The sequence below is a fragment of the Elaeis guineensis genome, chromosome 3 (assembly GCF_000442705.2).
Source record: "Elaeis guineensis isolate ETL-2024a chromosome 3, EG11, whole genome shotgun sequence".
NCBI lineage: Eukaryota > Viridiplantae > Streptophyta > Magnoliopsida > Arecales > Arecaceae > Elaeis > Elaeis guineensis.
In genome coordinates this window covers 103,172,769-103,244,857 of record NC_025995.2, presented here as the reverse complement: position 1 = coordinate 103,244,857, position 72,089 = coordinate 103,172,769, and the positions used below count along the sequence as shown (strand labels likewise).

General features: G+C 39.8%; 2 protein-coding genes across 3 annotated transcripts; one reads left to right on the top strand and one right to left on the bottom strand.

Moving 5' to 3' along the window:
- The first annotated feature begins 25,351 nt into the window (after positions 1–25,351).
- LOC105041312 (J domain-containing protein spf31) lies at positions 25,352–36,176 on the top strand. The gene is made up of 9 exons (XM_010918230.4): positions 25,352–25,614; positions 27,583–27,673; positions 27,762–27,822; positions 31,933–32,010; positions 32,584–32,657; positions 34,289–34,402; positions 34,510–34,617; positions 35,699–35,737; positions 35,834–36,176. Exons 1-9 carry the CDS (start codon positions 25,379–25,381, stop codon positions 35,918–35,920), a joined length of 888 nt encoding a protein of 295 aa, XP_010916532.1. The 5' UTR covers positions 25,352–25,378; the 3' UTR covers positions 35,921–36,176.
- Positions 36,177–55,802: 19,626 nt separating this feature from the next.
- LOC105041313 (uncharacterized) lies at positions 55,803–58,171 on the bottom strand. 2 transcript variants are annotated; one of them, XM_010918233.4, is made up of 2 exons: positions 57,793–58,171; positions 55,803–57,538 (listed from the first exon to the last, which is right to left on the bottom strand). In XM_010918233.4, exons 1-2 carry the CDS (start codon positions 57,808–57,810, stop codon positions 56,069–56,071), a joined length of 1,488 nt encoding a protein of 495 aa, XP_010916535.1. In that variant the 5' UTR covers positions 57,811–58,171; the 3' UTR covers positions 55,803–56,068. The 2 variants fall into 2 exon arrangements, with proteins under 2 accessions (XP_010916535.1, XP_010916536.1); XM_010918234.4 differs by having other exon boundaries at positions 55,803–57,594; positions 57,793–58,166.
- Between the last annotated feature and the right edge of the window lie 13,918 nt (positions 58,172–72,089).

The following is a 72,089-nucleotide window of genomic DNA, read 5'->3' as shown; positions in this document are numbered from 1 at the left end:
GAATTTGATTAAACATATAACTATTGTTTGTCTATTGGAATTATTACAAATTAGTTATTCGTAAGACTTATTTCTAATTATTTGTCATAAATTCTTTATAGCTTTTTGAACAAAATATTAACTTTTTATTCTTCCAAATTTGAGGATTTATACTTATTCCTATATTTCACAGTATTATTCGCCGATCACTCAGGAAACGATGGAAATAAAATGTAAAAATTTTATGCTTTGCAAGTTGGAAAGTTCATTGTTCTGCAGGCTATTGCTAGAGCCTGCACAATATTTCTGATATGATATAAGCCTTTCCTCCTACTCAACTCTATATACCATTTGTTTTCCTCATCTTCATCCTTTTCTTCTTTGTTGTTTTTGTGATCTTTGATTGAGTAGTGTAATGTTTTAAAGCATGGTTAAAATGGCCTTGATCTTTATTTGTACAATTTGGTAAAACAAGCTTAGAGGATTGGATTTTCTACTAATCAAAAGCTAGAAATTAAAATCATCTAGTCATTTTACACTTGCTTTTGTATCCATGACTTCTTTTTATTAGTTTGGTTTAGTTTTGGTAGGGCGTGGAGGCGGCGGGGCACTGAATTTTTTCCATACCTGTCTGTGCTATTACTGCCCTATTCATAATCACTTGTTCACCAAATGGAATGGTCGTTGATGGCTCTTGAAATTGTTCTTGGATTGGGAGTTTTTTGCTGAAAGATTTAAAATTTTTATTTATTTATTTATTTTAATTTTTCTTTTTTAGTGATAAGAGAGAAGGATGTTTCCAACAATTATTTGTAGCAACAGAAATGGATTAATTTTTTTATTTATTTTTTTGAGGATAGATCTGTTAGTCTTATTCTATTCAAATATAATTAGTCAATTATATTGTTTCTTATTTGATTTTAACACAATTATGTTGTTTGATCATTGCATTATTGACCACCTGTTGAGACATTATTTCATCAATTAATTTATCGCTTCATAAAATTAAATAAATATGGTACATAGTTAATTTGCTACTATATATAGTTAAATTATCACTGTAAATAGTTAAATTAATATAATATATAGTTAATTTATCACTGTACACAATTAACTTAACATAGTATATAATTAAATTATTATTGTATATAGTTAAATTAGCATAATATATAATTAATTTATTATTATATATAGTTAAATTAATATGATACAGCTAAATTATCACTGCATACAGTTAAATTAATATAGCATATAGTTAATTTATCACTGCACACAGTTAAATTAACATAGGATACAGTTAAATTATCACTGCACACTGTTAAATTAACATAGTATATAGTTAATTTGTCATTGTATATAGTTAAATTAATATGGTACATAGTTAATTTACTACTGCATATAATTAAATTAACATGATGCATAGTCAAATTATCATTGTACTCAGTTAAATTAACATGATATATAGTTAATTTATCACTACATAGTTAAATTAACATGATACATAATTAAATTATTACTACACACAGTTAGATTAACATAGTATACAGTTAATTTACCACTGTATATAGTTAAATTAATATGATACATAATTAATTTATCACTAAATATAATTATATATACATGGTATACCATTAAATTATCACTATACATAATTAAATTAACATGATACATAATTAATTTGCCACTACACATAATTATATATACATGGTATATAGTTAAATCACCACTGTACACAGTTAAATTAACATGATATACAGTTAATTCGTCACTGTACATAATTAAATAAATATGGTACATAGTTAAATTATCACTATAAATAGTTAAATTAACATAATATATAGTTAACTTAACATAGCCTACAATTAATTTACACAATTAAATAAATATAGTACATAGTTAATTTGCTATTGTACATAGTTATATATATATATATATATATATATATATATATAGTGTATAATTAGATTAATAAAGTATACAGTTAATTTTTCACTGCATACGGTTAAATTAATATTATACACAGTTAATTTACCACTATATACAATTAAATTAATATAGTACACAGTTAATTTGTTATTATACACAGTTAAATAAATACTATACATAGTTAAATTAATATGGTACATAGTTAATTTGTTACTGCATACAGTTAAATAAACATGGTACACAGTTAACAAAATATAGTATACAGTTAATTTACTATTGTACATAGTTATATATATATATATATATATATATGGCTTATAGTTAAATTAATATGATACATAGTTAACTAGCCACTGTATATAATTAAATGAACACTGCATATAGTTAAATTAATATAGTATATAATATTTAATTTAAAAATATTTTTATCTCATAAGGACTGAAACTTAAACTCCTATTAAAAGTGGATCGAAAGTTATAGTTTTGGTCAATAGGACTTATAAATTAAAGTCCGCTCCACTGATAGACCAGGCATTAAAAACCTCAAAAAAAAAAAGAGTCCACTGGCTTACCACTATAGCCATAATTTTAGACTTAAAAAAAAGAGGAAAAAAAAAACAAAAGAGGCTCTTTCAGATTATAGCTTATCAGGCGGCTGCTGTAGAGAGGAGAGATGAATTGGTGGGCACCTACCCTGGTGATGCAAGGCTGCTTACTCGGGTTGATGCTGCTGGTACAAAGAAAGTTGGGGGAGGGTGCATCCAGGTTTCTTTTCTCTTATTTTTTTTCTCTTTATCTACCGTCCAAGATATTCTAACTACCTGAGCTTCTGATTAAAGCCACAGTAGTGTCACGGCCCAGCCCATAGGGCTCTTGGGCCTGGCAAAATTTGGAGAAGCCCAAAACAGAGCCCGACGGGAGGAGGAGGAAGACTCCTAACCGGAGTCTTCTTCCCCTCTGACCCCGGTGAAATCGGACCCATGGAGTCCGGCTTAGGGTAGGATAGCTCCCCTATAAACCCTCCTTCCCTCCCTTAAGACTCTCCACCGGCGATCTTCAAGCTTGATCTCTTGATTTCTTTCGTTGAAGCCGTGACCTCTCGTACTTGTGCTCGTCGGAAATTGGAGCCGACGACGCTGCTGAAGCTTGAGGTAAATCCTTCTTTTCCTTCCTCTCTTCCTTCCTCTCTTTTTCATGGCTTCGTGCACCCTCTCCGGCCTTCGGGATCGTCAAAAAATCTATGAACAAGGTGACCCCTGTTTTGCTCTATTCGGTCGGGCCATCTTCCTCTCTTTTCCGGCCACCGGCACCGCCGGTTGTGGCATCCCATCCCCAAGACCGGAACCTCATCTCTCTATCCCTCTTCCCTGAAGGTCTTGGCCGTCGGTGACCGATCAATGATCGAAAAATAAAAAGAAAAGGGGCGGATCCCCTGTTTTTCGAAAAAAAAAAAAGAAGGAAAGCTTGCCGGCCGAACTCCATCGCCGGCCGGCTTCGCATGGTCGGCCATCATTGCCTGACCTCCGACGAAGCCACCCACCTCATCAGAGCCCGGGTCACTGGAGGAGGGACCTCACAGTCTTCCCCTATTTCGGCCCAAGGGAGGCCGCGGGAAGAAAAGGAAAAAGAAAGAAGAAGAAAGAAAAAAGAGAAAAGAAAAGAAAAAGAAAAAGAAAAAGAGAGAAAAAAAGAAAGAGAGAATTTTTTCTCTCTCCTTTCTCTTCCTCTTTCCTCTCTCTTCTCTCTAGATTCTCTCTCTAGACTTTTTTCTCTCTCTAGATCTTTTTCTCTCTCTTTATGGATTTTATCTCTCTAGTGTCTTTCTCTCTTTGATTTCATCACGGATCTTAGGATAAACTTGAGATGAAAAAAAGATGATCTGAGATTGCTCCGAAATTCATGCAGTAAATTAGATCCCGATCCGATCTTTATTCGAAATTGATAACATCAATCATGGTTAATCCATATTGAATCACCCTGATATGATCTTTGATGATCTCGATCATGATTGCCTCGTCTGAAGGATATAAAAATTTTTTCTTTTTATTTTCTCTCTCCACTTTCTCTCTCTAAAATTTTCTCTCTCTTCATGAATTTTCTCTCTCTATAAGTCTTATGGATCAGTGGAGGATCCAGATATTTAGATAAATTCTAATTTTGATTAATTCTAAGAGAGATCCTCGATTTGTGTTATTATGATCGATTATCGATAATTTCTCCATATATAATTTTTATATTTGATCAGGGTTATGAAGAGATACGATTGTCTACATAAGATGTCGAGTGGAATATCTTGTTAGAGAAATTCATAAATCAAAGAAGAATATTAATTTCTGTGCTTGGATCAGTCATCGATAAAGGTAAGAATCCCTGTACATGATCACTATTATATATATGCGATTTTACTGTTGGTCTTGCATCATTGGTTTTGCATCGTCGGATTTGAGATCGATGAATTTATTATACCTGAGATACTGTTATTTGATTTTGAGCATTAGTATGTTATGTCAATATATATATATCAGAGATTGATGGCATGATTATATGGATATGATATATCTGAATTGATCATAATGCAAGACAGAATTGATTTGATGAAATCAACACATAATGATTAAATGAAAAGAAAGAGATATATGGTATGGACTAGCCTTGTCATATGGAACAGCCGGCCAGGAGCTTATGCCTGGGACAGCCTGTCAGGAGCTTATGTCTGGGACAGCCCCCACTGGCTTACAGTGGATCAGCTGGTCAGGAGCTCATGCCTGGGACAGCCCGTCAGGAGCTTATGCCTGGGACAGCTTCTCACGGGCTTTCGTACGTGAGACAGCCGGTCAGGAGCTCATCCTGGGACAGCCTTGAAAGGTTTTTTAAGTAGATTCGATCCGGATGATGACTGAGGTATAGACTTGATTAGTCCAGAGCCAGAAAGAAAATGTTAAAAATCATGTGATTATGAAAGGAGAAATGAAAGATAAGACATGAAATAATTGTTGAATAAAAGTATTTCACTTGTTAACATATGATGATGCATCTATTTTAACAGGACAGAAAATTATGGATATTTGCATTATTCTGGACATTGACCATCGGATTTTATATTTTATTGTTTATCTTTATTTTTAGATTATATTATTATATCAGTGTGATATGGAAATTCTTACTCGGCTGTAAAGCTCACACCTCTTCATCTTTCTTTTTCTTCTCAGAGTTACAGGACGTTCATGATTGACTATGGCTTAGATTTATGGGTGAGCAGATGGATAGATAGAGTGTCATAGTACCTGATCAGAGGATTGAAGAAATTTAATTTGTAATTATGTAAGATTTTACGAATTATTGTTGAAATTAATTGTTATGGATGTTAAGATTGTAATGATTTATTTTGGCCTTGCATATTCTTTAGGACTTGCTCTAACGAGTGTGCGGCCATCACGTATTCGATCCGGATGTTGGGTTTAGGGCGTGACAAACAGTCCTCAACTACCCTATCTAGATTCGATTTGCGGGAGATTTAATATTTCGAGCTGTCTTTGACATCTAATATTGTCACTCAGTTTATTACTCGGATTTCTTTCTTCAGATGTTCTTTCGTGTTTCTACCAAAAGTCAATATGCACTAGAAGGAACACATTAACCTACAGCCACATCTTTTCTTTGTAGTGTAATCACCAAGCCACTTCAGGGATAAATCCGTTCTGACCAATACAAGTTCCCTTGCAGACCCATCCCACCCAAGTGACTTTGGCACCATCCCAACGTACCTTTCTGAACGCATGAAATGAAACTTCTATGCTTCTTTGACATGAGATACTGTAATTTTATGACATGTTTCATAGAATAATGTTAAACAGCAAATTGTTCAAAGATAGATTTGATAAATCTGCTGATCACAATAAAGTTTTCTCATCTGCGCTATCCTCCACAGTATACTACAGCAGCACTTAGCAATGATAGATAACATGCATCACAGAGATAAATAGTCAAGGAAATCAGAGAAGGAATTGATTGAAAAGACGTCTATCAAATTTTTATTGACTTATTAATTAGCTTTACTTTATGTAAGTAACCGTTACAGATAAATGAAAATTTGTGCAATACAAACTAAAGCATATGCAGAAACTTGATTTTTAGGAAGGAATTTTGGTATTTGGCTATAATAATATACATCACCGAAAAATTGGAAGATTGGTAAACATGGGATAGAGGTGAACTGGATCAGTCAAGGAAGGCAGTCACTTGTTGGATAAATTCAACTTCTTTCCTCCTAACTTTACCTTTTTAGTAGTGAAGAAACATTTGAGATCAGCCCCAGCATCCCTCGCATATGATGACTTGTAACCTGAACGTTACTATCTGCACAAAAATAACAAAAAATAATAAAAAATAATATCAATGGAATCTAAATTTTACCTTTGCAATCATGTCAGATCCGTCAGCTTCAGCAGATTGCTTTGCCTCATTTTCTGGAGCTCTCTTATATATTTTCCCCGCTGTGAGCACAAAAGAAATTAATGGTAAGATTCTAGGATAAGAAAACTCTACATTGCCTTTAACACATTTGAAATATGAAGCGAACAATTAAGCTGATCAATATGTAGAAAACTAGCATATAGAATATTCTAAAGAATGCAAATAAGACTAAATGCACCACACAAATATTCGCTTGCAAAATTGATAGATCTTCTGGAGTCGATCATCAGAATGAGTGCACAGGGTACTATATACACCTCTGCCCATCTTCCCCTGTGATATAGGAATTATTTGTGCATATTTCACTTCCAAGTAATTAGCCTTTGAATTGATTTCTCGTTCATATCCTTGCCATCAATACTAGGTATGCTTAAAGTAGTATTCTTTGAATTTAAGTATTTGACATCCTATTACAAATTCCTATGTCTTCCTCATTTCACAATCAAGATTCTATTCCTGCTCTTCATGCAAATTAAACACTCTGGTTGAAGCAGCAAAGGTAATAGACATGAGGCAGCAAGTAAGAAATTTTTTGCAACCACAAATCATTACTATGTGTTACTATTATATTCTTGACATCTGTTGGGTGGATATCTGGCTAGGATGCCACCTCCCAGGACCTTTTCAGTACCACGCGATGCAACAGGAAAAAAGAAGAAATAAAACAAAAACAATGAAAATACATGGATTAGCCACAAAAGGGCTCGCCTTCATGGGGCATACAAACTTCACTATGAAAAAAAAATTACAAGAGAAGATCTCACCGTCAACCCTTGTACACCCAATTTCTCTCTTACAGAAAGTTCTCCCTCATAAAAGCTCTCTTTCGTAAAAGACCCCCTGAACCCCTGAATCGACCGGTGTCCGCTGTCCAGGAGCCTCCTGCTCCTTCTCTCTACAGCATCACGCCCTCTCTCTCTCTTCTCTCAGGTTGGTTTCCGTGCGACCGCAAACCTTATGGATTTTCGTGAGGTAAAACCAAGCCACCCCACATCGTTTCAAGTGTTCCCAGCCTTTTAAAGGCTTAAACACCAATTAGATTAAGATTAGGAGTCTTAAATAAAGCCAAATAATCCCCTGGACCGTCGGATCAAGATCGGGAGCCACCCATAATGTCCGATTACGCTCTGGTCCACAGAATAGTGCCGTGGACCGTGAGAAACGTCTGAAAAATGCCCAGACGGTCCACAGACCCGGCCATGGACTGTCCGGCCTATGGTGGACCGCCCGATCCATGGTAGACCGAAAAAATCAAAACCAGCGGCGCCTGGGCCGACCCACGCGCGCGGCCTAGGCCACGCCCACGTCGGGTGCTTGGGCCCGTGCCGTGCCTCACGGGCCCATGCGTGGGCTGGGCTGCGCGCCCGCCTGGGCCGCATGCCCACTTGGGCCGCGTGCCCCACGCGTTGGCCCCACCTGAGCCACGCTCTGCCGGCCGCCGACGGTCCTCCGCTGCCTCGGGTCTCATGCCGACTTCAAAAGCTCATCTCTTCCATCTGAGCTCCATTTGGGGTGATCTTGATCTCGTTGGACTCCATTTTTCACCGCGGACCTCGCTGTGAGCTCAATGTGAATCGAATCTCGAGGCATCAAATCCTAACAATCTCCATCTCGACTCAATATTCGGCCTCCTCCTAATTTCGAGAGCTTCTAGATCTCCTCGCCCCCATATCCTGGGGCAATCGCCTGCTGATCATAGATGGGCAAACATGAGAGTCGAGTCAGGCCGTTCGATCCCATCTCCGTCGTATGCTGTGCTCCTCCTGATCTGAGACCTGCTCGAAGCATCATCCTATGGCAATAGGAATCTCACCTTGCGACATCGCCTCTCGTCCTCCCGAGTCTCCTGTCTCATGCCCGATCCACCTCCGGGAGCTCTATCTAGCTCCCGACTCCATCTGGCTCCCGAAGCTCCACCTCGTATTGGGCTTCCCGCTAGATAATAATATCCTCTACTCTCCTTCTTCCCCTCCAGCATAATCTTATCGCCGTGTAGCACCCTCAGGATTCCTCCACCAGCTACCATCCTGTAGCCTCTCGAATCCAGTCTGCTAAGTGAGATAAGATTCCGTCTGAAATTGGATATGTATCGGATCTCTCTCAATCTCCTCACTACACCATCATGTATCCTCCAGCTGACCGTCCCAATATCTCTGATCGCACAGCTCGATCCATCCGGCAGATATACAGTACCCTCACTGTTCTTTAGAGAGTCAAACTGCTCCTCTCTGCAACATACATGATAGGGGCATGCAGAATCTAATATCCACTGCTACGAAGAAGTAGATACCTCGTCAGATATCTCTAGGACATCTCCATCTGAATCGCTGTCGGCCGTCGCAATAGTAGCCATCGTTCGACTTTTGAGTTGAGGACAATCTCTGGCTAGATGTCCCAACTTCTTACACCGATAACATCTGATTTTGCTCAAGTTCCTCCTGGACTTGGACCGCCCTCGTCACGATCTTCTGTCGCTCCGTCTATCACCTCTTGCTCTTTCAGAACCCACCAAAGCTAAGCTACCATCACCTGAGCTCGAAGCTGAATTCTTCCTCCTGAGAACCTCGTTCTGGAGTATCGCCGCAGTGACCTCGTCCATCTTGATGGTGCTCTTCTCCACTAGAAGAGCAGTCATCAAGGACTCGTACGAAGGTGGAAGAGACGCTAGCAAAATCAGTGCCCTGATCTTCTCCTCAACATTCTCGCTAACGCTGAGGTCGGTGAGGATCTTCTGAAAGTGGCTGAGATACTTCTGTACGCTCTGTCCCTCAGTCATCCGCAACTGATAGAACTGCCTCCGGAAGAAAAGAGGGTTGGTGAGAGACTTCGTCATGTACAACTCCTCAAGCTTCGACCACAACACCGTCAAAAAAATCTCGCTCAGCACATGGATCACCACTTCATCTGCTAGGTACATATGAATGGTACTCACCGCCTACATCTGTAGCCGTTTCTAATCCTGCACCTTCATGGTGGTCGGCTTCTCATCGTACAAGAGAGCATCGATCAACCCATATTGGATGAGCACATCCTTCACCCTTACCTGCCACAAGAAGAAATTACTCTTATCATCAAACTTGTTGATCTCCATCTTGATTGATGCTATCTTCTCCATCTTCAGTCTTGCTCACCACCGCTGCAATCGCATCCTTGTACCGCCTCGCTCTGATACCACTTGTTGGGTGGATGTCTGGCCAGGACACCACCTCCCAGGACCTTTTCAGTACCACGCGATGCAGCAGGAAGAAAGAAGAAATAAAATAAAAATAATCAAAATACGTAGATCAGCCACAAAATGGCTCGCCTCCACGGGGCATGCAAATTTCACTATGAAAAAGAAATTTTACAAGAGAATATCTCATCCTCAATCCTCGTATACCCAATTTTTCTCTCACAGAAAGTTCTTCCTTACAAAAGCTCTCTCTCTTGAAAAACTCTCTGAACCCCTGAAGCAACCGGTGTCCACTGTCCAGGAGCCTCCTTCTCCTTCTCTCTACAGCGTCACGCTCTCTCTCTTCTCTCGAGTTGGTTTCCGTGCAGCCGCAGACCTCACGGATTTTCGTGAGGTAAAACCAAGCCACCCCACATCGTTTCAAGTGTTCCCAACCTTTTAAAGGCTTAAACACCGATTAGATTAAGTTTAGAAGTCTTAAACAAAGCCAAATAACCCCCTGGACCGTCGGATCAAGACCAGGAGCCACCTATACCGTCCGATCAAGCTCCAATCCATGGAATAGTACTGTGAACTACAAAAAACATCTGAAAAATGCTCAGATGGTCCACAGACCTGATCGTGAACCGCCCGGTCCACGGTGGATCGGGAAAACCAGACCCAGCTGTGCCTGGGCCTGGGCCGACCCGCGCACTTGGGCCTGGGCCGCGCCCGCGCCGGGCGCCTGGGCCCGGGCCGCACATCCGCCTAGGCTGCGAGCCCTGTGCATTGGCCCCGCCTGGGCCGCGCTCCGTCGCCTACGCGCCGCGCCGCCGCCGCTCCACCGGCCGGCCTCCGATCGCCGGCGGTCCTCTGCCATCTCGGATCTCGTGCCGATTTCAAAAGTTCGTATCTCCTCCATCTGAGCTCCGTTTGGAGTGATCTTGGTCTCGTTGGACTCCATTTTTCGCCACGGACCTCGCTGTGGGCTCAATATGGATCGAATCTCAAGACATCAAATCCTAACAACATCATTCAAAGTACTATCTATATCTCTATTCCTATAGCTCTTAATTGCAGTTACATCTTTGATATGAAGAATTGGCTTCCCACCAATATTTCTTCAAACATTGAAGTTATTGGCATGTTCAAGAGTTCCCAATCCCATGCCAAGTGTGCAAGGGAAGTAAGATTTCAAGGGCATGGGCTAGATATCAAACTGCACAATTTCACAATGGATGTCCATGTTGAATATTTCGTCAACGGTAGCTAGACAGATAAATTGGGCGATAACACCTTAAAGTAATAACAAATATTATCCTATAGAAGATTTTGTCATATTGCACAGTCACTGTCAGATGCTTTCGATGATCTGGCTCCCATTGACCTCAACAGGCAAGCACAGAATACTGAAAGAAAGGTGTCCAAGAATGATATGAAATATGAAACAAAAAAGGCCTGCAGATTTTAAGATAAAAGCCAACAAGACAACTCCACCACATAACCAGACATCCATGCACCTTGATCTCTTCCATCTTGTACAGGAAACAACAAGCAAACAACCATTCAATGCCTAACAGCTTGAACTGCATCAGTGTTGACTACTTCAGCCCAAATCAGGAAAAATCCTTTGGTATTTGCCGGACCAGACAGTGCAGCAACTCACGTTAAATATACAATATTATAGTCCGTACAGATTCCATACTGTACTGAAATCTTGCTTCATAGTTTATGGTAAATCCGATGAGGACTACAGCATCAAGTAGCATATTGTAAGGAATCAACAGCTCCTTGGAGATGCACCTCAAGACAGATCTGATGGCTCTCTACTGCTCAGGGCATTTGATATCCAAATAAAGGCCCTTATGGAGTTTACAAATTACTATTGGCAAAGGATATAAGTTATTGTCCATAATAATGCATGAACATCAGATGAACATCACTACATTAAACATACAAGTAAAAAGCTCATTGTGTCCAATATCAATATTACAAAATGTCCAGTCTCTTCTCGTCACTAGTGCTGAGTGTAGTATATTATGCCCATGCAAACAAAAATATTATCTATGTAGCTACTTCATACACCATCATGACATCCTACACATGCTAGGTTTGCTCCATAACTTATGGTCTCTCACCTCCTTAAACATTGTGTCGGTCCTCTTCTTAGCAAATCAAGAGCAAGCATTTCCAATGGACTTCCCGGTAAAAAAAATTCCTGACACAGAAAGCCCTTGTTACTTGATTATCTCAGTAATGGAACAGAATGACAAGTAAATGGCAGGTTTGTTACCATTTTCTTCCTTTTTTAAAAAAATAACCGCCTTCCGGCTGGAGGTGTCCCTGGATCCTACAGGTTCCATTTTGAACTTGTCAGCAAGTTCCATTTTAAACTTGTCGATAACCTAGATATAGTCACTTTTACAGTTAATATCAGCGGATAGAAGCCCCAACAAAGATACCTTAAGTAATGCTTGAGAACATTGATCCTGTGCCATAAGTTGCTGTTCTGAAAAATGACAAATAGAGGCAGCACTTTGTCCTGACACAGCAATAAATTAAGTTATAATCTCAACATCCCTTCCTTGTAATTACTTCAAAAAAAAATCACGTATTAACTTTATGCAAAACTTTGTCTATATCTTTAATAGTAAATAAAAATTTGAAATCTATTATCTATTAAGAGAGTTTCAGTTGTCAAGGAACCAAGTTGGTTCTTGAAAAATTACTGCATGCTAGAGGCTCTTAGCTTGTAAAACATCGAGGAGTTTTTGCAACTTACATTACATTAACACTATAAAAAAATAAGTTATTAACTATAAAAAATTTTTATCATTAATAAATCAAACAAAAAAAATTTTTCATCGTCAATAAAAATAATTTACGAAGAAACATTTTCATCATATAAAAATAAAAAAATTTATTCATAAAAAAAATAATTTACAACGAAAATTATTCATTGCTATTATTTCCAACTTTTTAGCGACGAAAATTTTTCATCGCCAAAAATTTTATTTAATTAAAAAATAAAAATTAAAAAATTTTAGTGACTAATATTTACATCTAAATAAATATTTTTTGACTAAATTTTACATTGCTAATAATTATTTGCGACGAAAAATTTTTCGTCGCTATTAATTATATATTTTTAAAAAATTAAATCATTTTTGTAATTTTTTTGCGATGAATATTTTGTTGGTAATAATCCTGTCGTTAATTATTTTTTTTAATATTTTTTTAAGTTATATGTATAATATTTTTTATAAATTAAAAAATTTGAATAAGAAATTTACACAATAAAATGATAAATAAATTTTATTATTTTATTATATCAAATTAAAATTATAAGAATTTTAAAAAACATACATCAAAAAGTCATCACATATCAGCATGTGGAGAACGAGGTGCGAATGGAGAATGCTCGACGGAGCTCGGACCGGTCTGCTGCTGGCTCAACATCTGGATCGTCTGCTCCATGTGCACCATCCGCTCCATTCGGATCTGGAGCTGTTGATACTGATCGATGCGTGCAGCTAGCTCCTGAGCTCGCTGCTCAGTCTCTGTCGATCCTTGACAGACTGTCTCTGCACCTCCATCAACCGAGCCTGGCACGTAGAATGGATCTCAGCCCTAGATGATCGTGAAGATGGAGCAATGATCCTATATCCTAGACCCCTAACATAACAGGGTCTCATACCGAGCATCCGATCACAGAATTCATCATCTGTGGGTGCGGTCGAGCCCTCAGGGATAGGCTGGGATCTCATGTTGGTCATACGATCCTGAAAATAAAAATTAGAGTTATTTTAATTTTTTAATAAAGATCAAATTGTGAATAAAAAATTAATTGAAAAAACTTACAAAGAGCTCCTAGCTCTCCGTCGTCCACTCTCCCGACCGTCGCTGGTGGGTCCGCTGATAGATATCGATCCTACCAGGAAGCTCGCCATTCTCAGCATCTCTCTGCAATTTGAGAATTATTTAAAAAAAAAATTAAATAATTAGATAAATATATCATAATTAGAAATTTAAAAAATACATACCATGTGCTCCATGTGATGAGCAAATGATCTCAAACCCCTACAATACGGTATGGTTTGTCTCACCCGATTCGTCGCATTCTGGACACATCATCTCTGTAAAATTAGCAGTAAAATTAGTAGATAACAAATATAATTTAAGAATAAATGATTAAGTCATTAAAATCTTAAAAAAAAAATAGATGTGTAACTTGATATGTCGGATCCTCGTAATGCCGGCATATGGTAGTCCAATCATTAATGGTGATGCTATCGTAGGGCTGTTGCCGCACTGCCTCCTACCCATGAGCCTGCACCACCCGGTACCAATGCTAATGCATGTAATGGTGATAATCTTTGAAATGCAAGAATAGATGGATATCGATCGCTCACCTCACACGATCATCCTCGAAATCGACGATGTCAAATACACCCTGTCAATAACAAATATTAGAAGAATACTATACAAATTAAATATTCGTAATATAATTTATTTTACCTGTAAGTAGGTATAGAAAATCTATCTCTGAGCCGGAACAACATGACGCCAATCGAAGAGCGTCATCGGGGCATAGCTACGGCATATGATGCCCAGTTCGGTCTGCCATGGCTCACACCATCCCCTAATGGATCTGGTGTAGCCAGTCAGTATCTCTATCCGGAGATGCTGTCCGAGTGCTCACATCTTCTATGCTCAAAGCGCTTCGATGGACCTTGCCCTCGTCTGACCATCGATGTAGACTGACATGAAATAATAATAAATAAATCATTAGTATGATCCAAATAAAAGAATCAAATTTGATTATATATAAAGTGTAATATTAATACCACTGGGACCAGCCTCACTAGGATCCACCTCACTGGGACCCGGCTCACTCGTAGTCGGCTCACTGGGACCTGCCAATGCAGGACTCTCTGACTCTGGAGCCGATGAGGCAATGGAGATCGATGAAGGTGCCTTAACCTCTGAGCTGTCTGCAGGTAACTGTGAATACGACCGTCGTCGTCTATCTCCTGATGCCATATCTGCAAGAATTGAGATGTAAATAAATATAATATTATATAATAATAATAAAAGTTAAATAATATTCTAAGAAATATAATTATATTGCATAGCATTATTGTAATACAAAATTGAACGAAGAATAAAGATCTACTCATCAATATTCGTATCTTCCTTGATGTATAGATCTTCGTCCGAATCACAGTAATCGATATATGTATCGTCTTTTATCTCATCCTCATTTATGAACTAATCGTCGTCCTCCGACTCATCCAGATTACATACAAAATCAGCTTCAACTTCGTTGGACGGGAGATCAGCCCTATTCAAATGTGCCGTTACAAGTTCTTCATCAACCAAAATCTCGACTGATGTTTGTTCTTCTTGCTGAAAAGCTTTCTCTTCATATAAATCCGAAAATTCATTCATCTCTAATCGAGTTGGTATGTCATATACGCCTCTAGGTATTATTTTTTGTACGACATGCCAATTACCTCGATACTTTAGGTCTTTCAAATATATTACTTATTTTGCTTAAGTTGCTAATATGTACAGCTCATTTTGGTACCATATTCGTGCAAGATTTACACTGATAAATTGTGAATCGACATGAATCCTGATCTTTTTATTATTAATATCCTACCATTCACACTGAAACAAAAATACAGAATTATCGAACCCATACTTCAGCTCTATGATATCTACCAGCCCGAACCCTACCATCCTCGACCCACCCCATCCCAGCCCGACCCACCCCAACCCGATCGAATCCGACCCGGCTCCACTCGACCAGCCCCAACCTGACCCAACCCTGCCCGACCCGCCCCGCCCCGCCCCGCCCCGGCTCTGCCGTCCCCGGCCCCAGCCTAGCCCGACCCGCGCCAGCCCAACCGAACCCGGCCCGACTGGCCCCAACCCAGGCCTGACCCATCCGAACCCACGCATGCCCGGCCCGCAAGCCCCGCGGCCCGCAGGCCATGCGTGCCCGGCCCGCCGTCCCTGGCACAGCCGCACCCCGGCTCAACGTTGCCGGCTCCGGCTCTGGCTCGCCGACCCCTCACTAGCCCGCCATCGCCAGCCCGACCCACAGGCCCAGCAGCGACCCGACCCCATCTCGGCTAGCCGTCACCGGCTCCGGCTTGGCGGCCCCGGCCCCTCCCTGGACCGTCGTCGCCGGCCCCGGCATGCCCCGACATGCAGGCCTCAGCACTCCCCGACATGCAGGCCCCACATGGTCGCGGCCCACCATCCCGACCCAAGAGCGCCGTCCCCGGCACGTCGATCGCAGCACACCGGCCCCGTGCCGTTCTCCGTTCCATCCCCAGCCTGAACCCACCCCAAAAAAAAAAAAGAAGAGTCGACGTCGTCGGCTCCGGCCCATCGCCGGCCCCACATCATCGTCCCCGACCCGGTGTCACTGTCGTCGCCCGCAGGCCCCACGTGGCCGCAGCCCGCCGTCGCCGTCACGGCTCGCAGGCCCCACTTGGCCGCGGCCCGTCATCCCGGCCCAGGCACACTGTCCCCGGCATGTTCCCCATCCCCGTCCCCGATCGAAACCCACCCCAAAAAAAAATAGAGATGAAGTCGACTCACCTCGGCGGCGGCGGCGGCGGCGGCGGCGGAGAAAATTGGGACGACGGAGGAAGCATGCGGGATGCCGGGGGGGAAGCCGGACCACCAGAGGGGGGGACGAGGAAGAAAAATAAGTTTCTGATGGGAGTTGATGGGACGCGGGGTATTAGCGACGCAAATTTTCGTCGCTACTAATCAATTTTCATCATAAATAATTCAAACAAAAAATATTTACGATGAAAAATTAATTTTCATAGCTAATAATTTTTGTCAAAAAAAATTTTCGCTGAAAAAATTCAGCCCCGAAAAAATATTATTGATGACGAAAATTTTCAATTTCATCGCTAATTACATAATTAGCGATGAAAATTTTTTTCTGCTGCTAATAATTAATAAAAAATAATTTTTTATTTAAAAAAAATTCTTCTGACCAAGTCTTGTTCTCCATATTATTTTCTTCCATTTATTTTTTATTCATCTCTTAACCACAATAATACAACAATATATGTATATATGTGTGTATGTATTTATATATAGCTACTGTAGTAAATATATCAATTTTTCAGAATATTTTAGTAATGAAATAGATGAACTATGATAAGAACAAAAACTTGCAACAACTTTGCAGCTTCTCATTGACAGTCATCTCGACGAAGCATGAGTGATGCAGTGCAAGCATCCACTCCTCAAGGGCCTATACCACCACCTATTATAGAGGACCTGTAATAATTCAACGACCTGATTCGACAGGTCCAAGCATTGACCAACACCATCTAGCATTTACAGCAAACCACAAAGCAATGATAACCCCCGCAACATGCTTCTCAAAATGTGCCCTCTCCATGTAGCCAGCAAAACTGCTTCTAAAAAATCCCCCTCGAGGTGCGTGTTGTCCTGTCCTGATCGATCGACAATCACCGTCCCATCAAGGTCCAAGCATGAAGAATAATGCCAACATTTTTTGATCTCCTCCAATGGAGATTCGACCTTGGGCTACTCTCCGTGCCTCAAAAAATCTCGTCGAGAGAAGGACCTAGAGCAAAAAATTTGAAAGATCGAACATCATCTGGGCGAGATTCAAATAGGCAGCCAAAAGAATGATGATATCCTCAGCTTTAATTTCCAACCATATTTCTCTTGATCCATCCTCCAAGAATTGATTTTGGATTAGTTCAAGATGTCATAGATAGAGCCTTATAAAGATTGAGGATCATGGATATCTTAATATTCTACATACTTTTTTTGTGCACATATTATTTTTTAAAAATTATCTAATATTTATTTTTATAAATATAAAAAAATTTACTAAAATATATCTAAACATCCTTCAATAAAAAAATTTTCATCACTAATAATCTGTAATTTATGAATTTTAAAAAAAAATATTTTAAATTTTTTTTATTTTTTTTAAATATTAGCGATGAAATTTTTTTATCGTAAATAGTAAATTATTTATGATAGAAATATATTTTTCATCACAAATACATATTATTTACAATGAAAATTGAGTTTTCATCACAAATAATTTATAATTTCTGAATTTTTAAATTTTTTTGTTTTTTTTCATTTATTAGCGATGAAAATTTTTCATCATAAATAATAGAGTATTTACGATAAAAATTTAATTTTTATCACCAATATTCGATTATTGATGACGTTAAATTTTTATCGTAAATAATTTATAATTTCTAAATTTTTAAATTTTTTTCATGTATTAGTGATGAAAATATTACGTCGTAAGTACTAGAATATTTGCGATGAAATATTACTTTTCATCATGAATACACCAGTATTTGTAACATAATATTTTCATCATAAATAATCTATAAATTTTAAATTTTTAAAATTTTTTATTTTTTACACATATTAGCTATGAAAAATTTTTATCGTAAATAAAATGTATTTACAACGAAAATTTAGATTTCATCGTCAATAATCTATTATTTACGACGTAATATTTTCGTCACAAATAATCTATAATTTTTAAATTTTTAAATTTTTTTATTTTCTTTCAAATATTAGCGATGAAAATTTTTCATCGTAAATACTTGAGTATTTACGATAAAAAATAATTTTTCATCGTGAATACTCCAATATTTTTGACGTAATATTTTTATCACCAATAATCTATAATTTTTAAAATTTTAAATTTTTTTTATTTTTTTCACATGTTAGTGACGAATATTTTTATCGTAAATAAAATATATTTATGATGAAAATTTTGATTTCATCATCAATACTTAATTATTTACGACATAATATTTTTATTGTAAATAATCTATAATTTTTAAATTTTTTTATTTTCTTTCAAATATTAGCGATGAAAATTTTTCATCGTAAATACTTGAGTATTTACGATAGAAAATGAGTTTTCATTATGAATACTTCAGTATTTGTGACGTAATATTTTCGTCACAAATAATCTATAATTTTTGAATTTTTATAATTTTTTATTTTTTCGCATATTAGCGACGAAAAATTTTCGTTATAAATAATGAGGTATTTGCAACGAAAACTTAATTTTCATCGTCAATACTTAATTATTTATGATGTAATATTTTCATCGTAAATAATCTTTAATTGTTGAATTTTTAAAATTTTTTATTTTTTTCAAATATTAGTGACGAAAATTTTTTGTCGTAAATAACATATATTTACGATGAAAAATGAGTTTTCATCGTAAATACTTATATTATTTACGATGAACCTATTATTATCGTGAATATTTAAAAATTTAAAATTAAAATAAATATTTTATTATTTATGATGATTAATTTTATCACAAATAATGGATATTTACGATGAAATTTTATTTTCATCGCAAATATGAAGCTATTTGCGATGAAAAATTATTTTCATCGTAAATATTTCATTATTAGCGATGAATTTAATTTTTCATCATAAATAGTCTTATTGACGACAAAATTATTTCCATCGTCAATAAATTCGTTATAAAAACTCTTTTTTCTTGTAGTGTAACCAAATCCAGCCCTCTAGTTTCCAATCAGAAACTTAAGTAAAATGAAGATCAAGGGTGAAGAACCAGGCTCCACCACCATTCATAAGGATCCCATGATTGTAAAGGGAAAATTGATATTTCATAGATGATCATGATTTTTGGAGGAAGTAGCTGCAGGAGGCAGCAAGAGAGAAACAAAACCTACCATGGAGATGCATTGGAAGATGAGAGGAAGGGTGGCTTTCGAATTGATGGTGGTTATTAGGATAACACATCGGAAATGCCAAAAAAAAAAAGATGAATGGCATATTTATCTCTCAAAAAGTGTGAACAATTCTGTAAATTCTGTAAGTGCTGGTTCATTTGTTCTGAAGATACACTAAAGTCTCTGTGAGATCAAGTACTGTAAAGATCTAGTTTGTTGACTTGAAATTACCCAACAAATATGTAAAATGAATACAAACCATAAATTCTCCAAAAGCAAGGAACATCTTGCAACTCCTCATTGACCAATCACATGTTGAAATGATGTCTTGCTATCCTTAAGGGCCTGTTGGCCGACTGCAGACTGTCCTGCAGATAAACTCATTATGTGCCGATAGTGGGAAAATTTAAAAGCCTTGGAATGGACTATCCTGAAAAACTAGGGATACCCAATCCCATTGATTTGAAGTATCAAAATATTTCAGGGATTACCCATTCCTTGGTTTCTCCGATCACAAGATTTCCTCCTTTCCCGCCGCTTAACTCCATCTCACAGTTGGCCCAGTTGGGATTCATCTGCCAGAAAACCAACACAAGCAGCCAAACAGGTCCTCAATCTTAAGGGAGTTCTTAAATAAAATAGTACCTTATGCCTGCTGAATTGAAATGCATCAGGAGAAACAAGGAAGACAAAATCATCATCTGTTTCTGATTGTACTTTCTGTGACTATAGAAAATAACAGAAACTGCAAAAGTTAAAATCTCAGTTTACTAGCCCAAAGTCAGGTGAATGATACATGATTTCATTAGTGGATTACTCAACTGTTAGCTGACTATTTAAATTGTTAGAACCAGGTTAAACTTCAATTCAAGCTTGAACTGAGCATGGTCAGGTTAAAGCCAAGTTCGATTCAAACTCCACAAAGTTTGTACTAACTTCAGCTCATTAAGGATATCATATTCATCCAATTTTTTATGCAGTCTTAAAAACAGTTTAAAGGATGCCATGGAATCCTTTAAAGTTCATGGAACAATAATATGTACAAAAACCAATCTTAGACTTCTTGGATTTCCAAAAAGTGATAGTGGAGAAAGAAACGGAATATTCAATCCATCACCTGTTTCCATTCAGCTTGCCAGAAGGGATTAACACCTCAAACCATTGCTTTCATTCGGAGTCCTAACAAGCAAGCCAAACCAAGTATCAGACTGCTCGAGCTTGGGGTAAGTTCTTACTTGAGCTATTATAGAGCCGAAACTAGCTTCCCCTTTATCTTTCAATCCACCTTTGTACCACTTGGCTTGTTAATCAGCCATGCACCGAGATCTGTTTAAGCTTGGTTTATTTTCTGAGCATGCCAGAGAGAGACACTATCAAGCTGATCCCGAGCCACTCATGAGCAGCACATATTGTTTGCAGCCCTAGCTTTCATCTTGAGGCATTCCACTATATTATTTTCTCAGACTGAAGAACCGCCTCTCTAACATCTCTCCTTGCAAATTCTTCAGTTACTAATCTTCAATTAAGCTTCCCTGGAGACTCAACATAAAAAATGCCATTTTCAATCAAGCAACCTCCAAAACTTTGATTCAGGGAGGGAAAAGAACTCAGGTAAATAGTGATTATTATGATCATAAAAAATAAGGTGATTTTTTTTTTAAGAATATAGTATTCAAAATGGAGCGGGCACCCCACAAGAGACATATGAGGCACTCCACCTAAAGCATGCAGATCTAGCAATAAACATTTGAAGAAGTGCTGAATGCATTAACATCATATACCTAACAACAAGTGAAAGAAATTATATATCTTATGTGGGAGCCAGATGTAACATTAAAAACCCATGTTGGGTCCCATATAGTAACAAGAAAATGGACTATATTCATCACCTGACCACTGTCTGATGGTCTACATAAGAACAACCTGAAGCATAGGAGACAAATTGAATAAAATAGATTAACGACAGAAATCAGCCTAATAGCATGGTTTAGAACAACTTAGGCCGCGCGCCGCCGCCACTCAACCGGCCCGCCGCCTACCGCCGGCGATCCTCCACCGCTTCGAATCTCATGCCGACTTCAAAAGCTCGTATCTCCTCCATCCGAACTCCGTTTGGAGTGATCTTGGTCTCGTTGGACTCCGTTTTTCACCGCGAATCTCGTTGTGGGCTCAATATAAGCTGAATCTCGAGATGTCAAATCCTAATAGATCTAAATCTCTTCTTCTAGATCTCGAAAAAGACAAAGACTGCATGAACCCTTTGGTGCTGATTCGCAGGAAATTTTTCAGAACACCGAGAAGAGATCAAGAACCTTTTGTTTCTCTTCTTCTGTCTCTTATTTTTCACTCTCTCTCAAATCCCTATCTAGAGAAGTGGGCGTGTAAGAAAGAAAGGAGTAGAGAGTGTTAAGGTGGTTAGGGCGGCAAGAAAGAAAACCCTTGTTTTCTTCCTAGCGCACGTCCCTTTTTCTTCTTATATTTTTGTTGCACAAAAATATTCTCAACGCCCCATATCTGGTTAGATATGATCCTCTTCCACATTTGAATCAAATTCAAATAAGAAAGAAGAGTCCAAAAGGAGAGAGACTCCCAAAGAGATGGGGCACCAACTATTGGCGCCTCCTTTTCTTTCACGCGCGCAAGGAGAAAAGCAATGTGAAATCTCACACCCCACTCCTTAATTGGATGCCCAAATAAGAGAGAGAAGCCTAATAAAAGGGTCCTAAGGCATCTGGTTTGATTGAGTTTCAAACTGGATTTGATTCAAATTCGATTCGAATCTGATTCGAAAAGACTATCAAACTTGATTTAATCAGGATTGAAATCCAAGTCCAACTTAGATAATTAAACCCAATTAGTCTTAAATTAAATCAAGTTCAATTAAATTAAATCTGATTTAAATTAATTAAAATTTGATTCATAATTTAATCAGGATCCAATTGCATTACAACACTTACAATTAAATCCCTCATGCTAACAATTAGTAGTTACTAAATTTGTAACTCTTACAAATTAGCAGTTTCTAAATCAAACCATTAATCTAATTGATAATTTGATTATGATCCAAGCTATTGATTAGGTCGTACTCCTTTTGGTGTGATCTCTTAGATTCTATTCTGTCTGGTAGTGAGATATATCGTGATCTCTATCACAGTATCATTGAAACTCTTTTTAATAGACTGGAACGATTCCAACTCAACCTAACAAGAATCGTTGATCTGAAAATAATCCTAGTGAGATCTCACAATCTACCAGTGACATCTAGCAACCCTGCTGTGAGCAGTTGAGGCACTACAAATTAAAAAACTACTCATACAATTACAGCATCGAGATAATCACTGATGAGTGAGTAGACATCTGAGTGATTTCTCACTCTTCATCATACTCAGTATCATTATTTTCTAATAACCACCTGCACTCTCACTCTAGTATCCCCACACTGTAGACTCAAGATCCGTCTATCCAAAAAGAAAGCGATTCGTGCACCAATCTAGTCAGATCAATCACCGTCTCTATGATGATCATCAACTAAGAGTATTTAGGAATTAATCTATAATGACACATATCTTAAATTTTCAACTCTTTGAGAATATGTATCATGGACCATCAACTTCTTGAATGATTCTAGGATATATTATTCTAGAATGAAAATAATTGTCCATAATTTTAATTTTAATAAATCAAGTACAAACTTATGTCTTAAAGAATTAGAATGTGTCAGCCAATAATTAACTTTTCAGATCACACATCTAACACATACCCCGAGCATGTAGAAAGAATCTTGTTGGAAAACTCTCCCAAATCACCTTCTAAAGAAAAAGGCTCACCCTTGGGTGCACTCCAATCCTCCAAATCCACCTAGCCTCCCTATGCCTGATGGGCTCCCTTCGATAGATCCGATGGAGGTTAAACATCATGGCCCTCGTGATGCAAGAATATCCCCAAACCTGAATGTCCAGACTATGAAAGATGGGAGTCACTAGGGATGACTCCACTCTCCCAAGTCCCCCCGAAAAGACGGGACACCCTCTCCCGATTCCATCCCCTACTATCAGTCCATAACAGATCCGCAACTCTCATAGAATCCATCATCTCCACACAGATAAAAATTGGCCATCTGCTGAAGGGCAAGTCTCCAATCTATAGATCATGCAGGATATCCATAGAATGCCCATCCCCTACCAACCATCTCATCTAGGGAGAAACATCAGGTACACAAGCACAAATCTCTTTTCAAAGAAAGGAGGTATGATGCATGGGACGAACTCCACCACTAGCAGGCCACAAACCATATCTAGCCACCATGATTGAGCTTCAAAGAGAGTCAGGGCTGAGTAGAAGTCGGACCACATGCTTCGCAATCAAGGTCTCCCTCCTCATGACTAGTGACTAGATGCCAAGGTCACCATCCCTTAGAGGTTGGCACAACACATCCCAAGTAAGCAAATGGACACCTCCCCCTCCTCCCGGGCGGGATCCTCACAAAAGCTCTGAAAAAACTACTCTAGTCTTACCACCAGAGCTCTGAAGAGAACCATGTTCAAGAGTAGGTACACTGAAATAAAGCTGAGAACAGACCTCATCAAGGTGATCCGATCCATCATAGACAATGCACGGGCCTGCCAACCCTCCAGCCATCGGCAGACCATCTGCTCGATATCCATACATTCTGTCCTCTGCAATCTACGCTTGATGATAGGGACACCCATATACTGTAAAGTGCCACTGAGCTTTTCGATCCCAAGAATATCCTTGATCCTGAGCCACTGCTGCGATCGTATCCACAGACTAAAGGCGACCGTTGATTTGAGGAGGTTGACCTTCTGGCCCGGCACTGCACAGTATTCTTCCAAAATTCTTCAAAAACCCACTCTATTCTGGATAAAAGTCTGATCTAGTAGCAGACAGTCATCTATAAAAAGAAGATGCGAGATATACTGAACCTCTAGAGCCGGCTCACAAGGATCTCGAACCTGGCCTTGGACTGCGATATGAAGACTATGCGAAAGAACTATTCTCATATTAACGCAGGCAGGCAATTCCCATTTCCCACGCACATATCCTTATGTGCCAAGCGCCATGTGTGCGACTCTCATAGCAAAAGCGAGCGGCAGATGGTCATCTGCAGTTCCCTTTGGGCCTTTCTGGAGCCCGTTTCATTTTTTTTGTGCCTGAGAAAGAAAGAAATTCTTTGTGCACCGTCTGTGATGTAGAAAATCTGACGTTGAGTGCACCACTTTGTCCTATTGGACCACGTAGCGATCGCTTTCCAATGCGTATTTAATGTCCGCAGTTCTATTTTTTCGTTTGAAATTTTGAATGATGAAAATATCCTTCTTAAAAATTATGATACCCCTTCTTAAAAATTATGACATCCCTTCACAAAAATTATGACATCCATTCCCTTCCGAAAAAATTATGATACCCTTCATAGAATTATGATATCCTTTTATAAAAATTATGACAACCCTCCTTCACAGAATTATGGCACCTTTTTATAAAAATTTTGATATCCTTTCATAAAAATTATGACATCCTTTAATAAAAATTATGATACCCTCCTTTACAGAGATGTCATAATTTTTGTGAAAGAATATGATAATTTTTATAAAAAGATATCATAATTTTTAAAAAAAGATGTCATAATTTTTTTCAAAAGGTAAGAGCATCATAATTTTTATGAAAGAATGTTATAATTTTTATAAAAAAATTTTATAATCAAAAGATATGAATATTTTTATCATACAAAATTTTTTAATAAAAAATAATTTATAAATATTAAATATATATTAAAAATAATAATTATATTGATTAATTGATTGAACAAAATGATGTGTCCCATATCAAATTTTCGACGCGACTTGCGTGCGCAAAGAATTTTTCCCTGACGAAGAAAAAACCAACACCCCCCACCCCTCTTTGGGATTATTGGAAAAAAAAAAAAAAAAGGTGCCGGGGGCCGTTGGTTCCTTTGGGATTATTGAAAAAAAAAGGTGATGGTAAACGCAACGGGCAATTCCCATTTCCCACGCACATATCCTTACGCGCCAATCGCCATGTACGCGACTCTGACAGCAAAATCGAGTGGCGGATGGTCGTCCGCGGTCCCCTTCGGGCCTTTCTGGAAGCCGTTTCGTTTCTTTTTGGGCCTGAGAAAAACCCCTCCCCTCACACCGGAGGCCGCTTGGTTCCCGTCGGAGGCCAAGGCGAGAAAGCCAAGGCCGAGCTCGCGATTCCGATGGCCACCGCCGAGACGGAGGAGGATCTGCTTCTCAAGAGCTTTCTCGCCGAGGTCAGCGAAGTCGAGAGAGACAATGAGGTCATCAGGTCTCAATCCCACCCCCTTCTCTCCCTCGTTGTTTCTTGTTTCCTCTCTAAGTTGCCACTGGTTTAGCTTTATCGAAAATCGGTACTTATTTGATTCGAGTTTTATGCCATGTTATTGTAGACATGTAACGACTCCTAAGAAAATTAGTATTTAATCTTTCGAGTGGAAATTTTTAACGGAAGTATGGAGGGAATTTTAGTCGGTGGGGGTTCGAAAGGAAGGTGTCACCCTCAAGTTTCATCGATCATATGAGAATTATATCTTCGGATAGATTTTTTTTTCTTTTTCAATAAATAATTTGGTATGTCGGAGAAACTGAGAATCCGATGATCGAAAGGTTAGGATAGCTGAGCGAGAAAGGATGGTCGACTGAGAATGCTTTGATTGTTCACCCGTTTGATAGGGAGAGTAGAGTCTGGTCTGCTAGGAGATAGGATTTTCCTTTCCCCTTGTATTTGTCTGGATTTCTGTTTCATTATTGGATTCAATAATTATATTTCCTTTCCACAACTTTGAGAATTTGGTGAAGTTTTAGGATAGACGGTCAATAACTACTCTAACACAATATTGAGCGAAGCAAAACAATAGGACGAGAAAACCTGTAAATTAAGAGAATATAAGTAGGCGTTTCTGTAGCATACAGTAGGTGGCCATCTTTTTTTTTTCCCCTGGATTTTCGTGGAATCATAAGATGGCAGTGCACAGGAGAATGCACAACAAAATGGAAGATTATTAATATAATTAAAGCTATTAGCTTTCCATACCAAGATGATTGGAAGAAAGAGAACTTTTAAGAAAATGTCCAAAGAGTAGTCAGAGAAAATTGTCTCCAACAACAAAGAATCAGTTACACCTCAAATAACTGCAAGCCTTGAAAAATTATAGCATCTACTTCAAAAGGACATGCAAGTGTTATTGTTCATATTAACTCAAACATTCTCCAATTTAGGATTATTTTTTTATTTGTGCATTGAAAATTCCAGATTTCCATCACATTGTTTGAGACTGGAAATCCAAATTGTGTAGGCTGTTCTTTTTTTAAGAGTGATATGGTACCAAGCAATCTATCACTTTTGGTCGAACTGTGCTAGAACTAGAGCCCAGCTACTTAGGAAGCAGCACAAGCAAAGTCTCCTCCAAAATTAGAAATAAGGAGATGAAAAATAGCCTTCCGCTGAATAACTCGGAGAACACCCTAAGTCCCCGATTCTTAACATTTATTCTCATTTGATTCCGAATAACTACTTAAACTTTTTGTCAGTGTACGTTCTCCAAATAAGATGCCTTAAATGGGCATACTCAAAATCGACTTATGAATTAGGAGCCTTGAAAGAACGGCTGGAAATGGTCAACCCATGGGCCTCATATATGTTGATTTAGGTTGGGCATACGGGAAATTTTGGATTTTTCCACCCTCTCCTTTGTAAGCAGAGGGGGAGGAGGAGGAAAGGAGGAGGGGGGGGGGGGTGTTGGTGCAGAGAGTAAATCATGCTCTAAGTCCCATTGAACTATTTTTAAGTTGTATACATTTAATATATCATCCATTCTAGTCTTTGGTTCAGCTTATAAATAATATGTATACCACATGGTAGAGGGTCACATATGATCTTTGACACATATGACCATCTGGACATAATCTTTTACGTTTTGCCTCAATAAATTTGCAACTAGGCCCAAATACAATATGCACTTGGCGGATAATCTGTCAGTTCATATTGAATAACTTGGTGCAAACTAGTCTAGTGAACTAACAGACCAGACAGAGATTCATGATGTGGAGAATCTCAATCTTCCAAGATATTTCACCCAATGTTTTTGCTTTCTGACAACCACCTTATGCCATCAAGATGGCACAACTCTAAAGTGGTGTGTCATGAATGTTTAATTATTATGATTTTATCTTGCTTTTTTTTTTTTTTTTTTTTTTTTTTTTTGAAAACTTGCTGAACAATGATTATGCTCCTCAGGATACTTTCATGTTTCAAGTTAAATCCTTTTGAGCATCTAAAGTTACCTTTTGATTCATCAATGGATGATGTGAAGAAGCAATATCGAAAGGTAAAATTACATTTTTGAATTTGATAAACAGCAATTATTGGGAATCCTTTTGATGTCTGATCTTTTCTAAGTTTGCTTAACTTTGTAGTTATCCTTGCTGGTTCACCCTGACAAGTGCAGGCATCCACAAGCAAAGGAGGCTTTTGCAGGTGCTTCAAATTAAATATGCTTCTTCTATATTGGATGGTGGATTGAATTGAAACATAGTTCTGTCTTTGTTGTGTTTAGTGATGTGCTGTTTTATTCCTCCCTCGGTCAATAATCTTTTTCTGTAGTTTCTTGATGGTATGACAATAAATGAGAATTGTTATGAATCAAAAATCAGTAGTAATGGTTTTGATAAGATGAAGTTCTGATTGCCAAAGCTTCTAGAGTTCGTAACAAGAAAATCATCACTCAGTCTTTTGATTCAAAATTCTGTATTATTAGTTTTTTCTTGTTCTAGGTTTATCTGAAGAATTATCAGTTGTTTGTCTTTCAAAAAAGTGGTTTAAGAAGGCTTAGCAATTGCTTCATATTGGAAACTAGTACATTTTGGTATTGGTCCTCTTGCCAAGCGAGTTTTCTAACTTCTTGGTATCCTGTCATTGCCACGACACCTTGTCTCCAAAGCTCCATTTATTTAGAACTTTGCTTGGTGCTACCACTTGCGCCATGTCTAATTAAATCAATCAATATGTGAATCTGAGATCTTAATAATCTAAAATTTTCCCTTCACATTAAACCTTGTTTCTTACGCTCATGGATTTGTCATGCCTTGATTGTGCTCATTGCCAGTTGCACAGCTTGCCCAAAGTTCTAGATTTCACCCATGACATCTTTATTGGTTGTCAACATGCTTTCAGAAAATGTCAAGCTTTACCTAGCAACTTGACATCACTCCCTCCATTTGATCCATGTGGGTATTATGGAATGTGATCCAAGGTTCCTTCCCACTTCAATTCTTAGGCAGCGCCATGTCTGAACCCGAACTTCACCAACAGACCCAGACACTGTCCTAATCATGCCCACTCTCTTTCCATCTGCTCCATTAAAATCATCTCCTCAAATGTTGATATGGTGCTTTCCTGTGTAGGCATGCTACTTGATGCTTGACAGTCAACGCATGCACGCCAACTATGATATCAATGGCCACTTGTGATTCACTTATGACTTAAGCTTTTGTTTTAGCTACTCGTGCTTGTTTATGAAAAAATCATCCTTTGCCCAAATCGTGACTTTTGGGCTGGAACATTCTTTATGATATGAAAAGATATTTGTGCTTAAAATTTGGACAGTCTTGCTCAGAAAGTTTAAGTTAGCAAGCTCTCCAGCATGGTCACACCCCTCCTTCAGTCTTCCAGGTAACACAGCCATGTATTTATTTATTACAAGTGAGGTGAATGTAAGCCTATGATGTGGGTTTTGCCCAAATCCATCACTTAAACGGTCATGAAATGGGCATAGAACAAGTATGGCTCAGTGGTTTTGTGCAACATAAATATGAGTCTGTTGTAGATATTAGAGAAATTTCTTACAGATTTAAAGTATATACTTTTCTTATGTCCAAGATTACTTTATTAGGTCTTAAACTATAATAAGACTTAAACTGTATGATATGACAACTTGAGCGAACTTGGAGGCTTATCCATCTTTGTATGTCTCTTTTCAACTGGATGACAATTAAGCTTGATGTCTGTAATCTTCTTTATTGGTAAGCATTCATGTCAATCTTTTCTCCTCCCTTTCATCCTCTGTATATTTTTTTCAAACCACTTGCCTCTTCAACCTGTTGTTTTCCATAGTATTTTCCCCTTCTTGTGGCTGTTCACTGTTTTTGCTATCCTCAAGCTGTTTTTGCTGTTGTTTGTCCCTTAGATAATTGTGTTAGTGTAAAGCTTAACATCAAAGATTTCCTCTTAAACTCCTCTCATGAGATGTCTTGTTCTGTATATGCTTTATTTCCTGCTCATGCTTTCATAGGACTACCGTGCATATGTTTATTTGGTGTGGAATAGATGAGTTTAGAAGTTACATCCCATGATTTTATCTTAGCCTTTGGATGTTATTTCAACTGAAAATTTGTTTCAATTCAATCCTTCAAATAACCTCTGTAATTCCTATGCTATAGTCAATGTTTTAAATACCAATGCAGTGGACTCACTTAAGTTGTGAATTTGTCATGTGACTACTTGAAGTCTTGAAGAGAAGAATACAGACACCCCCGAAATCACACACTTATGCTCACTTCTCAGTGAAACAAATACAATGCATGGGGATGTGAAGTACGATAATTGTCGACTAATTGGTTGTGTATTCATAGAAAATCATAGAAATTAGTGTTTAAGTGCATGGAATGAACTAAATAACTGCATCAAGTCAGACACCCCTAGCTCTTCCTTTGGTTTCTTTCTTTCTTCCTCTTTTTCCAGCTTGGCTTTTGCCCTCTTTTTTAGTCTTCTGCCCTGTTATTTGCAGAGTGAGCTACCTTTGAGTCTTCTCGATCTCCTTGCTACTTCACGTCTTATGTAGATAAAATTTATGTTTCAGTTGTCAACTCTGTTCCCTTGTTTCAACATTTATTTGCTAATAAATAATACATTTTCCCTTTCTATTTTATTTCTCTTTCTTATGCTGGATCATTTTATAGTTTCATCCCTCTCCCTTTTGATCCAAACATATGCATTTCTATCTGCTAGTTTATATTGTGTGGCTAGCTGTTTTCCATATATCACCTTAGAAACTTTGCATGTTATCTCTCTTTTCTTATGAAGAAAAATAATTTATTTGATGCATTCAATCCACTCAATAGAGTGAGCAGATTTTTAGAAGAATTAGTAGACGTGGCTAGATAATAGATCTGTAGGAACTAAAATATTGAATTATCCACAGTGTTCCTATCTCCAAACCCATATTCACCATCCACCTTCTCATCTTCACTTTAGGTCCTGCCAACATGACATCTAAGTCACAAGTTGTAAATATTCTTTTTTCCTGTTAAGGACTGTTTGGACTTTTGTCAGATTGATCTATGCAGAACCTGAAATTACGGGTTTTATAAAATTGTATGCTTGGTCGATTTGCTTGGACCTGTTCTGGAAATCCTTACTGGTCGGCAAACCTAAAACATGAACATTATAGAAAAGCAGGTCCTAAGCTATTTTTGGTAAAGTTCATGCAGCCACATATGTTCATGCATATCCTGATTGTTCTGGTGATCACATGGCACAATGCGCCTCTAGACACACACATAGGTCAACTGGTCAAGGTATCATGCACATGCCACACAAATATTTATGGGATTTGATGATGATCAATCATATTTGTGATGAGTCACTTCAACATTGACTTTAAAGCGTCTTTTTGAAGATTAGTAAGTTATATGCTGTATGCTTTGTTTATTATATGAGTACTCTAAACTTGGTTATAAGCCATGCATCTTTGGGGCTTTATTTGGATTTTCATCATTTAGTAATAGGTTGATTTCTTCATTGTTTTGGTGACTTGATATCTGATCATGGTTCATCAGGGCATGTTACTTCTTTAGCTTAACGTGTTAGTTTCTTCTGAAATAGGTTCTTGAATAAGTGTAAAGTTTTTTTGTTTTGGGGAAAGTACCGACTGCATAGCCTACATATGCACCCACATACAACCTTTGTATTACATGGTGCCCCAGCTGCCATCATACAGTGGCCACTTTTTGAAACATTGCATATAATCATGTTTTGTAATTTCCTGTTTATCGAAATTCACAAACAATCATCAGTTTGTGCATCTGTTCCCAGAGATGCTTCTTCTTTCCACCAATCACATCCATATTTTCCTCAATAATACTAAGTATCTACCGGTCTACTACTAGATGCTTTCTTCATCTACCTTCATATTTGTGGTTAACTGTTGATTGAGTAAACTGAAAAGCATAATAAATCTCTATCACATAGTGATGGCATTTTGCATGAAGTATGTTCATTTTTGCTTTCGAAAGCACGAGGCATGCAATCATTTCTTCTCCTGCGACTGAAGTTTGGTGCGTTTTAATTATAGCATTAGAAATCTGTGGCTACAATATCAGTATTTTTTGGTTTTCTTAGTCAAACAACATCTTGCTCCAAATTTTATGACTTTGTAACATTCAAATATGTGGTGGCTAATGTGTTATTTTTCTCTCCCTACATTATTTGAAAGGGGCTTTTCTTGGCCACTTCTGTTCAGTTCCTTTTCATTTATATTTTTTTAAAATGTTATTTATGAATTTTTTTTTTTTTTTTGCCTTCCCATAGCATTGGCAAAAGCCCAGCAGTTACTACTTGATCCACAGGAAAGGGAATACCTTCTTAATCAAATAAATGCTGCAAAAGGTTCGCACATAAATCTCCATGCTTATGCTTCCTTCTCCTTTGATTATGTATTATCTTTTCTACTAGCAATTTCACTACGTTGTTCAAAGACAGTCAAGACATTAGATAACTTTTTTGGAATTGCCATGCTTCTTTGAAAAGTGGCGGCCCTGCTGGTGTGCTAAATTTCCATCCACAACTGCACACAACCATGGTAAAATGTTTGTCTTTAAGGCTGTGTAGCTTCATTATCTTGTATAACGTCTGTTCTATATCTCGTATGCTTGGCATACAGAGGCAATTTATCCCTATTGGAGAACATTGTTTTTATGCTTATCATATATTGCCTCTCAGATTAATGGTTTAAAATTTACCTTTTAGACATACCCCTTATCAATTTTGTCAAGTACTGCCATGCTTTAGCAGCAAGTGATTTAGGCGTTGTTGTTTTTAAATTTTTCTGCTCTTCATTACTCTTTTTGGAATTGATTTTATGAGTCCTCTGTTTATTTTCTTTTATACCACTGGAACAACTGTATTTGCATGCTGTACTATCAGATAGAATAATGTATACTTTTTCATTATAAACTACAGAAGAACTAAGGATGCAGAGGACGAAACAGTTGAAGAAAGATAGTGCTTCTAAAACAAAGGCACTGGTTGATGAGGTAAAGTGAGGTGTTTCATTCATTTTTTGCCATATCTTTGGGCTAGGGCATTTATATATGGAGCAATTCTTTGCAAACATATTTTTTATTTATTGTCAATGTATCTGATGTTCAAGCTTGAAAATTTTGCTTCTTATTATTGGTTGATTGAATATTTGCCCTCAGGCATCAAAAATCCCTTTGTTTATTGAAGGTCATGTTACTTAATTTTTAACTAACACCCTTTATATTTAGAATTGAATATAGACTAAAGCCATTTGTTCATTGTTTTGTCTTGGGAGTATTCTATATTTGGAATTTATTATTGTATGAACCTAAGAGACACATTCTTTATGATTTTTGAGAATCCTTATTTCTTTGTCTATGACTTCCTTCTTTGAATATTAACTTTGTTTAATTTAATTAGCTCTGTAGGATTGAATATGGAGTTATATTTTCACATATTTGAAAGAGTCTAGGTCAGTCAGAGGTGCAACCAGCTTGTACTATGAAACAAACTTAAGTGTTGATTCAGTGACTGCAATAGTTCATTTAAAACTCTACTCGTGCTCGAGCTTCCAGCGAGATGGATGACTGAGCAAACTCTACAATCTCTTATTATTTGAGATAAGATGCTGTGTATGTGTTAAGGTTTTTGAAATTCCTAATTTTGAGGGTGGTATGAAAATCTAATAGTATCAATGAACTGCTTGTGAAAAACTAATTGAGTGACTTTGTATTAAATCTATCGCCTGGTCATCTAGGCAACTGCTCAGGACCATTACCTGAGATTGCCTGAGATGAGATATTTGACCACATTTAGTGGATCCAATTGAGTTTTGTCTGAGCACATTCAGAACTCGCTCTATTGTTATAGCATGTACATTGCTTCACTAAGTCAGCATCATCGAGAAGTCTAATTATTCAAAGTGTTCATAAAATTGGTAGCACTGAGGAATAGTTCTGTATGCTTATATATGGCATTCCTGTAATATATAAGTTACATGCATTCTCTAGACGTGCATGCATTATTTATTCAAGTTTTAATTCTCATGTTACATTAGAGTGTTTGCTATATATCGAGCTATGTTTAATTGAATATGCAACATATTAAAAGAAAATCAATGCCATTAAGTTGCTCAAGTAGGAGAATCAATTACTGTTGGACTGTTGGAAGTGTCAAGATAAATCTAATAGGCCTCATTGCTTGGCGCAATGTTCAAAAGTTAGACTGACAGGCACAATGTTCAAAAGGTCCTAGGGCAACCACTTGATGTGGGGGGAAAAAACAAATGTTAGGTTTGTCCCCAGTGTGCCCCTCCCAAGAACCCAGATTGCTGGGACTATTATGGGGTAATGTAATTCTTTTCTATAAAAATCTAATGATGTTCTTTATGTCATTTTCAATTTTGCTAATGTTGTTTAATTTCCCCTTCTTTTTTACTGTTAATTTTCTCTTCATGCATGCATATATCTGAATTAAATTGAAGTTTTTATATTGAGGATATGAATAAATAAAACATGTTTCTGATGGTTAAAATTTGAGCTTGCATATTTTTTTTCCTCTAAATATTACTTTAGAAATGTTGAATGAGAGAATGAGATTAGAACCTAAACTCTGACCAAAAGGAGTTTCTGACTGCTATATGTAGGGAAAATATGTGCAGCAGTATGAGAAATCAGAAGAATTCCAGCAGCAATTGAAAATGAAAGTGCGTGAAATTTTAACTCAGCAAGAGTGGCGTCGGAGGAAAATGCAGAGGAGGGTCTGCTAGATTCTTATTTCAATGTTCCTTTTCCTCATTTCTGTTAACAATTAACGATAGTTAATGGATTGTTAAACATCTTCAAAATGCAATTTTACATTGAGTAGATATCGGAAGAGGAAGGAAGACTAAAGAAGGAAGAAGAAGAGACCAAGGAGATGTGGAAAAGGAAGCGTGAGCATGAAGAACAGTGGGAAGAAACAAGAGATCAGCGAGTATGCTTGCTTTTTTTTTTAACTTTTAACAGGATTCTTCTTGTAAACAAGTTCATTAAACTGACTTGCAATCAATAGAAATCTGGAGCTTGCAAATTTACTATTCTAAATGTAGTCTAAACTTTAATGTTTGTTATAGTCGTAGAGCAATTACAACCCAAGGTATTGCTGAGTACCACCACAAGCGAGTTCATGCTAACCTTTAGGGAACTAGTTTATCTTGTCTTGCTTCCGAGCACATACATAAGTATTCAAATATTCTGTGTGTATCATATGTTACTTTTTTCATTCAGTCTAATTACAAACATATCTTTTATAGGAACTGCCTCTATGATCTCTCTTAAAAGTATCTCTGTCTTCGGTCCCATTTTTTGTTTGGCTGCATCTGATACCGTTAGAATCTCAGGTCAACCTATGGCAGCTGACGGAGTCTCCAGATGCCTTCTTCTTTGATATTTTATTAAATGTTAAAGCTACAGTCTACAAAATTAGAGGCGAACTCTACATCTTACCATGTCTGAGATTTCACTTGTTGACCTTTTAATAAAACTATTCTACATCTTGAACATGTAGAATGTTACTTTTTCCTGAACATTTAGCTTTCATGGGTGCTGGAAATATGGTTGCTTTTATTAAGATTGTGCTTATCAATATGAGAGATGCCTTCAATGGGAAATAACATAAAATATAGAGTTGAATATTCTGTTAAATGCTTATTTACAGCTCTCTTCTTTTAATTTTCAAAGGATGTAGCTTTGGCACTTGGAGGATATATGAAAATTACTTACAGGAAGCAGCATAATATTGGAATCAGTGGGAGTCCCAAGAGCTGATGACATAAAATATATGTAATATGAAGCAACATAATATGATGACAAAAAATATATTAACCAAGTTTGCATATTCGATGGATTGCATTATGTTTATTCATTGTCATGTCGCTGTTTTCCATGGATCTTTGATTAAAATTACATTTAAATTTGAATACAACAAACCTAGTAATCATAGCAGATTGTGGAACTTGTGCTTCACCCTGCTGTTTCATCCGCATCCCGTTTACCTGATTTAGTTGTATCTACAGGTTTCCAGCTGGAGAGATTTCATGAAGACTGGAAAGAAGGTAAGAAAGATAATGCATATTAGCTCTGGATAAATTGGTGACTGGCATGGCGGAATACTTTTTCTGAAAAAAAAAAAGTTCCATCTTGTTTCCTAGGGTAAAAAAGGAGAGATTCGACCCCCGAAGCTCAAAACAGAAGATCCAAACAAATCTTATGTGCAGAGGCCAGTGAAGAGAGGATGAATTACAATCAACACTGCTGCGCCACTTGACTTAAAATGAGTGAACAAATTTATCAAATATTTTTTGTTAGAGCGATTTTGTGGTTAAAGGCAGGTCATGGAGTTGGGCTTGCTGGAATTACATCCTTTGTATTACTACAGAGTTGGTAGGATTCTACATTTGGCCTCATTGTACAACGCTAAGAAAAATATTTTACGTTAGTACATTCGTATTGGATATTTAATTGGAACAAGGTGATGACACATTTTGCTAAGAATGATCCTCCAATCCTGCTTGAATCCCGTATGTTCCATGTTTTTCCTGATCATGTGCTTGGGTCAAAGGTCTCATTCTCTATTCTAGCGTTGGTTATCCACTGTCTGCTAGCAGTTCAGATTCTCCCTTGATGGCCGTGATTGGATGGGTCCCAGTCACATGCTGCCCATCCTTATGTGTAGCATGGGGCTTAGCTTATCGCAGTTGTCGTGCCAATTACGAACAGCCACGATTGGAGAACCGACCCTCTCCAGTTCAGGTATGAACACTCCAGATTCATCAAGTTTATCCCAGTTTGTCTGAACTGTGAAGACTGGCGATTCCGAAGTCAGAATAGCATGTTTGTCATCTATTCTCGAATAAAGACGAGACAACTAATGCTATCTCACCTCTTATCTGCTTCAAGGTCTTATCTGTAGCTAATCCTGGCACCAGGGCGGCTAAACTGGAATACTCCAGAGCAAGGCCTTGTCCAGTGTAAAGCGATGATGGTATGACTCGTGTGGGGAATGCTGCTGCATTCAGACAGCAGTAAATCATGGTCTAATAAATAAAGAAGTAAACGAACACCCTGCTTGGAGTCCGTTAACTCGTTTCGGCCCTCGGTGGATCCGAATTAGACCTGTGAAAGAGGAGGGGGCCCCCTTGATGATTGGGGCCAGTCCTACAGCCGCCCCAACCAAAACGTAGCCATACCCTTCATGGCTGCTGTTCTGGACAAAAGGTGGGGCCTGGTGCAACAAAGTCAGTCTACTAACAATAATGTTAGCTGTGAGAAAAAGAATAACGGAAGCACTTTGCTGCCCAGTGGTTGTTTTATGAGGTATTGTATGTGGGAGGTTATGTCAGTATCTTTTTTTTTAAAAAAAAAGCCAAAACTACTATAAGGTACAAAGTATGGTCTCTCGGTTCAGTTGTTTGATGGAAGGAATACATCATGTCCAAGGTTTCGCGTCAGAAAACTGTTTCCGATGAGAAATTGGTCCATAGTTTTAAGAACACTGTTTCTGAGAGAGAATCGAATCGCTAGCTAGCCGGACTTCGATTATGGTATTGGAATATTGGGATAGCGAACGTCTCTTTCTATCAACATAAAATAATCTGGAAGAAGGCTGGTGTTAATAATATTTTATTTAGGCTTAATCTCTGTTCCGTGCATGTCTGGCTATCATTTTCCTCCCTCGAGATAGGCGTGACAAATATTAAAAACGGAGATACGAAGCAAATGGCCTTCTAATCATTGGACATGACACGGAGAAGACAAACTTCATCTCGGCTGTCGGCACACCATTAGCACGTGTACACCATGACACTCAGCATCTAGAAAAATTGCCTAGATTCCAATCAAATAGTAGTGCTCACTAAAATTGCATATTAGGAGAGCTAATGGCAGATGAGTGATAAGAGAGAGTATCACCCTTTAAAATTTTGAATAAAATTCTTAATTTATTTTTATTATATCGAACTTAATTCCTATCTGAATTATTTTTCATTAAATTTAATTTAGTGAGTACTGAGCTCAATTAGTTGGAACTTCTACATTGAAAGCTCGCCCTCGGAAGAGTCCAAAGTGCAAATTGCAGCTACTTCTGTCTTGATTCAAAATTTTGAGATTTAGAATGTAAAGAATATCTTGGGAGACGTCCATTCTTTGAAAAGAGAAGTACGGCATATTCGTAGCATAAGGTGCTAAAACAACTGTTGGACAGGTACAGCATATTACATATTTTTTTTGCGTTTCTGAGCATCAAAAGAGTGGAAACAACTGTTGGTCATGTACAATATTCGTAGTATAAGGTGCTGAAAGGTGCATTATCAACTTGTTCAAGAGAAAAGGTACTACATCAAAATTAGACTGTTGTGGCTCAAACAAGCTAGCTTCAGCTTTACATATCCAAGCCAAAAATAAATTTGAGTCAACTTAACTTTAGCATGGAAAGGATTGGAGGTGGCCTGGTCCTTGCCTCGATTCGGATGATGAAGCTTTTCTTAATGGGACAGAAGTAAAGTTGATAAATAGGCATGGTAAAAGAATTGCAGGGGTCAGGTTTGGTTTGGGCGGACTTTATCTTCTGCCGGACTTGTAGGCTCAATAAATAATTCAGCTAACCTAGTAGGTTACTAGTGACTTTGATTAATAACCTGCTGGTTGACTCTGCTTACCAAAAAGGCCTCCTTGCTAACTCCTCAAGCTTTGATCACCACCCAAGACGCTATCCACTTATTTCCCCCCTTTCAAAACACAAACGAAAGTTAATAATAATCATCATTTATGAGATTATCGGCACATTCTTTGAAAAAACTTGATAGATTTCATGTATCCGACGGAGATCCTTCGATGTTTAAGTCAGAGAAAGAGTTGGTGAACAGTAGATAAAAATATTTTGAATGACAGAGTCTTAGCCCAGAATTGCCTTACCCGTGCTGTTCATTTACCTCTCTTTTATAGATGATTCTGATGTAACCATTGAATACGTGGTCCCGCTTTTTATGGCGCTAAATTATCGGACCATAATCGTGGAGTTAGTGGGCTGTTTATTCCTATTAATGATCGTGACACATAGTCGATAACTGTTCATAACGGTTAGGATGTGTTGAGCAGATAGGCCGAGTATATGTCGGTAATACTGATAAATCAGTAGTAGACTCAAATGACCATCGACTGATAACTCTGATATGTTGATGGTCTTCGATCGAGAGTTAACCAAATTGTTAGTTGATGGTTGATAGTAGCCGACTGTAGGTCGGTTCACCGATCGTAAGCTGGCGTAATGTGTTCATGCGGCCGATGTAGAGTCGGAGTTAGGGGTCGGTTGACTTATCCCAACAGTTGCCCCTCACTCCCAAGTCTAAGGTGATCCGACGTGTATATTATCACGTGGTCTGTCACGTTGGACGAAGAGAATCGTCACGTGTTGCCTTGAGCCCCAACTTGACTGTTAGTCTTTTTAGAATACGAGAGTTCTCCAGCTGTTTTATCATTTCGATAGCTGCAGAATCATTATTGGGTTGTCATTTCGATAGGACAATTTGGTACCAAACGTCGTTGTAGAAAAATAATTCAGCACCAGAGGATACGATTCTGACTAGTAGATCTTGGCCACGTATCCGAACATCATTGGGTTGGAACTATTCACACGGATAACGGTGAGGTGGCACGATCAGGAATAGGTACGTCGAACCACCCGACCAATTGTTGGTCCGGATGTTGCCACATAACGTCATCTAATGAGATTTCGATTCGACCACCTTCATCTAGACCATTGATGGATCCTATATATAGCATTGCTTTCAGCCAAACTTTTACTTTGCATTTTGTCACCATTCTCTGTTGCGAAAGCTCTGTCGGAAGGTCGCCCCAGTACCAAAGGGCTCCAGGGTCCCTTCTTCGCTTCCTTTTTAGCTTTCAGGTCCAGTTTTTCATCCTTTGAATTCATCTTCCCTTTTTGTTTTAGGGTCTTATTTAGTTTTCATCCTTTTATGATTAGGGCTTCTTTTAGTCAGGATAGTCGGTCGAAAAATCCAACCGACGAATCTCCTTCGGATCCGAAAGTGGAAGCTTCTTTTCTAGTCGGACCTAATGTTGAGCTACTCTGAGAGCAGTATCGTATCCCGGAGCTATATCAGCTGTTCGCTCCTGACTCCGATGGTTGGGTGAACTTTCTTCCTCTGAGTCAGGTTGCTTTCTACGTCGAAGACCTTCGGACCGATCTTCGATTTTTGATTTCGGAGTTCATTCGAAATTTGCTTGACTATTACAGTCTTTGCCCTGCTCAGCTGTTACCAAATTTGGTCCGACTGATAATTAGTTTTGCTTTGCTGTGTCGGTTAATATCGATCGAATCTCGTCCTTCTCTTTTTCAAACCTTCTTTATTCTTCGTCCCCATCCTAAGGTCAAGAGTTGGTGGTTCTTCAACCCAAAAAAAGGTATTTTCTTCATTACCGATCTTCCATCATCCATTCATGGATGAAAGAACCGATTCTTTTTTATTTCCTCTTCTCTTTCCTGGGGCTTTCCTTCATGCTGGGATGATCCAAGGACCGGCCCCAACGAAAACAGTCAGGTAGAGGTCGACAATTGGGAGAATTTTTACTAACTGAAAGATATGACAGTACCATCACAGAGAGAGTTGATGATCGAACAAGCTCTCTACGATGTCGGTCTTAGTTCGGTCACTTTCTTAGGTATATCTTAGTTGATCACTTTTATTTATTTTTTTTTTTTCTGAACTATACTGACTTTTTTATTCTGATTGCAGCTATGCAGTCGAGGACACGAGTATCGACCGTCGATATTCATCAGCATGCTGTCAAAAAGAAGGTAGCATTCGAAGCTGGATCCTCCCGACCGTCGAAGAGGGGTTGAGCAGCTGCTTCATCAGCACCGGTGAGGGAATCCGATGCACTGTTGGTGTTGGTTCTTGAGCCAATTTTGACGTTGTCGGCCCCTACAATGCTCCCAGAGGTGCCGTCCATTGAAGTTGGGGCAGCAGAAGACAAAGTTGCGACAGTACCATCGACAGCTCTACCAGCTGAAGTTCGGACCGTGATGAAGGTCGCGGTCGAGCAATCGACTGCTGCACCGATCGTTCCTCCAGCGGAACCATCATAAGAGTAGTCGAGCTCTAATTTCCCTGCATTCTCAAGTGCAGGGCTGCTAATAGGAGATCGGGGGAAGGTGCTGGCAACTTCGACAGATGACGGATCATCGGTAGGCCACTCGATTCTGTTCGACATCTGAGTTTCTGAGAGTGAGTCGGCCTTGGCCAATCTGGCATTAGCCAAGCGGCTCATCCAAGCTGCTTTTCTCTCCGCTGATCGGGAGAGCAGAAAGAACCGAACTGTAACCAAAATGTTCGCTTCTTTCTACCCAATGATATTCGGGGTAAGTTCTTCAACATATATATATATGTATCTGATCTGATCTGGCTTGGTTCGTCTTTTGTTTTCAGTGGACACATGACATGCATGATGTAGAGGTCGGTTATCAGAAGATTGCCGACTTTCGTCAGTCATGGATGGACAGAGTGGTGGCCGTCAATGCTGAGAAGATGGCTGCCCTCGAGCAACTTCAGGCGGCAATCGAGCAGGAGGTGAAGCTTCGAGAGAAAGTCTCCCGTCTGACCATCGATCTTCAATCTTCTGGAGCCGAACTTGGTCGGCTCGTCAGAATATCTTGTCTCTTGAATCGTGAGTCAAGAGCAAGAAGTATTTTATCCACCGACTTTGACAAGAATGGGATGGCTGCATTAAAAAACTCGAAGCCAAATGTGGAAGACATCGGGCCACCCTGAAAAGGTTGGCACTGACCGATGATGAGTTGGCTTCTGCAAAAGCTGATGCAGAGTTGGCGAAAGTAGAAGCAGAGTCAGCAAGGGAAGCTTTGAACCATGCTATTGAGGACTTCAAGAACTTTGAAGAGTTTAAGGAAGAAATCCTCGAAGATGGGTTCACTTCTTATTGTGTCGGGTATGAGAACGGTCAAGATGCGGTCGGAAAGCTATATCCGAATTTGGATTTGAGCAGCATCATTCCTCCTGTCCCAAAAGATGGAGCTGTCGAAGAAGAAGCTGCACCGATTGAAGATGCTGCACTGACTGTTGAAGACGGTGCACCGACTGCACCAGAAGACATTCCAGTCACTGATGCTATGCCAGAGCAAGGAGATGGCGACGACTAGTGATCGGTGTAGTGTTTTTGTCTTCTTTTGTAATCAAAAATTTTTGTAATCAGACTTCAGTCTAATTTTGTAATCTTCTTTTCAATAAATGAAAGAATTTGTCTAAGTACCAACTCTCTTTTCTGTATTTGCAATGTCATTGCATTACTATTTAACCACTGAATATTGATCGGCAAGCCGAACATACTTGTAGGATTCCTCCGTTAGTCGAATGTTAATAGACATTATTTTTTAGGTATTAGGATAAATGATAATAAGCCAAATATCCTTCAATCGACCGTAGTCAAATTAGTATGTCTAGTTATTTGATAATCGATAACAAGCCGAATATCCTTCGACCGACCGTAACCAAATCGGTATAATTTCAATTCGATCTAGATCGTATTGGCATAGTATTTCACTTAGTTAGAACTAAGTCAGTATAATAGTTGTTCGACTAGAGTCGATTTTTTTAGTGAAAAGCTGAGATATAGTCAGTACCAAGATATAGTCGGTATTTTGACTTTTACAGTGAAAGTCAAAATATAGTCGATACATCAGTTTTTACAGTGAAAAATTGAAATATAGTCGATAGAAATTGATCGTCCATTTATCAGTCTAAACTCACTTTGTAGTTGGTCGATGCTTTTGTGATTTTGAAATTCAATATTTTATTCTGAATATTGTACATATGAACAGCTTTATTGATAATATATCTTTAGGTTGTCGATATTTCACATTCGAAGAATAGCTGCTCCCTCAAAGATTTTCAGCTAAAATACATCCGATCTAAGTGTTTCGATTATTCTGTAAGACCCTTCCCAATTCAGAGATAATTTTCTCTAATCCAGATGTCTTGAAACTTCAATTTTTTTTAGGATCAGGTCTCCTGAATGGAAGACCTTCAGCTTAACTTTTACATTATAATATCGAGCTACTCTTTGCCGATATGCTATCATCTGAAGTTGAGCTTGTTGTCGGACTTCTCGAAGTAGATCTAGATCAGCTCTCCAGGATTCTGAATTACTCGGCTCACTGTATTGTTCTATTCTTGCTGATGGTAATTTGATCTCAAATGGGATCATCACTTCTGTTCTATAAACCAGAATGAATGATAATTCTTTCATTGGTATACGAGGAGTTGTTCGGTATGCCCATAAGATCGGATATAATTTTTTCATTCAGAGACCTTTAGCTTCATTCAGTTTGGTCTTGAGTCCATACAGAATTGTTCGGTTTGTTACTTTCATCTCTCCGTTGGATTGTGGATGATCGACTGATGTGAGCTTGTGCGTAATGTGAAATTTTGCACCGAACTCTTTGAAGTTCTGATTGTCGAATTATCAACCATTGTCAGTGATGATAGTGTGTGGTAGATCGAATCTGCATATGATTAATTTTTGAATGAAGTCTTCCATCTTACTTTCAGTGATTTGTGTCAGAAGTTCAGTTTCCACCCACTTGGTGAAGTAATCGATAGTGACCACTATGAACTTCCTATGATCAGATGTCGGAGAAAAAAGATCAAGAATATCAATTCTCCATTGTGCAAAGGGCTATGGTGCAATAATTGATGTCAACTGACTAGCCGATTGGTGTTGTATATTTGCATATTTCTGATATAGTTCACACCTTCGGACAAGTTCAGCTGTATCTTTCTTCATGTGGGTCAATAACATCCTTGTCGAAGGACTTTGTAAGCTAGAGATTTACCTCCTAAGTGATTTTCACAAATCTCTTCGTGAACTTCTCTGAGTGCATAGTCGGCATCTGTCGGTCTCAAATACTTCAGTAAGGGAAGAGAGAATGACCTTTTATATAATTGATCATTTATTAAAATATATTGAGAGACCATCCATCTGAGTCATTTGGCTTCTAAGGGATCCATAGGGAGAGTTTCATCAGTCATGTCTTGGACAATCAGATCCATCCAGCTTGGCTCATCAGTGATTTGTAGTACTTCTTCGACTTTATCAATACTCGACTGTTCAAAGCATTCGATGAATGTCCGACCCAACAAGTTGAAAGAGGTGATTGTGAGTCACGAAAGTACATCGACTCGAATATTTTCTATCCTCAGGATGTGAAAGATTTTAAAATATTTTAAAGTTGATGTGAGATCTTTCACTTTCTGAAGATACTTCATCATAATGGGGTTCGAGCTTCAAACTCATCCTTAATCTGTCTAGCAATCAGTTGTAAGTCGGTGAAGATCTTTAAGCTGTCGATATCAAGCTCCTTAGTAATTTTTAAGTCGGCTAAGAGTGCTTCATATTTGGCTTGATTATTCGAAGCTTTAAAGTTGAATCGAAGGGCATATTTAGTAATAACCCCTTCAGAATTGGTGAGGATGAGTCTGGCTCTGCTGTCCTGTGTATTAGATGCTCCATCAATATGTAGCACCCATGCCAACATTAAGTCAGGCTCGAGAGTTATGGCCTGCTTTATTTTATCATTAACTTCATCCTCAAGATTATTATCTGGTACTGTACATTCGACGACGAAGTCAGTCAAAATTTGCGTCTTCATTGATGGATGTGGGCGATATTGTATATCAAATTCATCGAGTTTTATTGTCTACTTTGTCATTCGATCCGATATATCAGGTCGATGCAAGATTGTCTTCAACGGCTGATCCATCAAGACAATAATAGAATGTGCTTGGAAGTATGGACGAAGTCATTGTGATGATATGATCAGAGCGTAGATCATCTTCTCTGCTCTTGAATATCTCACTTCAACATTGTGAAGCCCCTTACTAGTATAGTAGATTGGTCGTTGAATTTAATTTTCATCCTCTTGAATAAGCACCGAACTAACTACTTCCATCAATGTTATCAAGTAGAGACACAAAGTTTCTCCGATCTTTAATTTTGTAAGCAGCAGTGAAAATGTCAAATATATTTTTAGATCTTCGAAGGATTGTCGATACTTGTCTGACTATATAAAGTCGTTTGATTGTCTCAAAATTTTGAAGAAAGACAAGCATCTTTCTGCCAATCTTGATATGAATCGATTGTGCAGTAATCCTTTCGTTAAGCTGTTGTATCTCTTTCTTAGAACTAAGATGCTTCATGTTGATGATAGCCTTTATTTTTTTGAGATTAACCTCGATTCATCATTGAGACACAAGAAATCTGAGAAACTTTCTAGAAGTTACTCCGAACGCTCACTTTATCGAATTCAACTTCATCTGATGTCGTCGAAGTGTGCTGAAGGCTTCTTCTAGATCTCAAATATGGTCAGTAGTTTGAAGGCTTTTCACCAGTATGTCGTCCACATACACTTTAATATTTCATCCGATCTGTGTCTTGAAGATTTTGTTAACTAGCCGTTGATATGTGGCTCCAGCATTTTTTAAACCGAAAGATATTACTCTATAGCAGTAGATACCTTTATCGGTTACAAAGGCTGTGTGCTTCTCATCTTCAGATATCATCCAAATCTGATTGTAGTCTGCAAAAGTATCCATGATGCTTAAGAGTCGGTGCCTCGAAGCCACATCAACTAGTTGATCAATCTTCGATAAAGAAAAACTGTCTTTCGAATAAGCTTCGTTTATATTTATGTAATCGATGCAGATTCTTCATTTCTCATTGGCCTTTCTCACTATCACTACATTGATGAGCTAATCAGGATAGATAGCTTCTCTGATGAAGCTAGCTATGAGGAGCTTGTCGACTTCTTCATCGATGACCTTCTGCCTTTCAGGAGCAAAAGATCTTTTCTTTTATCTCATTGACTTAATCTTTGGATCAATGTTTAGTCGATGGGTTATTACTTCCGAAAGCATACCTGACATATCAGTAGCCGATCAAGCAAAAATATCGATGTTTGTCCTAAGTAGATTTATTAGTTGCTACTACTCCAGATCAGACAGCTGCAATCCAATTGAGACCGTCTTCTCAGGATCTTCTTCTTTTAACGAGATGAAAATCAATTACTCGGCTGGTTCACCCCTCTCTTCATTTTTTTTTGATCCAATTTATCGACAAATAAAAGGTCTTCAAGTTGATTATTTTGTGTGAAAATTAGCAAGCAGCGTCGGGCAAGTTATTGATCTCCACACATCTCTCCGACTCCATTTCTTGTCGAAAATTAGACTAGTAGATGATAAGTCGAGACTATTGCTCTCAGAGCATTCAGTCCAGATCATCCGAGTATAGCATTATAAGTCGAGAAAACTCGGACAACCATAAATATCACGAGAATAGTATTTAATTGTGGTTCAATTCCTGCAGTTAATAGGAGAGTGATTTCTCCCTCCACAGTTACTGCATCTCCTGTGAAATCGATCAATGGCGTCGAAACTCTTCTAAATCGATCCGTCAGTAATCGCATTTGAGAGAAAGTCGAATAAAACAATACATCTTTCGAGCTTCCATTATCCACTAAATTTTTTTTTACATCATAATTAGCTATCATTGTCGAGAGAACGACAGCATCATCATGAGAAGTTTGAATTTTTCAAACATCTTCTTTCAAAAAAATTATTACATTGTTAAGTCATCGTTTCTTCACTGACTCTTTTTCGAAAGTTGTCCCCCAATTCTTCTGTCGTCCGGAGCTCATGTTGATTACTCCCACCATTGGTCGATTGTTGAGTGTTTCCTCAGCTTGCGATTGAGGTTGTTGGTCGGTCAGAGGTTGAGTCAGGCGATCACACTGAAATTTTTTGAAGTAGCCTCATCGAATCAGGGCTTCTATCTCATCTCTGAGCTGGATGCACTATTCTGTATCGTGATCGTGATCATGATGAAACCGACAGTACTTCTTGTCTCGGCTCCTCAATGGTGCTTTCATTAGTGGGGGGTGTCGTAAGTACTCCTCTCCTTCAATCTTCATCAGGATCTGCGTACGGAGAGCAGAGAGAGGAGTGTAGGAGTCATATCTGCCACAGTTGTTCGGCTTCAGATTCTGTCATCGAGGTGAAACTCGTTTGTTGACAGTCGGCCTACTTGATTCAGTTGGAGCTTCACTTTTTTTTGTTTCTTCTTCTGACCTTTGTCGTCTGTTTGACGTCGGTCAGAAGCAGCTTCATCCATGCGAATATACTTATACGCGTGCTCCAGAAGTTTAGCATAGGTCTGAGAGAGAGATTTATCTAGAGAGTAAGTAAATCTGGATCTCTTCAGACTTCTTTTTATGGTCGATATAGTCATGTCTTCTTTGAGGTCTCTGACCTCAAGTGTGACTGCATTGAAATGAGCCACAAAATCTCTCAATATCTCTGTCTCACCTTGCTTAATTGAGAAGAGACTGTCGGATGTCCGTGGCGGTCTTTGACTTGTACTGAAGTAGGCCACAAAAGAATGCTCAAGCTGTTCGAAAGAGTTAATGCTCTCCGATTGGAGTTTGAAATACCAGGCTCGAGCAGCCTTTTGAAGAGTTGCCGGAAAGTCAATACATAAGAGGGCGTTGGTTGCCCTCTGGATCATTATGAGAGCCTTATAGCTCTTCAGATGATCGATCGGATCGGTAAAACCATCGTATGGCTCCATCTGCGGTATCTTGAACTAAGAAAAAATCGGTTCATCCAAGATTCATCGAGAGAGAGGCTGGGCAGTGTGGAAGTCGTAGTCATTGGAAGACTTTCGACCTTCTATCTGAAGTCGAACGAGCTGATGATCAATTTTTTGAAACTTGCATTCATGGTCATCAAGCTGCCGTTGCTGGAAAACTCCAAGGATGAAACCCCTTGAAGAGTTTGAAGAAGAAGAAGCAGAAGGCATTCGCGGTCGTTTCCCCTTCTTAATACTATGTGCACGAGAAGAAGAGGGAGAACGTCGTGAATACTAGGTGGCACAGTGAGAATGTCGAGAATATCATTGCCCGTCTCGATGAGAGTGTCGAGACGATCGCTCCGAAGATGAGGAGGGTGAGCACTGTAGAGGATGGCGGCTGTGCCTGGATGGCACTGACTGAGCCACTGGTTGCTCTACTGGCGGCTGCTGCTGCTGCTGGAGACTTTGAACCACCTCCATCAAAACCTTCATTTGCTGTGTAAATATAGCAATCTATGTGTCCGTGGTAACCACAGGATGCGAGGAACTGGGCTCTGCCATTGGAAGTGGAGGAAAAACATCTTTTCGATGGAAAGACTGCCTCACCGATCCAGTCGAATGTTGTGCTCTGGTTCTTAGCATAGTTGACTGTAGTCTTCCCCTACTTGGTGCGTCAATCTGTTGCGACCAATCTTCTATCGCCTGTCGCCGGTGAAGAGTACCTGCAAGACAGTCTTTACAGACCGAAATTATGTCCGACGGGGATCCTCCAATGATTAAGTTAGAGAGGAGATTGATGAACAGCAGATAAGAATATTTTGAATGATAGAGTCTTAGTCCAGAATTGCCTTATCCGTGTTGTTCGTTTACCTCCCTTTTATAGATGATTCTGATGTAACCGTCGAATATGTGGTCTCACTTTTTATGATGCTAAATTATCAGACCATAATTATGGAGCTAATGGGCTATTTATTCTCATTAATAGCCATGACACGTAGCCGATAACCGTTTATAAGGGTTAGGATGTGTTGAGCAGATAGATCGAGTATATGTCGGTAATACTGATAAGTCGGTAATGATCCGAATGACCATCGGCTGGTAACTCTGATATACCGATGGTCTTCGATCAGGAGTTAACCAAATTATTAGTTGATGGTTGATAGTAACCAATTGTAGGTCGATTCATCGATCGTAAGTTGGCGTAATATGTTCATACGGCCGATGTAGAGTCGGAGTCGGGAGTCGGTTAATTTGTCCCAACAATACCTATCTATACTTCAAAAGAAAAATGCTCATGTGCTTTCTTAATTTTGGTCAAAGTAGGATTTGCTGGTTGATCTAATTGCAACGTCAAAGCCCCACATATATCGGTTTCTTCTTTACCATCACATGCATTCTGAAATTTCAATTTGCGGCTTGTACCAATCAATCTTTGCTTAGCTAGTTCACATCTTTGAATTCCTTTCCACCATATAGAGCTCTAGGGTTTGAATTCCGATGATAAAATGCCTGCTATAATTTTCAAAGAAAAGCTTAAGACACTAATGTCTCTGGATAATTTTGTGTCTATTTAATCAGAAACATAAGCTTTTCACTTCAAATTACATAGGGTCCAGCAACCCGCATGATAGGCATAGTAACACTAAGAAAAATGACATCTCAATATGTCACTCGGAGGCAATCATAAAGAAATATGGTTGATGTTTCATTAATCACGGCTAGGAACAAAAAATTACATGAGGAATAATGGCATTTCTATGAACAAAGAGTTCTCAAATTTTTTTGGTAGAGTTTTTATTATTTTAGTGCTTTCACCAAGCCAATGTATCGAAGTGCTCTGTGTCACACCGCATGCACGGAGTGACAACACGGAGCAAGCGAAGCACCCAAAAGTTACAACGAAGGACACAACACATAGCCCGTGACCGCGACCACACGCAAACATGGCTTGTACGGATTGGAGACCTTTTGCCTCGTCACTCTTTTATAACTTAGTAGCTGCCGTTCCGGTCTGCTTCGAGTCAGAATCATGGTTCCAAGCCACAATCATCATAAAATACGTGCAATTATTATAAGGTGACGAAGACAAACAAGAGAAAAGGGAACTGAGCAAGTGAACCTCTGTTGTATCCCATCAACCTATAGTTTACATCATGGCCATGGGCTTGATTTCGCACTTGCCATGACCTGGTTTCGGACCATGCACAACTGAGAGATCCGAGGACCTGGTTGGTCCCTTTTGGCACAAGCAAACAATCTACCCATGGTTGAGACCTATAAGGATGGGCCGAGTTCTTCTTGTCTATTGGTGCTCCCTGGCCCTCAATCGTCTTTAAACAAAGCACTACTCCATACTTGTCATGTCTATTTGACAAACTAGGGGAAGGAGCAAGGATGGTGCCAAATATCCACCAATAAGCTTCGAAGAATTAATTATATATTAGTAATAGCGAAGTTAACTTTGCCATGAGATGACGGGTAGGTTGGGGAGGGAACAAAAGGCATTAGGTTCGCCTTCTTTTGCCTTGGTGCATCCTCTTCTTTTTAGCTTTGCCTTTGCCTTGTCTGGTCGTATTGTTGTGACATGCTAAGGCTAATGGATGTTGCACTGATGACATGCTCTTTGGATTCCCACTTCCTCTTCTACTTAACCCACCCTAATATTAGTAGTAGGTCAACATCTTGTGCCCCTCCCTAAGTATGCCAAACAAGCAATACCTTCCATTTTACGCAATCTTCCTATTTACCCGCCTTTCTCTTTCACCTTTTTCGATATTCTCCTTTTTTTTTTTTTTTTGGTAGATTTTCCATATTCTCTTGACCTAATGATATTGTATGGCTATTGTTTTCACTTTCCCTTTAGCAGTCAAGATGGTCCATTGTATGTACCCAAAAAAAAAAAGTGGTCCATTTGTACTACTGCATTGACAATCGTAAATATGTAAGCAAGGGTCACTCCATCATTTGGAGGGGAAGAATGTATGGCCTCCAATTAAATTTCAAACAGTGGTTAAATTTCAAAGGAGGCACTCAAAAAAAAAAGGGAGGGCCTAAGAAAGGCCTATAGAGATAGCATTTACGGCTCACAGTTCAAGCCCTCAAAAGTTATCAAGGGGAGAAAAATGATATAATAAGAGAGTCTAATTTAAATAATGTCCAATACAAATAAAGTAACAATTACCGAACAAATTCACACAAAAAAAATAATAATCTAACCAACGGTTTAAGTGAACCTCTATATTGAAATATCTACAACAAACAATACAGAGATGCAGGGGCACACAACACCATTACGTAACATCACTGGTGACCAACACCTAACTCTGATTGTTTTTATCCGTTAAAAGTCTTTATTTTTAATAATACTAGATGTTCCTTGAGAGAGATGCGACATCTTCTTGCCGTACACCGAGCCTCGTCTGCACCACACGCTAATTCCATCTATCCCTTCAGAGCTGAGACATCTTGCATTGCAATCATTGTTGCTACTTTGCTACCTTTTAAGGTGAACCAAAAAAAAAAAAACCTATACACATAAAGTGCAGATCTTCTGTGGTGCACCATGGTGCATCTTGCTAACCATCCATCCTAATCCAGAGATGCAACATTTTACCATGCATCAGACCTCATCTGTACCACAAGTTAATTCCGTCTATCTCTTGAGACATCTCCTTGCATTGCAATCACTGTTGCTACTTTGCTACCTTTTAAGATGATCAAAAAGAAAAAAAAAGATGTGGGGGGGGGGGAAGGCGGGGGAAGACGCGTGTGTGTGTGTCCAACCCATCGGATTACCTCTCGGAGATGATCGAGGATGGAAAACCAGGACCGACGTGGAAGGCTGTTGGTCAGAAACGTCAACTTCCTGGATGGAAGCTTATTATATTAGCCTACAATTGCAGCAGTGACAGGGTCAATGAACCACGCCAGCCTCCCCAAATATCATCCTTTTCTTTCTCTATCTACATTCTTCTCAGTGAAACATTTTCTGCCCATGGGGGGACGAGTGATGGTACCGGCAGACACAAATCTTTGGAAATTTCTGCCGTTATCTCCACTCTTTCAACGGAAAATCTAACCGTGCAATCAGACAGCCCACCTGAAATAAAGGTTAACTTGCTTTTGGTCGCCTGCCGGAACCAAGGGTCCCACACCATACTACGCCATATATTTTATCGCCCTGTGACATTGAAAAGTTAAGCATTATCGTCACCGTTTACAAAAACTAATTATTGTTTCCCATCAGCTTGTTTACCAGACTTACACCGTTATACATGACGTCTTTATATGTAAAATTTTAATTTTTAAATATTCTGAGCATGTTTCAAATGATACTCTCGACTTCAATTAAAAAAAAAAAAATTATTATCATGATATTAAAAAAAAAATTTAAAAATATATATTTTTTTTAAATTATAAAAATATCCATTCAATTTTAACTGAATTTCAATTACATCTTTATATCTTAAAAGGTGTTAAATTAATTCTTCTAGTTTTTGATATATTTCGATGTAGTCCAATCATTTATTATACAAATAAATGATGTTAGATTTCTCTCTCAATGGACAAAAATGCCCCTTGTTCATAGGTAGACTTAGAGGAGCAAAAAGATGAGAAGAAAAAATGGATGAAGAAGAAGATAAGGAGGGAAGAATGGTCGCGGGTAAAAAATAAGTTAGAGGAGGAAAAGGAGGACAAGAAGGAGAAGAGTGTGGAGAGAAAGAAGAGGGGAAAGAATGGATACTGGCGAGAAGGAATGGAGGTGGAAGGGGCCACCATAAAAGAATGACTTGTGGATGATTTGGAGGAAAAAGAGGATGAGGAGGTGAAATAAATGAGAAGAAAAGAAAGAAGGTGGAGAAAGCCACCATAGAGGAGGAGAAATAAGTAAAAAGGAAGGGGAGAGACAAAAAATTTTTATCGATGAGAAGGGATGGATGTAGAGGGAGCCATCTAAAAAGATAGGCCTCATGGATTGGTTTGGAGGAGAAAACGAATGAGGAGAAGAAAGAGAATGAGGAGGAAGAGAAGGAGAGAGGGGCCACTGGTAAAGAAAATGGTGGAGGATGAGGAGAAGAGAATAGGGAGGAAGAAGATGGGAAAGATGAGAAAGGACAAAGATGGAGGATGTCACCGTGAAGGTGGATGGTTTATGGACGGCTTAGAGGAGGAAGATGAGAAGAAGAAGAAGCAGATGGAGAGGAAGAGGAGATGGTGGAATGGGTGGAGAAAGGAGAGGAGGATAAAGGAGGAGGGAAAAAGGGGAGGAGGGAGAAAGAGAAGGAGAAATGTATAAGAAGGAAGAGAAGGAGAAAAAAGAAGAGAAAGGAGGAGGGAGAAAGAGAGACAATGTGATGGAGGAGGAGAGGATCAATCAGAGAAGAGGGAGAAAGTAAGAGAGAGGAGATGAAGATATAGATATTATTATCATTTTAAAAAATTTTATTAACGAAGATAGATCATGGGATCATATTAGAATAAATCGATAACTAGAATGATCAGTGAGACACTTTTAAAGTACAGAGATAGTAAATAAAATTCAGCTAAAATTGAGGGGATATTCCTATAATTTTTCTCTTTTTTTTTTATGGGATAGAGCACTCATACAATTCTAGTGTAAATACAATAAAATAGATCAGAAAAAAGAATATCACGAAATGATAAAGATAGATCTATTGTATCAGTCCAAATGATCCTTTCGATGTACTTCACTATATAGAAGGCCATTCAATCTGCGGTACTATTAGTCTTCTTGTAAATATCTAATATCAATCAAAGAACAATCCCTTGTCAATCACCATATATCATGAAAGAGTGGGTGCACCATCACCTTCTTCGATTGTTTTCATAACCAACCCATCATAATGGCCGAGTCTCTCTTGATTACAAGTCTCTCCACTCCCAGTCTCAACTTGGTGAAGATAATGCCTGCCCAGGTCATCTGCAGCTCTATTCCTAGAGCAATACTATCAAGAAGGTGTCTCCCACTTACCACCATAAATCTAGAATCATGATCATGAATCACGAATCCCGCTTCTCCCCTGCCTTCTTGTTGTCATCGAAATATTATCAACAAAAGTTGATCACAATATTAACCAATTTGGTAGCATCCAAAAGATTGGAGCCAAAAAGCACACATACTTAGAGGCAACATTTATGATGAATATGTGTGATATCGTATAAAATTTTTTTTATACATTCTTATAAGAAAAAATTATAAAGACATCCTTCCAAATTTGGGTTGTATATATTCAGACCCCAAAAGTTTAAATAATATTAATTTAATCCTAAAACTTTAAAATCACTGCAATATGGCCCAACTGTCTGTCTTTATTAGAGAATATTATCACGTGAGTGTTATCTAATAGTTTAATTTTTATAAAATTCTATAACTGCCATTCCCACTAACTTAGCAAGGGACTCTTGTGTTTGGTCAGAATTGAAAGAAAAAGAAGAAATTAGCACTTTAAGATCTATGCAGGCAAATAAATGACAAAAGATAAAATATTTTAAGATCAGTACAAGCATATGAATGACAATAAATAGAGTACTTTGAGATATACGTAAAGAGATAAATGACAAAAGGAGTGCTCTAAGATCTATGTAAATAGATGGATGGTAAAGGATGGAGTGCTTTGAGATCTGTGCAAATAGATGAATAGAGGATTGGTCACTTTGAGATTTGTGCAAGTAGATAGATAACAAAGGATGGAGCACTTTAAATTTTATATAAGCCGATCAATGATACATGATGGAGTGCTTTGAGATTTGTGCAAGCAGATATATAATGGAAAATGAAAAACTTCAAGATCTTTGCAAGCAGATGGATTATAGAAGATATAGTACTTTGAGATTTATGCAAGGGCATAGTAAATTGAATTATCATTGGCAACATCAATTTTATTGAGTTCGGATCCTTATTGATCCACCATTCAACTGAAGAGGGTAGCCTCCCAATTATGGCCTTCTGTGTACATTGCAACGATCATAATTGAGTAGACCTCATGGATATTATACCATATCGAGCTCACTCAATCATAGTCGTCACAGGATACATGGCTATAATTGCTGAACTAGCCTTTTTCTAGTCCACCCCATTGGAATCCCAACTCAGTTTTATTCATATATATGCAATATATATTCCGGTGAAGGATAGTGGCACTAGAAGGGTATACAAAAGGTTTAATTGGCTCACCAACCATATATCATGCATGAGAAATCTGCCTAATATACTTAATTTTTGGAAATTTTAATTATGTTAGATAAAATTGCCACTTGTGAAAAAACGGATATCACCTTTGGGACAACACACTGAGCATCATGTTGTATTGTGGTTGCTGTAACATTAAAATCTTGCAAAAAGAGACGATTGATATTTATGTTCATGTAGCATCTGGATGGAAATTTATAGATGCAAGAATTTGAAGTTTCCAAGCATTTCTAGTTCTAGGTAAAAGGTTTGCAGTTAATATCGTCCATAATTTACATTGATTAGCTATTGCATGATGATGTCAACTTGGTTAATTCAATCACCAAAAACTTTCAACACAACTAAAACTTGTTCTTAACTATTCTAACGCCACTGGGCTGGCCTGGGCTAAGACGATCAGAATCATTTGGACTACAAAGGCATCCCACTTCTCAACCATATCAAGCTAATTTGACTTGATTTAAACAACCAAATGTGACCATACTTTACACATTCACTAAAACTTTCATTGAAAGCTACTTTTATGATTACATTTGATTAAACTTTTAGCCATGCCGAAGCATGATTACGTCTTCATTAGAGTCTGAATGCATCTAGATCAAAGGGAAAAGAAAAAAGAAAAAAAAAAAAAGGCAAGTCTCCATAATTTATTGGAGACTGGGATTGCTGATGCATTACATGTATTTAGCTGCTTAATAAATCGCTTGCTTTGCACGGGCATAAAGTTTTGACAACATGTATTATATGCCGGTTGGACAAAATTAGGGTGGATCATAACTCCCGGTTATTCTAAATTTTGGATCGAGTAATTAATCTGACCGGACCCAATATTTCCCCTAAAATGTTGATGTAATCCGGCTTAGATTTTATGCCGGCCGACCGGACCCGGCCCATTTGGCCTCCTTAATTTTATTAAGTTTTTGCACTGTCGGGGCAGGCTGTCCCACCTCGGATTGATGCCTTGACCTACCCTCATCAAATTAATACTAAAATCTGTCGCACTAAATCTGTTTAATATATTTTCTCCCAATTCATGTCGGCCACATTATTCTTCCATTAGCACACTTACGAGGAAAGACATCACCTGCTAAAAGTCCAAAGCAGAGCTAGCTCACTAGCTTTTACGTGGCATTTCAGCTGGTATAATAATATATCATACGAGTAAGCAGGTGTAACCTCTTCTGAAATGTTTCCAAGGGAGAGAAGATAAATGAACAATTAACAGCTAATTGATCAATTAGCAACGAGACACATCATCTGAAATGGTCTATTAATTAATTACGTAATCACGAAATGGGAAAAGGACAAATGGTAATTAAAAGCAGCATGCTAATTGTAATGGGTCATAGAAAGCCCTCACTCTGCAGAGAGTGAGAGTTCGGATACACGGTTATTCTGGGCGGCACCAATCACTGCGACCATCCTAATAACAATTTTTAATTAGTAGATAATATGATAATTAGGAAGGGTTGGCCGGCAATTAATAGGATGGATGGATGGATGGGTGCAAGGCGGCAACTTAGGAGGAGGTGGCAATGCAACAGGGCTCCAAGATGAAGAGCGGCCTCCGCAGCTGGCTGCACCTCCTCATGTGGTGCAGCAGCTCCTCCCGGTTCCGCCGCTTTGACGTGAACAGCAGCTTGTGGTCGTCCGGCGACGCGTACTGCCCGCCGCCCACCTGCGGGTCCCTCCAATGGAACGAGGAGTAGGAGCTGCAGTAGTAGCCCTCCGATGAGGTGCTGAAGGTCGAGGCGGCCGCCGCCGCCGCCGCCGCCGTGGTCGTCGTCGGCGTCGCCCGTCGGGCTGGTGTCGGTGTTGCGGTGCCGGGGTTGTGATGTTCTTGCTGGATTTGTTGTTTGTCGGGTGCTGTTGGCTTGCATTCTGCCATCTTCTCGGCCCACCGGGTCTCACCGGCGCCGACGAATTTGTTGATCACGAAGGATGACGACCGCTGCATCTTCATCGCCCCGCTCTGTTGCTGGGGTTGTGTGCTGACCTTCACCTCTACAACTGTCCCTCTATCCACCACTTCCACTTCCTCCTCTACCTCCTCCTCATCTTCCTCCTCTTCATCACAATTCTTCTCTTCTTCCAATTCTCCCTCTTCTTCCTGTGCCATTGCTATTGCTTCCTCCTCCTCCTCTGCTTCTTCTTCCTCTTTTGCCTTACTTTCCACAACATCTTCTTCTTCTTGTGTTGCCTCTGGGGTGTCGATCTCGATGTCATCAGGGTCATTGTACGTGGCATCGATGAAGGAAAGGAGTAGGCGGCCGTCCTGGCGCTGAGCATGGAGGTAATTCTGGGAGGGGACGGGCACGGCCTCGACGACGAGCCGGCCGTTGCAGCGATGCGGCCTCATGTGGATGCAGGGCCCGTCGCGCCGGGAGATGGAAGGGAGTGGAGGTGGGAATGATCGGGGCGGCGACCTCCTGCTAATAGAGCAGTGGTAATTCACCGAAACCAGCTCCTTCCTGCCACTCTGCACTCGCCGCTCTTCTACCGCCTTCGCCACTCTGAAGCGTGGTCTTTCTTCTTCGTCAACTAGTGGCCGTGTCTCATGGATTGGAGGAGCTAATTCGTTGTGCTCTTCCTCTTCCGCTTCGATCTTGGAAGAGAAGCAGTCGGGGTCGTCGAGCAACGAGGAGAAATCGGCGGACCCCGTCTCAGACCCGAGGCTCTCGGTGCAGATTTCGAGGCTCTTTTGGCTCATCAGGCTGGACGAGCGCCGCACCAGAGGATGGACATAAGGGACCATGGGATCGGCGGTGGCGGTCTCCCTGGCCTTCTGGGATTGGATCGAGCTCCATATGTCGAATTGCCCCGGCCGGTCGTCGTCCTTCTCGGCCTCCACCGGGGGTTCGGTAGGCTTGTATTGCTCGGCCGGCGGCTGCCAATTTGTAGGCGAGATTGGCAGGGGCTCTCTTGCTAAGTTTGGCGCGAGAATGGATTCGAAGGGTGAGAAGGAGCTTCTGCACACAGCCACCGACATCTTTGGGCCGAGAGAGACACCCGCAAAGTTAGGAACTGGAAAGGTGTTATGGATCACTGGAAGAAAAGAATTAAAAAGGAGGATGTCAAGCCAAGAGATTTCATCGCAGTCTTTAAGTCAAAAAGATAGGTGAGGAGAGTCTCAAGGCTAATAATTTAGTAGTAGGAGAGGGAGAGGTTAGGTAGTCTATAGTACTACTCCTAAGAAGGATAGGCCAGTGGGTGGATGTAAAATAGCGATAAGATTTTAATTACCTCAAACAAGGATAGCATCCACAGTCCCACAAGCACTTTGGTTGATTGGTAGCTGATGGAAGGAGAGAGAGATGAAGGTTCCGAGACAGAGGGAGGGAGAGAGACCAACAACGGTTCCTCCCCTCCACTCGCTCGCTCTCGTTCTCCTTGAGGTCTGGCTTCGGGTTCCTGGAAGAGGCCGGCCGATAAGAAATGGCGGAGGGCGCGGTGGTATTTGTAGGTGTGGAAAGGCCTTCCCCCCTCTCACTCCCTCGGGGAACCTTTTTGCCCTCCCGGGCCCTCCACCACCACCACTCCACAATCCCACCACCTTTTACTTTCCAGCTTCATATTGTCGATTTAATCCTACTCTCAAACGCGCACACTCACACTCTCACGCTCTCGCCATCACTCACACAGCTCTATTTATACCCTTTGCTTGATTATTCCCTAGTTGTCATTGCTTTTCTTGTAGGTAGCTTTGCTTTGCTTAATTCCAGTAGTTTTTTTTTTTTTATTTTTTTCTTTCTTTTTCAGCACTGAATTGGTCACACTAGTCTCCTTTCCCACCCACATCGTGGTACCGGTTCCCGATACATATTCTTCGCCCTCTTTCTCGAATTCCTGGGCTATTGATACCGACTTCTGACGCCAGCCACCCAAATATCCTGTGTCCGGATTCGCACCCTCCTCTTATTTTCTCTCCTCTCATTTAAATTAATTGGCCAGTTCTCGTTTATCTAGTCCAGCTTCTAAAGGCAACCGGGAGAAAGGGAGAGCCAGCGATTCCGCTCTTTTTATCTTTCTGTGCTATTTCCATCCCAATTATGAATCATATACATGCATCACTACTTTTCTCCCCTACAACTAGCCCTTGGCTTCCCCCGCTTCGTGTGTGCCAGCCCACACGCACCACACTGGAGAACAATATATCTTCTTTTGGAAGTTAGAAAAAAAGCAAACGCGGTGAAGAATACCGGTAGGAATCAACGCGAGAGCTTTGCGATTTGGGTGCTAGTGTGTGTGATGTTAGCTGTTGGAGAACTGGTCGGGAGTGCTCTCCGGCATTCTCAGCGAGCCAGGACGATCCACGTGTCGGGAGACGGACAAACGCGTCCCGGTCGCGCCTTTATGACGACACCGCGGAATCTCCGCCCACGGGGACAAATCCCCACCCTACGATCCACAAGCAGCATCCCATCCACCGCTGCCTTTACCCTCTGCCCTCCAGTGGCACCAGAGAGAAGAGGATCCGCTTCTCAGTTCGCCTCATGGATGGATAGAGCCCGGCATCTCAACATGGTGATAGCCACGCCACATCCTATTATTGTTGTGGTCTCTCTCCATCTCTTTGACGACGCGGCCCAGCCCTCGTCCAATCACCTTCTAACCTCAAAACAGGTCGATAGGAATTAGAAAGTAGGCATGCAAAAAAGCCTGGGTCGCTGTTCGCCCCTTTTAGCCAGGCGTGTGGTGGTGGGTCTTTCCCAATATTTTTCTTTTTCTTTTTCTTTTTTTTTCATCTTTTTTGTTTTGGATCCACGGATCTTTCACCATATTAGCTAAGCTTTCGAAAGGCTGACACACGTTGCCGGGAGATTGGGCCATGAAATCTCGGCTTGGGATTTGGGCGGGCCCAGCGGGGAGGGCGGTGAAAAAGGAGCGAGCCCAAAGCCCGCGGGCGCGGCTGTCCACCCCCCATTGGCCCGGCGGGGCTATCTGGGCGAAGATTGCGCGTCACATCGCCCGGGTCTCTGTTTTTTTGCCCCAGTTCTTATCTTAACGCCTAAGCAGGAGGGAATGGATGTACGTCACACGGTGCATGAGGAAAAGGAATTGGTGAGAAGGAAAAATACACGTACTACACGTGCGAGTGGGGGAGAGGGTACTATGGACCATTTCAAAGGAAGGGGGTGTCTTTGTGCGTGCGTGCGTGCGTGTGGGGCCGGTGGTCCTTTTGGGGTGATGTTCGTTGGTCCAAAAGGTATTTGAGATTATTGTTTTTTTTTTTTGGTTTCAAGTATTTGAGGTTATTGTCGATCATAATTTCAGAGTTGGACAAGCAGCACTGATCCGTAGCACCGTCCAGAAAATGAGTCCTAAAATCTGGCTGTCATGGGTCCGCAATGATCCACCGTACTTGGCAGCCAGAGAGACCTCATGGGCTGCCCTGGATCTGCTGTTCGCTGTAGCCAATCAGCTTTTGATATCGTGACTGCTTGATGCTTGGTAATTCTAGGAGCGTACAGCCTCCCATCTGCTACTTATTGATAAACTGCGACGAATTTGGTTTGATTTGTAACACTCCATGCTATTCCACTCGGCAACTAAAGATTTTAGGTTTGGATTTTTTTCGATGTTGCATTTCTAAAAATCTCTATCTTGGAACTTGTAGCATGGATAAACCTTAATAACTTACTAAGTTTAATATTTTCATAGTTGTTCCTGTGGATTAATATCAACTCTCACGATTACACATTAAGACTTACTTTTTTTGTTACCTAATAAAAAATTCTATCTACATGCAGTTGGGTTTATGCGTAATATATAGCATCATCAACTTAGAAGTGGATGATTTTACAACCTATTTAGCATCGACCATGTCAACGTCTATGTTATAGAAGAATGTAATTTAGCTAGAAAAATAAGTAGCTAATTACAAATTTTGTCATAGTGATAAGTATAATAGAAATTTCATTAGCTTTTTTATAATTAAAGCATTGATCACGAAAAATAACTAATGATAATCGTGGAGGTAATGTCATTTGGCTAACGTATTAACCTTGCACCGAAACTATGGTAATGGATGTTGGAGCACTGCAACAGCTTCCATTCAGGACTGCAGAGGCTTATCTCAGTCATTCTATCTCTGGTCCGGTGTTGTAGACGGCAGGATCTTGCACCTCGGGATTTGTACAAATTAGGACTGTACGACGCTTGAGCTAAGGCACATGGGATTCATGGAAATTTTGTACATTGGTGTACGTGGTAGATCATATATACAAGATCTTTAATCATGGGTGGCTGATGTACAGATGATGCATGACTAAGCAGCATTGATACAGTAACCAATGAGAACATTATTCTTGATACCAATTATTGTGATTAGACATTTTTTACAGGGTTGGCCTGATATGCTATGAAGTCAAAAATCAACATCATTATCATTTTTTTTTCATGAAATTTGTTCGTGTCCGGATTGGAGACTTTGGAAGAACTCCATCAATGCATCGACAAAAGTCAATTAGTACAAGAAAAATCAAAACCAAACTAAGACATGCAGAGAAAAAATATGAAACAAATACCATGTGGAATCAGCAGAGACAAAGATCCCTAGCGCGTCAGTACTAGCGCAATGCCATTCTTATATTCACCAACACAACACAACTGACCTCCCACAGCTACAGTAGGCGAGGCTTGGGCAAGAAATTTTTTGCCGGATCGAGCTATGAGCCGACAACATGGACTCCCAACATAACCAACTTACCATAACTTGGGCAACATTATATATTTATATCTTTTCCTATTTACCCACTATGTTAAAAAGGAAAAAGGTCTAATCTTGGGTTGAGATAGTGCTTGATCCATCATGGTTTCTCCTCGGCCAGTTGCTTGGTTTGTACTACTCGGGTCAAATCAAGCTCATAACACAACAGGATCTAGGGCTGTGCGGGAGCACCAATGGCCCACTGGCTTGCCAGACTTCAGGGATCACTTAGATAAGAGAAACAAATCAACTCTACCACGTTTTCCACCGGATCCTGCTCTTGATTTGGACAAAACCATATTCATGAACCAAGATTAGGTTGCACGTCAATTTCCATGGCATGTTTTTATGATCACCAGACAGTATCAATTAGTACAGATTTTGTATGCCATCTCCAGTTTGCAATCGATTTCACTTGTCGTGCATGAACATGGTCACAGCTGAATGGCATGCTAGAGAAATGGGAATCCCTCAGACGCTGAGATTTGAAGATTTCTCATGCAGAATCCCCAAAAACAAAATGTTCACTGTTTGGTGCTTTTCATAGAAGGTATGTCATTTTCTTCTCTTCCCGTAAAAGAAGATCAGCCAGGAATGACAAATGCATGGCTGAGTTGGACACGTACAAGCACATTAGGTCACTATACAAATGCTTAAGGCTCAGTCCAAATCTACTGTAATATGTTAGGTTGGTGCTTGTGGGTCTGACCCTCTTGACACGATATGACCCACATGTCCCCTTTTCTTCTTTGAAGGACACTAAATTTTTGTGGTCCTGAGATTTGTCTTTTGCGTTGATACCAAACTTTTTTTCTTGAAAAGAAATTGCATCCACTCCTTTATGGCACATGTCCTGGCATCACCTTTATCCTGGGGACAATGCTATACACGAATAGAAGATAGCATCGTGTGGGTAAAATTGACGGCAGCTCCAATGCTCGTGCAGAAATTCCTATTTGAATAGTTAAAATGATAGCCACTTTTCATGAATAATCCAAGATCCAAAACCATGATATAAATTAAGTTGAAATTTAAGTCATCATGAGGAGATCTCTGCAAATATAAATTCCACTGTGTATAAGAAATCTGATGTACTTCTTAAGGAACATCTCTCCACCTTAAGGAACATCTCTCCACAGTAGATGAGTCACTGTATACACAAAAAAAAAATTTCCTGCTCAAGATATATCTAATGAAGACATCATCTCATTTTCCTTTTCTGGTTGACTTTCAAGAACCATGAGACTTGAGCAGAATATGAATTATTGCAGTCATGGATCAAGAGATTGAATAGCTCAAATGATTAGTTTATATCTCTGTGCATCTCACGTATCAAGAAAAAGTATGTGTGAGCAAGAGATGTTTTCACATACGGTGTCAACATTTCGGTCATAGATCAAGAGATCGAATAGCTCGAATGATTAGTTTATACCTCTACGTCCGTATATATAAGGTATTGTCCACTTTGATCTCTAATGTTATTGTACAAGATCTCACGATTTTATTTTTTAAAATATATCTCATATAAAAAAAAATTAATATATATAAATTATATTTTTTCTTGATTCATAATCATTATGAGTCTAAAAAAATTCTCTCTGCGTCACGGCATAATTTTTTTTTATTAATTTTGTACATCTAAATTTGCCTATACTATTGCGCGACAGTAGAGTGAAATTTAAAATTTGGTGGAATTTAAAGTTGCTTTCCATCCACTCAACACCAATTTTTATATTAATTTCTGAGCAAATAAACCTTATATTTATTTTTCTTTGAAGATTAAAAATGGGACCACTACCTATGAGAATCACCTGGGATAAATATATAGGACACAGCGATACCAAGATTCGAAGCATAAACTTGTACTTGTGGCGCAACCAATGGATTGTAGCCAGGTTGCTAATTAACGCAATATCTTAACTTCTACGTCGGGTGCACAAGTTATCATGTCTGATTTACTATCCAAAATTATCCTATTAGCCTGTTTCAATATAATAATGAGACTATCTGCTCATCATTTTGATTCCATTAAACGATTAATTGTCCCATCGCCCAAAAGGTCGTCCCATAATTATACCTCCTCCTTTTCTAACAATTATAGGTAATAAATAAATTTTTCTGTATCTATCATATCATGTCGTTTTCTAATGATTACTTCCATGTGAAGCAATTCATATTTAGGTCATTAAGATTTCGTGCGCTTTGCTTTTAGTCGTAACAATTAGTATATTCAAAAGGGCAATTCTTGTTCATAATGCTCAAGATTCGGAATCTTTATTCTACTTGATATAAATTATCATGCACCAAACTCAACGATCTCAGTAATCTTCAACTTAATTAGATGACTGGAGACATCATTATTAGTTGTCTGTCAATCACACCTACTTACAGCCTCAAATCACTAAAAGTCAATATTTTACGCACTTTGGTAGATTACTCTGCAGCTAGGCGGCTAAGTACCAACCATGTCGCATCTTTTCTCTTTCTACCCACCTTTTATAATCTAATCATATTCTAAATCACCAATGACGCATGCAACAGATATCTGGCCTTTTCCTCTATCTTGATCGCGGCAACTTTTGCACTAAGCAAATTATTTATTTAATATGTAAAAAATGTGCTTACTTATCCATATACATACTTTTTAATCAAATTATAAGCTGCAATTGCTACAGTAACACTATGCTGAATGCTATTTCTGCGTCATGTAAACCATCCATACCTTTATGCCACTTATAAAATGTATGATATAAATGCCTTTACCTAATCTTTCTCATTTTTTTGCTAAATTTGATTGGTCAAAAGCAAGATCCACTAAAAGGGTTAAATATTTAATGTTGAATCTCTTTTAGCTCCTCACTCTATTTTTACTGCGGTTATCTGTTAGAAAGAAAGCAACAGGAGAGTGAATAGTAGTTGAGAAACTATTTCTTTGTTGTGTGAAGCAAGCTCAGCCAACTCACAGATCACTTTCAGTGACTGATGAGGTGTCGACCAAATCGTCAATGAATATGCGACACATGCCTACTTCCCTTTAACCGAACTATTGTGGAAACCATGCTACATTGTGTATGCATAGAGCTGTCTCTACTTGATCTTATTTATCCTTATGTTTAACTTTACCACATAAAATTAACGCACGATATTTGGATATGTACATCATGACTACCTTTCTCAGTCTCAATCATCCACATGTTCGATCTGACTAGACAAACAACAACATGCATGAGGGTACCACTATTATGAGATTGATGACGGAAGCCCAACCAATAGCAAAATCCGGTCAAAACAAAGTTTTTGGTGAGGTCACCAGCACCAGCACCACCACCCAACCCACCTACTGTGGACCATGGGAACCCAACTAACAATTGCACTACATCCAAACCTCTCTCTCCCAATAGGCTCATGCTGTGCAACTTGCGTCCCTCCAAATGCGAGTATTTGACCCACAGTACGCCACCCTTCCGGCACGCAATCCAGCAGCAGATCCACAGCCCAACACGACAAGGACTCGAGATCGAGGGGAGATCTCTTCCTGCCCCTTTTGCCCGGCACCAATCTAAGCAGAGAAAGGGAGCTTTTTGAAGTGGTGAAAGAAAGAAAAGAAAGGCTTTGCCCTTCTGGGAAGTAATAATTGTGTTTGCCGGTGGCTCATCGCATGATGAGCAAGTCGATCGGTTGGATGTTGTCGGGCACTGGCTTGGAAATGACGGTGGTACGGTTGCAAACTAAGGAGAAGATCTTGGAAATCGTTTCATCCGTTGCGATCGAATGCTGTTTGGCCGGGTCAACTTTTGAGGTCAAGTTTGTTTATAGTCAAGTTGGGAAAGCTTGTTCCAAACTTTTTTTTTTGCCTCCTTTGCCATCCTCCAGGCTGGGAATGGGATTGTTGCAGTGCTTGGGCCCGGGAGAGATGCATGGTTGATGGAAATATTTGCTACGGTATGGTGCATGCTTGCTGGAGCATGGTACGTGCGATTCACGTGATTGAAGAGGATATTGAATTGTGGGAGAAATGCAGACATCTGATACACCTCACTAGGAGTTAAGAGTTTGCATGCATAATAGAACGCATGCCAGCATTTTCCAGTGTCTCGTTCTCAGGCACCATTTGGATCGGATATGGATTTTTTTTGATAAGAAAAAGTTATATTAACAGTATTGATTTATGACAGCATAAATCAGTGTGGACATTGTTGTAGCCTTTCTCTTATTTCGGTAGTCGGTTTGGAGCCGACTAGCTGCCGCGCTTGAATACGGACCAGTAAAATATTGAGAAATGGTGTGCCGTCATTAGAGATAGTGCACACAGTTAAGGTTGAAGGCGAGCAAGGGGTTTTCAATAAACATCGACACTGATCTCCGCTCGATGTCGGAGAAGATGAATCTGCAAAGAAGGTCCTGCCGGAGGTGGCTCCGGTGAAGATCTTCCGACAGTCAAGTCAGTGAGATGACTTGAGAAGAAAGAGCAACAGAATCTCTGGGTTGCCAATAGTGTGCATATCTGGAGGGATCTCCATTTATCTCTATTTATAGAAGAAGCAAAATAAATAGTGAGAGGACAAGTGATTATGTCAATCATATTCTGTCGTATGGTGCCGCATGGGCATCTTTAAATGATGATGGTGGGCGTGTCTTTTATTCGGCATGCACAAAACGACAGATGTTACTATGCATAGGATGTAATAAATGAACCTATAGACGCATTTAATAAATTCATAGCATCCCATCACGACGCGCAACTAGCCATCCAAAGTATGGCGCCTGATTGACATGACCTTGATGTGGTCTGTTAGAATGGTGTGGCGGCCATGTTTGGTGTCCAGCTAGTCGATAGAGGCACATAAAGTCAAAGTCGGCAAAATGAGGCCCTCGAGCGAGGCAATACCCCACTATTAACTGGCGTTGTCAGTCGTATATCAAGTAAGAGGTCGATTACAAGCCGAGCACTATCAACTGTTGGCGGCAGTGGGTGGCGTGTTGAGCCTAGTCAGTCTGGTGCCGACTAGGAGTAGACTGCCCTTACTCGGCCGGAAGTCCATGATAATAGCCAGTGCAAATCAAAGCAGGCGGAACTCGTTAATCCGAGTCAGATTGAGTTGTAATAGCCTAGTCGGTTTAGATCTTTTAATCGGCTCGAATCCGAAAAGACCTGATAGTCTACCAAATGATGAGAATCTATCCCAACACTAGCCCCCCAACTCCCGAGTCTTGATTGCATAGTTAATCGGGTGAAGGGAATTCTCCTTCGCACAGGTTTGAGTTGCTTTCGCCGACTACCACTCGATTGGCTTATCACTTCGTCGGATGGATTGTCATCTTGTTTTCTCATAGAACATGTGGCAGCGCTGTCCCATCTCAGGTCATGCGGCAATTAATGCTGCAGTGCTCGAGGTGATTTTTTATATTGATGGTAGAAGATCAGCTGGCAGGATAATAATGAGCACACTATAAGAGTCATCCACATGTCGGCCGTCCATTGGCCAGTTTATCATCACGCGGATTCGGCTTACCCGATGAGATCTGAGCGGTGGTATGTCGAACGGGCACTGAGATCGTTGGCTGAGATTGCCGTCACATGTCGAGATCTCTGAGGCGTGGGACTCGATGTCGATCTTGACCGTCGAAAGGATCTATAAATAAGGGCTATCTTCTCAGTTCCTGTTTTCGATTTCAAAGTCCCCGCCCCATCTCAGGTCCTTCGTGCCCCCCCCCCTTTCCATAGAGAGCTTAGGTCTTGCCGCCGACGAGCCATCTCTTCCGATGCCGGCTTTCCATCACCGTCGACCTTTGGCATCATGGTCTTCGTCATCGATCCTTTTATTTTGAGATTTTTTTCTCAGTCTTCTCCTATTTCTAGGTTTTCATTTGAGTCTTTTCTTTTTCTACTCATGGCTTTTGTTGGTAGAGAGTCCAGAGATGAGAATCCGATCGGAGACTGTAATTCTCGAACTCTAACCGCCGCACGGGAGATCGAGGAAGTTCTTCAGGGTGAATCTGAAGTTGCATCTTCTCTACAGGATCATTCAAATCCGGATGAGTCAGATGAACAGCTGGCCACTAAGAACCTCTCTAGGCCTCTCATTAAGAGGTCCGAGTTATCAGAGGCTGCTATCAACCGACTAAGGGATTACTATTATTGCTGCTGAAATCGATCGGGGTTGGAAGATGGACACCTGAAAACCTCGCACGGCGATGCTGGTGCTGGAGTCATCTGCAAAATAAGTCCTAAACCAAAGATTGTAGCTCCGATAAGGATCCTCCGATGCTCAAGTCAGAAAAACAGAGAACAAGAGAGCAGCAACAGATTCTCTGAAAGGAATTTGATTGGACTTACCTGGATCCTCGAGGCTTTGGTTATTTATATAAAAAGATGTCGGACAGCTAGGTTGTTAGCTATGAGATTACACGATCCTGAGATTGTCGGGCCATTGGACATGCCAAACTGGATAAAATAATTCACTTCTTAATCGCTCCCACGAGATCAGGAGAGATGGTTATGCCAAATCTTATCTATTCGGGATAGACAGCTGCCGCGCATATTGAAGAGATAAATCGACTGAGCAGCTTATACACAGGTCAGACCTTGGTGATGTCTTAGCTCAGTATGAAGATGGACTCAGCTCATACGATGGTCAGTAGTCGTGTTGATGATCTGAAAACTTGACATGTGTTGTGATATAGTACTGATCCAAGGTACTCACAGTAATCACCGTAACACTATCCTCTTACTTCTGAGTCTGAGGATCAGGCAAAAGGAGTATTCCAAAAGTATCTCGGATCCAATGCCACACGCTTCTATCTTCACGTCTGTCTTCTACATTTAAAGTGGATGATGTCAGCCTAATGCGACCAACACGGATAGGCGTAACTGATGGAACCACTCAAATGACGGTCTCTTCAAGGTTTTAATCACTTTGCGGTAGCTTTTCATTTTCTTCCTCCTTTAAATTTGCACTTTGAAGGCATAGGTAGCCACAGATCTATAGAGGTAGCCACAGATCTTTTTTGTGCTGATTATTTATCATGATTTCTGAGGGTAAAATGGATTCACAGCACGTGAAGAGATTTGAGCAAATTCTAGCTCATAGGAGGCAGATCGTAGTTTTGATTGCTGAAATGGGACCCACGATCGAGGAAAAAGAACATGCCGCTCCTATTGTTGAACCCACAATCCTACCATTAGAAGCCGTGATGCAAGATTCTCTAAAAAAAAATTCGATCGACGGGGCACCAATGGAGACGGCACCAGAAATGAACGTCGAGGGACGCTCTAAAAAAGATCCGATTGAGGTAGTGCAAATGGAGAAGGCGATCGACAATCCGAAGAAGGATCTGACGATGATGATGAAGATTAGGGGATCTCTGAAGATGGCGACTCTTGCTGGGTGCTTTTTAGCATCCACTTCTCATGCGGGACCCTCAGATCTGATGCCTCATGCTCCATCCACAGCATAGATCCTCCAATCCATGGTAGAATACTTGAGAAACCTTCTATCGTCAGCGGAGAGGTTATTCCTCAATGAACAAAGAGGGAAGAAGCGATCTACCGATGCTTTAAGATCCCTTATACATATGGGCCAATGTCTGTTGAGCCTCGTTAGTTTTAACCTCGATGTTTCGATGATGGAGAAAGAAGAGATCGACTTATTGAAGTACCGATTAGAACATCTAAAGAGAGATAATGCTGAGCTGGCAAAAGAGTTCAACCTTACAGAAGAGGCTCTTCAGGAGGCCTAGGAGTCAATTCTCCATCGGAACGAAAAACTACGGTACGCCGAAAGATGGATTGAGGCCCTCGAACGACAGAAATCTAAGATCGACAGGAAGGTTGAAGACCTCAAGGGGAGGTTTAAAATCTTTGAAAGACAGAGATCTGAGGCTGAAGAGACTGTCGTCGAACCCATGATGACCTGAAGCATATGAGGAGGACACTTGAAGCGAGAAGAGATTCTCCTTGTCTTGAAACTCATCCTTATAGGAGCCCCAGTGGTGGTCTGTCCAAGAGAGTCAGAATCTCCGAAGGAACGAGTCGAAGAAAGAAAGCTCTTCGAGAAGACAGACGCTCCGCTTCCAGGGGAGTTTAGGCCTCTCCGGAGCCGCTCTCAGGAGTCCAGGAGATCGGATCGGAGGTGGAGCACTCAAACATACTGAAAACAGGAGAAAACAGCTAGAGAAAAAAGGGGCTAACATCATAGCCCAACCTCGTAAACGGGCATTCTTCGTGAGCTTCGAGAAGTGCAAGTCCATTGTCTAGGTGCATCTTTCTCCTGACTTCATCAAGTATCTTCAAATCAATTATCTGGACAAAGATTTACAGGTGGTGTCGTTGGATAACTGATCGAGATTTATAATGACATCTCATTTTTCAGACGAGGTGGACAAGATCGATGCAGCTGTTTAAACCGAAGGCATCACCGGCATCAAGGAATACCATCTCGCAAATGATCGCCCCGACAATCTCCTTGAGGAGTGATTCATGCCCTCTTCTTCTTTTATTCTTCTTTGTTTTCTTCTCTTGTTTGCAAGGTAGTGCCTGAAGCAATCGTCCTCTAAAGTGTTCAAAACAACAGCTTTTTCTTTGTAAAGTGCTTGGAGCATCAGATTTTTCTTTGTAAAGTGCTTGGAGCACCGACTTTTTTTTTTGTAAAATACTTGGAGCACTGATTTTTTTTTGTAAAGATTTTAATGAATAAAAAAAAAATATTTTGTTCTGGAAGTCATTGCTTTGTTTTCAACTTTAAATTTATATTTATGAACTTTATGAATTTTGCTTGACTCATAGAGAACAGTATAAATAGGCGCTCAAATTAGTGTGAGAAAATGCTCAGTGCTCCACTCAGTACGAGTAAGATTCTAGGTTGCTCAACTTTAGCATAGATATACTTAGGACAACTTTGATTGAAGTGAATATATTTAGAGCAGTTTAGAACAACTTGAATGTAGTCTAGCCATTCATGAATCTGAGATATCACAATAATTATCTCAACACTACCCTCCTACTCCTGAGTCTGAGAGAATACCTCAAGCAAAAAGAGTACTTATTGAGATAATACCTCTGGCCGTACGTTGTCCATCTTTCTTTTGAAGAGACTGTGTGTGCCGGTGGTGAGCTTATGATTACGACATCTAGGGCTCTTCAGTGACGTTTCGAGGGTCTGATTAGTTATCCCTCATGAGTGACGTTGTGTGCCAACGACGATCTTATACCTACGGCATCTAGCACTTCTCATCATCATGCGAGAGGCAGTGTGTGCTAGCGGCGAGCTTGTGCCTATAACATCTTGCACTCTCGATGGTATTCTGAGGATCTGATTAGTTATCTATCCAAAGATTTCTTAAGGATCTCTCTCTGCTTCTCGTGCGACTCAGACTCTGTAGGGGTCTAGTAAGTTAGCCCTGTCTCGGAGTTGCCGAGGTCTTCTCGAGGGGTTGATAAGTTATTCCTTCGGAGATTTTCTAAAGGTCTCTCTCCGCTTCTCACACAACTCAGACTCTGCAGAGGTTTGGTAAGTTAGTCCCACCTTGGAGTCATCATGGTCTTCTCGAGGGTCTGGTAAGTTAGCCCTTACGAGTGGCATTATGTGCCTGCGGTGATCTTAAGCCTATGGCATCTAGCACTTCTCATTTTCGTGCGAGAGACAGTGTGTGCCAGCGGCAAGCTTGTGCCTATGGCATCTTGCACTCTCGATGGTATTTTGAGGATCCGATTAGTTATCCCTCTAGAGATTTTCTAAGGATCTCTCTCCACTTTTCGTGCGACTCAGGCTCTACAGGGGTCTAGTAAGTTAGCCCCACCTTGGAGTCATCGAGATCTTCTCGAAAGTCTAATAAGTTAGTCCTCATAAGTGGCGCTGTGTCCCTGCGACAATCTTATGTCTATGATATCTAACACTTCTTGTCTTCGCACGAGAGGCAGTGTGTGCCAGCGACGAGCTTGTACCTACAGTATCTTACACTCTCGAGGATATTCTGAGGATCTGATTAGTTATCCCTCTAGAGATTTCTTAAGGATCTTCCTCCACTTCTCGTGTAATTCAGGCTCTGCAGGGGTCTGATAAGTTCGCTCCACCTCAGAGTCGTCAAAATCTTCTCAAGGATCTGGTAAGTTAGCCCTCCATAGATTTTCTAAGGGTCTCCCTCCGCTTCTTGTGCGACTCAGACTCTACAAGGATATGGTAAGTTAGCCCCGCCTCGAAGTCATCGAGGTCTTCTCAAGGGTCTGATAAGTTAGCCCTCACGAGTGGTGCTGTGTGCCTGTGACGATCTTGTGCCTACGGCATTTAGCATTTCTCGTCTTCGTGCGAGAGGCAGTGTGTGCCAGCAACAAGCTTATACCTACGGCATCTTGCACTCTCGGTAACATTCTAAGAGTCTGATTAGTTATCCCTCAGGAGGTTCCCTAAAGATCTTCCTCCACTTCTCATGCGACTCGGGCTCTGCAGGGGTCTGGTAAGTTAGACCTGCCTTTAAGTCATCGAGGTCTTCTCAAGAGTCTGGTAAGTTAGTCCTCACGAGTGGCATTGTGTGTTTGTGGTAATCTTGTGCTTACGGTATCTAGCACTTTTCATCTTCGCATGAAAGGTAGTATGTGTCAGCGGTGAGCTTATGCCCTTGGCATTTTGCACTCTCGACGATATTCTGAGAGTCTAATTAGTTATCCCTCCAGAGGTTCTCTAAGGATCTCCCTCCACTTCTCATGCGATTTGGGCTCTGTCGCCTCAAAATCATCGAGATCTTCTCGAGAGTCTGATAAGTTAGTCCTCCAAAGATTTTCTAAGGATCTTCCTCTGCTTCTCACACGACTCGAACTCTGTAGGGGTCTGGTAAG

Bases quoted from the DNA above. Each gene is read 5' to 3' on its own strand.
- LOC105041312 (XM_010918230.4), top strand. From the start codon at position 25,379: ATGGTCGTCCGCGGTCCCCTTCGGGCCTTTCTGGAAGCCGTTTCGTTT. The intron at 25,615-27,582 runs GTCTCAATCCCA...TATGCTCCTCAG, and splicing joins AGAGACAATGAGGTCATCAG to GATACTTTCATGTTTCAAGT. The intron at 32,011-32,583 runs GTTCGCACATAA...TATAAACTACAG, and splicing joins TCAAATAAATGCTGCAAAAG to AAGAACTAAGGATGCAGAGG.